Below are 60948 nucleotides of genomic sequence, written 5' to 3'. Positions count from 1 at the left end.
TACGCCGCCCTTCATCACTAGCTCGGTCCACTGCAAGGCCGACCCCCGGTGGCTTCAATGACATCTCTGCCCAGGGGCAACACTGATACTGCCATGGCCTCCTCCACATGACCGACACAAATGCCACAGGAAAATGCCAAATCGGAGAGCCTACACTCCTTAACCGCGGGCAAACACTGTAGCCCCGTGCCAGGGAGCAGCAGAGGCGAGGCGAGGAAGATGCAGGGAGGTTTAATTTACATGTGGCCACTCAGAGCCCAGTCGCAGCTGGGGCAGTGGGGGAGAACTTAAAATCCCAGAGGGCACCCCCACTCCCTTCCTCTTGGAAGACCAGTCCTCAAAGACCCTTAGGTGGGGCTCCCTGGGCTGCGCAAGAGGGAGCTCCAGTCAAAAGGAGAGATTTAGGAATAAGGCTGTCCCCGAAGTCAGGGGAAGTCCGTGGCCGGAGATGGTTGCCTACGCGGTGGCCCAGGGGTCAACCAGTCCATGTCCTGGACACAGTCCTCAGCTTCGTGGCCCTAGAGGAAGCCCTCACGGCGGAACTGTTCCTGGAGAAGAGCTCGGTACTGGTCAAATCCCCCCTCGACCCGGGTGACGCCGCCTCCTTCACACACCCACAGCTCTCGGCACACCAGTCGGATGAAGCGTTCATCATGGGACACCAGAACCACACCGCCCTGAAAGACAGGAGACTGCAGGCACTCAGGGGGGCCCTAAGGGGTGCTGAGGCCTGGGAAGGAGTGGGCAGTGTGAAGGCACACTCACCCTGAAATTGTTGAGAGCGCGGCCCAGAGCCTCAATGGTCTCCATGTCCAGGTGGTTTGTGGGTTCATCCAGAATGTAGAAGTTGGGGCTGGAAGGCAGAACCCAGGAAGGTGGGAAATTATGGGGGCTGGGAGAAAAGGAACTCTGATACGAAGGCAAGACAATCATTTTCCGTCAGGAAAGAGTGGGAAAGGGGAGGGAAAGCTCTTGAAAGGAGGCCTCACCAGGGCATGGTCATCTGAGCAAAGGCCACCCGGCTCTTCTGGCCCCCAGACAAGCTGGCAACAGGGCGCACGGCCAGTTCTCCAGAGATGCCATACCGGCCCAGCTGGTGACGGTATTCCTCCTCAGGCCGTCCTGGAACAGGCCCCACCCCACCGTGTGGGTTCTTGGCCCAACTCCCTCCCTTCACATTCCCCCCAGCCCCACCTCCAATGCACATGTCCTCACACCCAGAGTCGGGGGGCTGCTCAGCAAACCCAGGTGGGCGTCAGGCCCAGCCGTCCTTCCCCAACTCAAACCCTTGACGCACCGGGGAACTTGCGTGCCAGCAGTTCCACAGCACTGACGTTCAGGTCCAGCTGCTCCACATGGTGCTGGCTGAAATAGCCAATCTTCAGATTCCTGCAGGCAGACGGAAAGGTGGAGAGAGGGGATGGAGGGCAATGGCCATAAAAGAGTGTAGCTACAGCATAGGAGGGTTCGGAGAGCGGCGACGTGGGCCCTACCTGTGAGCATGTCTGATGCCCCGAACAGGTGCCAGATCCCCCATAAGGAGCTTCAACATGGTAGACTTCCCAGCCCCATTCTCCCCAACCTGTAAGAAGTAACAAGAGAATGTAAAGAGCATCCTTGTGCGGGATACAGAAGTGGAGGAGATGACAATGGGTCTCAGCTAGTCCCAGGGACTCCAACAACTAAAAAAATATTTTTAAGGAACTATAGAGAAAAATGAAGGAAGATGTAAAAGGGACCAATACCCAAGTACCCACTAAGTGCAAGGGAATTAATTCTCCCAATAACCAAGTGAGTTAGATATTATCTCCATTTTAAGGATGAGGAGACTGCTTAGTAACCAAGCTAGGAAATGGCAGAGTTAGGATCCGGAGTCTGACCCTGAAGCCCATGCTCTCTCCTCTATGTTCCACAGTTTGAGGAAACTCAGAGCTGAGACCAGTAAGACAAAGTACTGCTCTAAGTATTTATAAAATACCACATGCCAGGCTCTCCATCTATGCTGCAGAACGGCCCTGTGAGGCTGGAGGAGGGGCCAGTACAAGTATAGCAAAGTCCTCAGCTCTGGCGCTGACTCCTACTCCTGGGGACCTTCTCCCCCATGTGGCCAATCCACACCACATACAGGGGTGGGAGAGTCCAGTCCCAGCTCACGAAACAGAGAAACAGCAACCATACCACACAGATGCGGGACTCAAGATCAGCAGAGACGGAGAGACGGCTGAAGATGACATGCTTTGGGTCGTAGTAGAAATCCACCTCATCTAGCTGCAGAATTGGTGGTGAGAATTTCTCAAACCCATCGGGGAACCTGCAGGAGGTGGGGGTGAGGAGCACGAGGGCAGCCAGAAACAAGAGCTTCCCTACCTGCCCCTCTGGCCCAGCACTCACTTCATCACTACCTCCAACTCCTTGTCCACGGGTTTCAGCTCTGGTCTGAGGAGAGAGGAGACAGACTAGACTTACAACTTTAAAAAATGAATTTGCTTTTATCACACAAGTAATATACATGCCAGAAAAATAGGATTCTTTTTTTGGTAGTTTTTTTGTCTTCCCTGTTAATATACTGTGACGTATGTTTCAAGGTCACAAGATCCTAAGCCTTATGATTTTAAGCTCCCCTACCACCAGCACATCCAGAAATGTTGCTTCAAGATTAAACCTCCAATGCTCTCCTGGGTATGTATCCGAAAAAAATGAAAACACTAATTCGAAAAGATACATGCACCCCAATGTTCACAGCAGTACTGTTTACAACAGCCAAGATACAGAAGCAACCTAAGTGTCTGCACATCCACAGATAAATGAATATATATACATAATACAGACACACACACGCATATAATGGAAAACGACTCAGCCACAAAAAAAGAATAAAATTTTTGCCATCCGTAACAACATGGTTGGACTTGAAGAATATTATGCTAAGTGAAATAAGGCAGAGAAAAAAAACACTGTATGATATCACTTATAGGTGGAATCTAAAAAATAAAGCTAGTGAATATAACAAAAAAGAAACAGACTCACAGATATAGAGAACAAAATAGTGGTTACCAGTGGGGCGAGGAAAGGGGTGGAGGGGCAAGATTGGGGTAGAGGATTAAGAGATACAAACTACTATGTATAAAATAGATAAGCTACAAGAATATATTACACAACTCAGAGAATACTGCTGATATTTTACAATAACTATAAATGAAATGTAACCTTTAAATATTGTGAATCACTATGCTGTACATGTGAAACTTATATAATATTGCATATCAACTGTACCTCAATTTACAAAACTTCCAATGCTCAACACCATTAGTCATTAAGGAAATACAAATCAAGATCACAATGAGATATCACTTCATACCCACTAGGATGGCTAAAATTCAAAAGACAGATAATAAGTGTTGGCAAGAAGGCAGAGAAATTGGAACCCTCATACATTGCTGGTAGGAATGTAAAATGGTGCAGCTGCTTTTAAAAACAGTTTGGAAGGCTTCCCTGGTGGCACAGTGGTTAAGAATCTGCCTGCCAATGCAGGGGACACAGGTTCAAGCCCTGGTCCAGGAAGATCCCACATGCCGCAGAGCAACTAAGTCTGTGCGTCACAACTACTAAGCCTGCGCTCTAGAGCCCGTGAGCCACAACTACTGAGCCCATGTGCCACAACTACTGAAGCCTGCACACCTAGAGCCCATGCTCTGCAACAAGAGAAGCCACTGCAACGAGAAGCCCGCGTACCCAACGAAGAGTAGCCCCTGCTCACCACAACTAGAGAAAGCCCACATGCAGCAACGAAGACCCAACGGAGCCATAAATAAATTAAATAAATAATTAAATAAGTAAAATAAAATAAAATAAAATAAAACAAAACAGTTTGGCAGTTCCCCAAAAATTTAAACATAGAATTACCATGTAACCCAGCAATTCCATTCCTAGGTATGTACCCAAGAGAATAGAAAACACATGTCTACACAAAAACTTGTACACAAATGTTCATAGCAGCATTATTCATAAGAGCCAAAAAGGGGAAATAATCCAAATGTCTACCACCTGATGAGTCAACAAACAAAATGTGGACTATCCATACAACAGAATATTATTTGGTCATAAATAGGAGTGAAGAACTAATCCATGCTCTGACACAATGAACCTCGAAAACATTATATTAAGCGAAAGAAGTCAGACACAAAAGGTCACATGTACAATTCCATTTATACGAAACGTCCTGAATTAGCAAATATATACAGACAGAAAGTAGAATGACAGTTGCCTAGGCCTGGGGGCAAGATTAACTCTCCAAGAGCAGTAACAGAATACCCTGCCTTCCTGCAGAGGAGGAAATTAAAGTTGGTTTGTAGAAAAGGGGAGATCTAGAATGGGAGGGCAAGGGGTGGCCCACGGAATGAGGGAAGAAAATAAGAGACATGAGTCAAAGCCTGGTCAGAGACACCATACTCACAGCTTCTCCAGCATCTTGAGTTTACTCTGCACTTGAGAGGCTCTGTTGGCATTGTAGCGAAACCGGTCAATGAAAACCTGCAGGTGGATGAGTTCAGGTACTGTTCAGCTGCCTCACTCCCCACAACTCTAGTACCCATGGGATGGGGCAGGTCCCCAGCCCTGCCTGCTCCCATACCTGGATATGCTGGCGATATTGCTGCTGGGCCTCATATTCACGCTGCTGATTGAGCAGCCGCTCCTGCTTGCTCTTGATGAAAGTCTCAAAGTCTCCCCGGTAACCATCCAGCCGCTGGCTGTGCAGGTGGATGATGTCTGTGGCTATGGCATTCAGGAAGTTGCGGTCGTGGGAGACGACCAGGATTGTGGAGGGCCACGTCTGAGGGGGGTGGGTCACAGGATGGCAGGCCCAGTTTGGGAGGGCAGTCAGCTCCCAGAGCCCAACGGTCTTGGAGGCAGACCTTTCCCAGACTTACTCCAGCACGTAGGTACTCACCTGCAGGTAATTCTCCAGCCACAGGATGGCCCTTACATCCAGCATGTTTGTGGGTTCTGGAAAAGTGGAGGAGGACCCGTTTGGGATAGAAGGGCTAGAGAACTGGGAACTTGGATGATGGCATGCTTTTGCACCCCAAAGTCAGGGTGCCCCATTTCAAACTCACCATCTAACAGCAGCAGATCTGGCCTATGGAAAAGAAGAATGCAAGGCTTGAGGTTTTAGGCCAGTGACTTGTTGCCACCCCCCAAGATCCAAGCCCATTCTCTACAGTATCCATACACAGGCCCAGGAGACTCACCTAGCAAACAGAGCCCGGGCGAGGGCCAGTCTCATCCTCCAGCCACCTGAGAACTCCCTAAAGAGAGACAGAGCTGCATCACAAGGGCGAGTGTTCACGAGAACAGGCAGAGGCAGAGCCAACAGTATTCAGAGCCAAGAATCGTAAGAGCCACTCACCGGGTGGGCTGCTGCTGCATTTTCGGGGTAAAGCCAAGCCCAGCAAGAATGACTGATGCTCTAGGAGTGAAGAAATTAAAGAACCTGGTTGGAATAGGTAACAGAAGGGAAAAATGAAATCTGAAGAAAGGAAGGGAATTTTAAATACCTGGCAGGTGCTTTGTCAGCCTCAATCTCCTCCAACTTGGCATAGATTTCTGCCAGCTGTGCAGCTTCTGAGCCCTCGGCCCTAGGAGTGGGGGAAGAGCAATCAGCCTGAGTGGGCACAGTCTACTAGTGTATCCTGCACCCCAGGACAGGTGCAAAGCAGGCCACTGGCTGCCTTGCTGCTGGGACAGGAACAGAGCACAGGAAGGACTTGCTCACGGTGGTGAGGGCAATGGGCACTGTGCCAGGAACAAGGGATTTACAGCCCCACAGCACCAAGTTCTAAGCTCTGCTGCCTACTAGGATGGGCACATGAACTGTCGACTGTGCCAGCACGGCAGGCACTCTGTGAAGCACAGCTGCTGCTGGTCAATCCCTCGCCAGGAGCCCTCACCTGCCAGCAGCAATCTGGGTGCTGAGCTCCCGCTCCCGATGCAGGAGATCTTCTCTCACAGTGTCACTCTCCAGCACGCTCTGCAGGGCAGGGGTGTCGTCTCCAGCAACCTCCTGCTCCACGTGCAGCAGGGAAATGTGGGCTGGAACCCGCAGGCTCCGGGTGGCCAACATCTTCAGCAGCGTCGTCTTCCCTAGTCCATTCCGACCCACCAGCCCATAGCGGCGGCCCCATGCCAGGTTCACATCTGCTCCAGCCAGCAGTACCCTGCAGAGGCAGTAGGAAGGAGACAAAGGGTACTCGAGAGGTAGTTGCACAGCAAGTTTAACAACAGAAACCTATTTTTAGCCCCATTTCACCTCTCCTAATTCTCCTGTAACTGGAAAAAGGAAAATGTCACCCCCACTCCCCCACAGCCACTCCCTCACCTATCGCCAAAAGACACATCAAAGTTCTCAATTCGCACATCGTAGGATTTGTTCTTGCCAGATGATTCCAACCGACTCTCCTTTCTGCTGCCTGCCTGGCTGGCTGATGCCTCTTCCAAAACTCTTTTAAAGGGAGAAATGGATGGCTTTTAGCACTCCCAAGCACCCTTCCATCCCAATAGAGACTGCTCTGCTCTCTTCTCAGCTCTTCTCACTAAACTCACAGAGGGCTGCTGGTCTTGAGTGTGTCCTTCTCTGAGCGCTTCTCCTGCTTTGCCTTCAGTCGAGCCTCAGCTTTCTCTAGCTTCTTTGCATTCACTGTCTAAGGGTACAAACACAACCATTTCATCCTAGGGTGTAGGCTCGGAGACTCAGGAAAAGACAAACAGAAATTCCCCAGAAAGATACTCCAATATTTAGAGATAATCAACTCCCACTCCCACCATAGATACAGCCCTCTCCTTTTCTTCCTCCTCCCCTCCTCACCGAGGACTGTTCCCTCTTTAGCAGGCCTGGAAGTTTGGTGCCACAGTCTGTAAGCGATAAGAAAAGCTGTCACCTTCTCCCTAAGGGAAGGGAAACTAACATTTTGAGTAACTAACACAAACTAAACAGACACATACATTTAAAGGAAAGCCTTAGAAATTGTAGAGATAGGTTATCATCCTCTCAACATTTAAAAACAAAACAAAAACTCAATTCACAGATTAAGGATACAGAGACTGGGAGCAGACAGGCAACTCTTACAAGATCATGCAGTTGGTTAGTAAGTCGCAAAATTGGGGAGTGAACCAAGACTGTCCAGCTTCAAGGCCCATATCCTTCCTACCACACCCAAAAGCTTAAAGAACTCTCCAATCCTAATCCCTTTATTAATGGGCTCATCTGCCCTCAGTAAAGACATCAACTAGCTCCTACAACCTTATTCTGTGGAACAGAGGTACCAAGAGTCCTGAGCTCCAGGGGGCAGGTGGCTAGGGGGTGGAGGCCAAGAAAAGGACACAGGACAGCTAGTTCAATCTTCCCTCACTCTCACCGTAGTTCTCTGTTATCTTTGACAACTGGATGGGGGCGTCTAGTAGCACCTGGCTGTTTCCCTGGGTCTGTGGCTCAGTCCTTGAGAGTAGGGATAGAAAGCAAAGAGTTAGAAGTGGAGGAGAAAGCTCTGTGGCCATCAGAGCCATCACGTCTCGTCTCCTGACCGTCCGCCCTCCCATCTCCCCCACGAATCCCCCTGCCCTGGCACATACAGGCGCAGAGTGTTGTACATGCGCTGGCACACGGCCCTGATGCCCGCGTCATCCTTGCTGTCCCCGGACACCTCTTGCAACAGTTCCCCCACAGCTTCCACCAGGTCATCCACAGACTCGAAGTCCGCACTGCCGCTGTGCAAGACGCCTAGGGCGGGCGTGGCAAGACGAGGAAAATACCAGGTATGGTGGACATACAAGCAGTTTTAATCCCCGTACCGCGGCCCCAGTCCGGGCTCCAGACCCAACTGGCCCTCGGGACATGAGGTCACGCAGAGGAGAGGCCTAGCAGCGGTCCCCGGCACTGCCCTCCCTTAGTACTCCCCCCCTGACTACCACTTCGGCATCCCCAGCGCGTTGATTCGGTTCGGCTCACCCGTCACGTAGTCGAAGACCTGTCCGTCAATTTCGGGGAACTCGCTCCGTAGGATTTCAGCGCAAGTCGCCATGTTCCAGTCGGGCTCCCGTCTGCGCAGTCGCCGTAAGACCTCGGCCAAGGCCCGCCCCCTGCCCGTCACCTGCCCGTCCCCGAAATCTCGCCCTTCCTTCCAAAGCGCATGAGAAACTGTGTCGTAAGAAAGGCGCGGAGTGCGCAGAACCCGGTGGGCGGGGTGAACGGCGCTGGAGGAACGGTGCGCAAGCGCCGCTCAGCGTCTCCGCGGAGTCACACTCTCTGCGCTTGCGCAACCCTTTCCACTAAAATATTAGCCACAGGTTCGGTTCTCGCTGCCTTCTGGGAGGTGGAGATCCTGCCGGCGGCGGGGACTGGGTGCAGGGAAGTTCGCGGTTTATCTGGGAACCTCCCGAGAAGGGCGGTTGATAAAGCACTTCGGCCTTGCTAGATTCTGTACGCTCCCTTGAGGTGCGTCAGCCGCTGCGCGCCTGTGCGGGTCCATTTTGGAGCTCTCCGAAAGCTTTGCTGACTCACGCTGGTCCCTGAGCTCTTAGAAGCCCCTGGCGCCGTTCTGTGCAGCCGCGGGTTTTGTTCCGGTTCTCTGGTTCTACGGGCTGCTTGTCTTGGTCAGGTAGCCAGCCCGCCATCGACCTGCACTCAGTTCTCTCACACTTGACAGCTCAGCTGGCTTAAGAGAATTACGTCCTCCCACCACCCAACGGGCACTGCCTCACTGACCGCCACGGGCCAAGAAAACCAGATCGACAAGGTCTGTGTAAATTCACTACTATTTATTCCCTACCTACACCCAAAGCAGACTTCTTCGTACCCTGATGATGCTACTGCTTCACATTTAATGTGAATATTTTTCCAACTGGGCTCTAAAATTGTCACCTAAAGTCACAACGTTATCCATCCTTTTGGCATTGTGAGGAATCAATCCTGTTATTTCCATTTTATATGAGACAGGGAAAGTAATTCTGACGGGGAAACTAAAGAACTATTTAGTTTCTTCAACATTGCAAGAGCTAAGGGAGAACCTGTGATTTTTAAGATTTAAGAAGCATCCACCAATCACAATGGACCTTGTTTGGATCCAAGATGTAAATTGTGAAAATTTTTGTAGGACACTTGGATTAAGCACGAACACAGGTTGGATGTGATATTAAGGAGATGACAAGTTGAACCACCATGATGCGACATGGGGGTTCATTATATATTTTCTCTTAATAGATGTTTTAGGTTTAAAAAGGTTGAGACCAAGCAAGGGAAAACCAGTGATGGCAAATCTTTATCTGCTCCAACACATCAGCAGAATATGAAGCACTCCCCTCAGGGACTCGGCTCACCACACAATTCTATGGAGAGGGGGAGGCACAGAGGGAGGAATTTTCTAAGAGGTCTGGAAGAGTCAGTCGTTTTTCCTTTTTGCAGCCCGCCCACTGAGGTCTGTGAAGTCTGAGTAACTGCGAAGAGGATGGAATTAAGAGGTCAGTTTCTAAGGATGGCTGGAAAGACCAAATGTTTACCCTGCTTAATCTCTGCTAATTAGAAAAATACCTGCCTAAAGCTTAGAATGATTTTAAGAAAAGAATCTCTACCCTCAGGGAACCCGGGCCAGGTGGGGCTGCTTGTCCTTGAGGCTATTTTCTCAGAGGAGATGGGACACCTGGGGCTAACACCTGTCAGGGGCTTGGATGGCCCTGAGGGAGGTAACAATTGAGACAAAAAGTAACAATTGAGACAAAACAGAGTTTGGAATAGAAAATTCTACTCCTGGCAGGCCAAGTAAGACAGAGGAGGAGCAGTCACACCAGACACCCTCCCCATGTACCTTCCACTTCAACATTTAGCCAGCAACTCCATTCTACAGAGTTTATTAGATTTATAACTGGACGAAGTCACACGTGTACAAAATGAAGCTCACACTATCCCAAAGCAGAGTAGGAATTGAGGGCTGGGGATCCGTTACTGGCCTTTGGGGGAGCTCCGAGGTGAGGGGCAGCCGACCCTCCCACTCCAGAGAGATGTGGCCACAGGGGAGGGGAGGAGATGGGGCCCACCTGGCTTTGGTCGCAGAACTCAGAGCCTGGCACGGGGCTGGGGCAAACAGATGGACGGAGGAGCAGGAGCCTCAGAAACCACCCTGCCCAGGGGGCCCAGGGGGCCCAGGGACTGCTCCAACAGTCCCGCTCACAACGTGGTTGGTCCAGACCTAGACGCAGGGGCTGGTGCAAAGGGAAGGCAGCAAAGCAGGAGGGAGGAGACACTGACGTGTGGGGGCACCCAGACCCGTGGAAGAGGGTGGGTGGGGAGGCGGGCTAGCTGCCACTAGGCAGCTAGCAGCGGGTCTCATAAATGCCGCTGCGGCCAATGTAGCGCACCCATTTGATGACGTCGTGGTCGCTGTAGTTCAGCTTCGGTTCAAACACCTTCAAGTAGCGCACCTTGAGGCCAGAAGGCGCGAATGGCACCTGGGCAAGGGACAGCTCCAGTTAGGAATGTGGCCTTCCTTTCACTGCCGCTCTCCTCCAGGAAGTTCCATAGCCTTGCCCTACCTCACCTCTCTACTACAGGTGTCTGAATGATTGGGACCCTGAAAGAAGCTGAAGGAAGCTGGGGTGGTGAGGGGTCCTCTAAGAGGTTACTAAAGAAGAAAGCATATCCAGGAGTTAACTAGCAATCATTTGGGTTTGAAGTCAGGCCCTGCCTGTGACGACTTGAATCAATTCCTTTAATCAGCAGGTGGCAGCAACCAAAGACCTGTCTTAGAACATACTTATCCTGCTCAATATTATGCACTTAAACAATAGGTGGAAAAAATTACATGTCTAACGTGCACAAAGCAAGTCAGCCCATTTTCCTGTCTGTAAACTTTGTGTCTTACCTGGCATGCAAGCTATTTCAGTTTTCCCTAAGAACTGTTTTATGACAAGCCAAAGGAAGTCAAGGATTTTTGTCAGTGTGAATAGCAATTTCTAGTAGGAGGCCTAAGGCGGGAAGGAATGGGTCTGTGAATTGAAATCACTTCTCTCTGGGCCTCAGTTTCCTTGTCTGCAAGGTGGTAAGTGCAGAGGTTGATCTGAATGATCTCTAAAAAGTCTTTCCTAGCACACCCTGCCGTGGCTCTAGGCCCCTTTTCTGCCATACCTCAAAGTTCATTGAAATGGGGGGTCGAGCCCATTTCTTCTTGTCGTTGGTGGGCAGAAGCTCAATCTCAGCGCTGATCTGCGATTCCTTCATGCCTGCCATGCGCTTGATCCTGGGAACACAGGGGCCCTGGTAGCATGGAGGAGCTTCAAGGAGGGTTGCCCCTTTGGGGAGGTTGCGGGGGTGGCAGGAAGAGAAGCCCGAGCTTGTGGGAGGTGCTAGAGCAAGGAAATGTGGTGAGGACTCTGATAACCTCTTGCTGTGAAACCTTGGGTCTGTTATTCCTTTAGCACTGTGGGCTGCACGCAGTTTCTGCTTAGATACATGGCCATGCTATCCCTTGCTCTCTACTTCACAGAGGTAATACAAGGGCAAATAGGGAAATGTTAAAGAATCTTGATAAATAAATGCATGCATGCATACACCCCAGTGCAGGCATGTGCACACTTACACAGAGGTATAAGGAGTAAGAACACAAGCAAAGGCTCCTGGAGAAGCAGTCACCCCTGTTCCATACACACACACACGCTCTCTCTCTCTCTCACACACACACACTCTCACACTCACTCACAGGATGAAAAGTGAAAACAAGAGGGTACACCAAGGCATCTTGAGCCCTGCTATGGCCTCATGAAGGAAAGACTCACTTCCACACGATGGCGTTCTCGCTGGCCTTGTACTTGGCCTTCCCCTTCATGCAGATCACCTGCACCCCACTGGTGTTCAGTGGGGTTGGGATCCTCACCTAGAAGTGACACACCTGTCAGGGAGCTCTGTCAAACCCTGACATCAGCTCCCTTTAATCCTGGAGACAAGTGCTTCCTCGTCCCCAAGTCCCTTATCCTCACCTCAATCTTCTGAGCCAGGAGTGAGGGCTTGAAGTTGGACTTAATGACCACCTTGACCTCCAGCTTGGTACGTCCCACTTCCCGAACTAGCGGGATCACTCGGAAAGGAAGGATGATGTCCTTGGTGGTGCGATACCTTTAGGGGTGTGAGACCTTCAGGTTGGCACGGCAGAGCCTGTTCTCCCTCTCCCCCCATCTCTGCCAACAGCAACCCCTGCTCCTCACACCCCAATAGCACCTCATAAGCTCAAATTCTCCGTCTGGTGGGATGAAGCTGATGCTGCGCTCCGAGTCAAACTTGCTGAGTCGCACACACTGGTGGAAGGTACAGTCGTCAATGGCAATTGATTGCTTCCCGCTGCAAGCAGGGACAGAAGGTCTCCTCATTGGTACAAGAGACTGGCATGAGAGAGTCGGGCTGGGAGATTAGCCCACCCCCAAAGGCTGCCAGAGCCTGGACAGGCGTGCACTGTAATCTATGGAAAGCTGTCAGAATGCAGCTTTCTGACTTGCGGGTCCCTGTCCCAGAGTTATGGATGAGTGGGAGCTTTGCAAACTCATCATCTTTTGAGAGCTCTGCTGCTTGGAACCCAAAAGTTTCCCAAAAGTTTCAGGCACACTGGGCAGGGGCCATCAGTATGTACAGAAGAATCTTGGTCCCTGGGATCAAACAAAGGGGCTTACTCTGAATAGGATGAGGACAATCCCCTTATCTCTCTTAACACAGATACCAAGAGCAACCAAGCCAAGCACACCCTTAGGAAAAGGGAGTTTGCATTACTGCAAAAATGAAATCCAGAAGGAACTTGTGATTCACCACGCTCTGCTCAGCCCTCCAAGGTCCACCCTCTCCCACCAGCTCCCCTGCCTCAGGCACCTCTTGCTTGTTTCATCAGCTGTGCCTTTGCCCTGCTTCTCAATGACAATCTTGTCATTCATCCCAAACTTGCACTCGGGCATGCCACTCAGGTAGCTCTTCATCACCACCCGGCCTGACACATGGGCGCTCAGCACCTGCCCTGGTGATGGACAGATAAACAGGAGCCGCTGAGTCAGGACCAATATCCTGCCCTGGCCCCCATCCTGCTTCATCACGAGAGGGCCCTCACCCTGTGGGGACATGAGGAGGTTCACACTCTCCAGCACATCCAGGAAGAGCTCATTCCGGCGATACTTGATGCCCTCCCGCCGCCAGCCAATCTGCCCGGTCACCTGGCTGGTGATCTGAGACTGCTCTTCTTTTGTCTACATGGGGGATAGAGACAAACAACAAGGCCTCACTCCTCTCCCCCTTCAATCCACTTGTCTCCATCCCCACTCCACCCTTATCCCCTCTCCCTTCTAGTCCCCACCCTGTGACCCATCTTCCCCCATGGGGCAGGGCCTGGAGAAAACTGAGCAAAGCTGCAAGGGTGGAAGCTGAGGGAACAGCTTACCTGATGCTGGAGAACACAGGGCCAACATGGTGCCCACAGGAAGCAGCAGAGGAGCACAGATGGGAACAGGCAGGCAGAAAAGAAGGAGAAGGCTGTGAGGCCTGGATCCTAGAAGAGGGCCCAAGCTCTCTCCTCCTGAGGAATACCAAGCCTCCAGAGCAGTCCACACCTACCCTTCCCCCAGTGTAGAAGGAAACTGCTTGAGCTGTATCCCCAGTAACAGAGATGCTGAGTTGGCAAGCTCCAGGGGTGGGAGAGGGCCAACAGAGCAAACGAGGCCTGCGGTCATGGCAGAAGGCTCAGGCCAGCACTTCCTGTCAGGGGCAGGCTCATGAGTCAGCTCAGACAAGGCTTGGGGGCCAGTGGGGATGAAGGGAGATTGGGCTCCACCCTGACTACAGCCTGTACAATTTGAGTACCTGGCTCTTGATGCCCTGCTGGGTGATGAAGGTTTTCAGCGCTCCTGTCTCTGAGTTCTGTGGGTAGCCAAAGTCTAGGATCTCTGCAAAAGGAAGGGAGCCGTCAGCTCCTAGAAAAAGCGGAAGGCTCCTTTGCTCCAATCCCTCCCCTGGCCTGGATATATCTGGCCAGCATAGTTCCAAAAGACATTTAGGCATCATCTGCAGCAGTTTTAGCATTTCCTTTAGGATTTGTGCTTTATAAGAAAACAATGAAAACATCACGTTTTTTTCAAACAAAAAATCAGCAGAAGAGTTGCACGGCCAGTGGGTGAGAGGTCAAGAAGCCCTTAGCCCTTAAAAGACAGAGATGTTGGGAAGATGAAAGGACTCTGTTCACTTAAATCATACCCTACAGAGGAAGAGAAGTAACAACGCACCCGGAGGGGCCTATAATATCTCACCGTTGTCCAGGCTCTGAGGCAGCTGTTGAGATGGAAAGCTGGGAGGAGAGTCAGTGTGGTAAGGCCCAAACCACAAAGATAAGAAGATGAAATGTGCTTAACTGAACTGCAGGAGGACCAGCCACCAAAAGACCTTTTGGTCTTCCCCTACCTCTACTCGCTAGCCTATTTTTGTATTCACTTCAGATCAGCCTTTAGTTCTGGATTTGGACTGTCCTCCTCAGAGCTCAAAATACCATATAGTCAGGAAAGGAAGTTCAGAGAGCACTGGAGCCTCAAACCTGCTCCCACCTCCAGGCCAGGCCCCAGCAGGTGCATCCCCACCCTAGACCCACTGCCCTGCCAGCCTCACCATCCAGTAGCTCATATATGAGCACAAAATTGTTCTTGATGTTCTCTTCGCTGATCTTGCCGAAGTAGGCAGCCATTACGTCACACATCTTATAGAGGAATTCGAAGACCATGGCAGCATTGACATTCTGCTTGGTGACAGCTGCCAGCCAGATGTTGGACCGCTTAACATGGAAGAAACTGGTGCGAGCAATGTTGGTGACAGGGCTGCGGACCTGCTGCCGGGCATGGATGACATTGACCCGAAAGGCATCCACTGCGTTCCTCCTGAGGGAAAAGGGTGCACAGAGGCTGCTCAGTACATGGGCAAACCTCACTCCCCAGGGATCAACCACAGCTAACAAACAGCCACCCCCCTCTCTGCTGAAGTCTGACACACACTCTAAAGCCAATGCCTAAACCGTTGGGGTGGTTCCCTAGGGCTCCTCCCAGTGGGGGCACGGGGTGGGGGCAGGGCCAGAGCAAGGCTGATATCTGAAGGCCATGAGAAACAGGGAAGTGGCAATGACAGGACAGCAAATATAACCACAATAAAGTGAGGTCCATCAGGTTTAGAGAAGTATGTTCCTGACTTGCAGCCTGGCCCCAGTTTTCCTGCTGCCACCTCTATAGCTTCTCAGTAAGCTCCAGGCCCAGATGAGAAAGAGACGCTGCTGCTTCTCCAGTCTTTCCACTAGTGATCCCACCAGTGGGGAAGGCTGGCTCCTCCAGAAGTTAGACAAAGCCAGCATGACTTCAGAGAAGGCTCTAATCTACTGGGGGAAAAGCCGAGGGGCCAGGGAGTTGGGCCACCCCATTCTTGTCCAGGATCCAATTCCAGGGCAAGTTCAGGGATGAAAAAGGATGAACAGAACAATGATGCGGGGACTGGGGTGGGGGGCAGGATCCCCCACCCACCTGTGCCTGGGCAGCAGCTTAACAGGCCGCTTACCTATTGCTATGGCAGCCAATGAGATGGGATGAGAGAAATGATGCCAGCCAGAAGAGGAGAGTGACAGCAACGAGAGAGAGGATTAGACACACAACACACTGGGGTGGGCAGCACACACCATGAGGTAGAAGCAGACGTGCAACAGGCGAGGGGTGGAGAGCACAGCACGGCATGCAAGATGGTGTGTGCCCTGGCCGTGGCTTAACCAGGCCCATCCAGGGTGCAAGTGGGGTGTGGGTGGGTATATGCAAGCCAGGCACTGCCACAACTCTAGCCCATGCCCCACCACCAGCCAACGGACAAAGAGCCACAAAGGCCAGGCTAGCCCATTAGCCAAGAAATGGGGAGCCACTGCAGCAGGCCCATCTCTGTCTATTCTAAGCAATTCCAGGAAGAAAAACAGGGCAGCATGAACCAAAGGAGCCTAATCTCGTTAGAGCCACTGAGGCTGGGATAAGTCCCCTCTGTCAGGGAACAGCAGTGGCATGCAGAGTGGGGCAGAATGAGAAGTGAGGCTGTGCCTCCTTATAAAGGTCTGAGGCACAAAGGACAAGGAGCTGTTCCCAGGCTACTCTGATAGGCCAGAAAGGCAGCGCAGCCTCCCTGCTCATCCCTCCGTGACCTGGAGAGTGCCTCAGGCTTGCTCACCACCTCTCCTCCAGGAGTGGCCCAGAGGAACTGAAAACAGCTGAGTCAGTAGCCTGACTCCTGAGAAAGGGAGAAGCTTTCAAGAGACCAGTGAAGACTCTCACCATGAGAAGGGCTTGTGAGAGCAAGACATAGGTGGATTAGTACCACGAGCCTGACCACTGACTCCACCCGCTGGAGACAGATCTCCCTTCTCCTCAAAGGAGGGATCAATCTGCCCCGCCAAAAGCACTCAGCTCCAGCAACCAGGTCTGTCACTACAGCAAACAGGAGGCAGGAAGGGCAGGAGTTCCTAAGACTGTGGGGGGGCCTGCCTTTTCACAGGTCCCACCAAGCAGCCAGCAACTGGCTGCCTGGCCAATACCACCAGACCTAATGGGAACCAGGCTGTATTAGCTGAGCTTCCAGGATGGAGCGAGGGGTGTGGAGGGGTCCCAATCAAGCCTCTGGGAGAAAGAGACCTGATCCTGCATGCTGGGGAGGAGGGTGGGGGTGGGGGCACAGCTGGCTCAGACAGGGGACTCACCCGATGTCATCTCGGTAGACTCGGGAGATGAGCACCTCCCCCTTGTGATTATAGATGAATAAGCCTCCAATCATGGTGGCAGCTCAGTCTCCGCGGCCCATCGCTCCGAGAACAGACCTAGGATGGGGGGGCAGGGTAAGGGAAGGTCTCAGAACCCCCGTCTATGTCCCCTGTGGGGCTGTGCAGGTCACTGGCTGGGCTTTTTTTCTGACTTGATCCTCCAGCAAGTGACCCTGCATCCCTCCCAGGTATGCCCCTCCCCTTAGCCAGGCTCCAGTTCCTGTTTATCCCATACTGGAAGGGAGAAAAGGGAGAGGTACTGAGGCCCAGGATTCTAAGGCCATTTTGACCCCTGCCCCTTTTCTGGGGCTGAGGGCAGAGTAGCCCCCTCCCCCCTTTCACAGTGCTGAGCTCAGCAAGGCCCCTTCCTGTGCAGACTCTCACTCAGGCTCTAGCTGGTGAGTCACTGTGAAGGCCTGCCTGTGGCTGCAGGAATGGTGGTAGGAATTACTCTAGTTGGTTCAGGCCTGGGGCCCCCAGGCAAAGCTTTAGGAGCACCCAGTCCCTCAGGCTCCACTACCCTTCTGAGAAAGCAGCAGGGCCCGAACCTCCAGTTCTAATTCACAGAAGTCTAAACATTCCAGGAAAGGGTGTGGAGAGGAAGAGAGAAGGGAGGTCTTGGGCCCTGACATGGACCCAGGAGTGTGGCTCCAACCTCTCCCAGGCAGTCAGATAAACAGGCAAAAGAGCAGAGTAGAAAGGCCCCAGCCCTGACAGACTACACTTCAGTGACCCAAGCTGCTTATTAGTTATTTTTGACCACCTGTCTTTTAAAAAGAGAGGTTCCCTCTCAGCTCCCAAGTGCAATGAAAATACATGGGTGTGGGGGAACGGGGTGGGTGCAGGTTCATAAAAATCAAGAGATCCAGCTGAAATTCTGTGATTCCAGACCCACAGCATAATTCGCTTCTGACCCAAGTGCCTATAAAGGAGGGGCAGAATTCCTGAATTATCCAAATTATTTGGGTCAAACTAATTTAGACTGTTTGCAGTGAGAAAAAGGGTTAATTTAGTTCTAGATTTCCTGGATTAGCCCTGGTGTTAATTTCACAGGGGGCAGTTTAGCAGACTTTTCTAAACTGGAAAATAAAGCCTATTACTGTGGTAGTCAAGGTCTCCCAGACCGCGTGAAAAGTCTCTCAAGGTGGTGGACACATCCCATTCCTAAGTCCCAAAGAGACTGGGAGAGGAAGCGCAAAATGGAGGTAGAGTCCTGGGCAAAGAACCAAGTTCACAAGTATCAAGTGGTAGGGAGCTCAGGGCATCAGAGAAGCAGACGTGGGGCCCAGGAAAGGAATGGTATATTTAGTCAAGGGACAGACTGGCAACAACAGCCAGGCAGTATACTCAGATGAGCCCACAGCGGCAACAGGTATGGTGGGGGCACCTGGAAGAGAGAGTTTCCAGAATGTCAAAAGTCAAGGCTTTAAAGAGGAAAAAACGGCAGGGAGAAACTAGTAGTGGTGAATAAGGGAAAGCTGTGGAGACGTAGCTTGCTGTGGCGTGCAGGTGTAGAAGCAGGCGGGGGTGGTGGGCTTTTCGCCCTGGGGAGGAGTACGTCGCGGGGTAAAGATGGTTCCAGGGAGTACGGGGGCTGCCACTCAACTACGAGGAGGGGGTGCCGCAGGGTGGGAAGCTTGTCCTTGCGCCGAGAGGAGGAGGCGCCGCGGGGTAGGGGGTCGTCACATTCTTAGGGAGGAGGCCGCCGCGAGGCATCCCCGCTCTGGGAGGATTCCAGTAGGGTCCCCTTCTCACGGGAAGCTCCGGGCGGGTCAGGTGGAGGGCACCGCTCAGCGCCCGTCCTGCAACCGCGCCCGGGGCGCCCCCGCCCCGCCGTCAGCTCCCTCCCAGATCTGAAGGCTGAGGCCACTCCCGGGTGTGAACTGCTTTCCGCGTAGCATAGTGCAGGGAAGAGCAAAGCTGGGCAGCCAGGCAGGCGTCCTCCTTCACCCCGTACGGCTAGATCCCGAACTCACCTACTGTCCGCAGGCCCCTGCTCAGCCAGCCTGGCCACTCTCCGGATCCCAAGATGTCCGCCCGCCCCCTGCTCGCCTGCCCGCTGCCTCGGCTTTCACTGCAGTGCCGCGGCGCCGCCCCGGCCTCTGCTGCGCGTGCGCATCCGCCGAGGCCGCAGACTACAAATCCCATCAGGCTTCTCGGCCTTCTCGCTTACAATTATAAGCCCCCTAAATTTGGCAAAACTACAACTACCGACGGCCTTTGAGAACCTTAGAAGGAGGGGGTAGGCGTGTCTTGGGGGAGGGGTAGGAGTGGCCTTATTCAGCCCTACCCGAAATACACAATCCAGAATACGCTGTCACATTCCTCACTTCATTTTCCCCATTGAGCATTCTGGGAATTGTAGTCTCTGCAATCCCTCCTGTTCCTATTTCAGTGTTTCCGAGAGCCTCAGAGGATTAGTGCTGTTTGTTGAGGCCCGGCTGTTAAATCTTGAATTGCCGTAGGCTTTTTCAGTCTCCACCACCTCTGATTTTCCCAAGCTTTTTTGCATGATATATTTGTTCTAGACATGAGCCTTTTCCAAGGGATCAAGACCCAAGGTAGGGGGCAGGGAGTGAGGCTGCAAATATTTGGAAGAAACTAGCTAAAGCTTTTCAAAAATATGTGTTCTACCTCAGCTATACCTATGTGACTGTGAGCTCCTCAAGGCCAGGAGGGCCTGTGCGCCTTCTAGTGACAGGCATATATGTTGCTTAAAAAACCGCTGGCAAACTGAATTTAATTGGACATGGGATTTGAAATCCCTTCTCTGATGGACAGTTAATTCTTCACATCCAAGCTGAGAAGAGACAGAGCCAAGCCTTTCACATGAAAGGCCTTCCTGGCTCTTGCAGGACCTGAAGAACATCTGTTGGCTCTTCTCTTTCTGTAGGAAAAGACACCCTGCTGCCTTCCCTAGGCAGGGCTGAGCCCATCATGAGAGGAACGAAGGGCACCAAACGGTAAACCTAGTCGCAAACCTTACTGTTCCTAGCATCCTCCTGCTAGAAGCCAGAATATGGCAGGATGATCCGACTTCCTGCAAATCGGGGTCACAGCCTGAAGCCATTAAATGACTGAATACAGGCACTTCTAATTCTTGAACTAGCACTCAAGATTTACTCCTACCTTTCCAAAAGCTTCGTCCTCAGTACATATCCTAAACCCCTACCAATTTAGAATAAATAATAATAGTAATAATAACAATAGCTACCATTTATTGAGCACCTATTCTACTGTGTGCCAGGCACTGTGCTAGGCACTTTTCGTACAATATCTAACTTAAATCCTCACAACAACCCTGTGAGGTAGGTATTATTATCATCATTTTACATATGAGGAAACTGAGGCTCAGAGAGACTGAATAACTCTCTTATCACACAACCAAAAAGTAGTAGAGCTGGGATTCAAACCCAGAATAACCTGACTCCAAATCCCATGCTCCTGTGAACTAGAGTAGAGGCAGAGGGGAGAGGAAGGGCCAAATTCAAGAAAGATGTGGAGTGGAATGGATATGATATACTGACTAGTAAAATATGGGAAGGAATTTAAGCCCATAAATGTTTCTAGCCGGTGAGCCTATGAAGAGTGTGATGAAGGTAACCAGGATAGGAATTCAGAAGGAACACACTTTGAGGGTGGGTGGGGGGATGAGTTGAGTCCATGTGGACTTGTCCATGGAGAGGTCCAGTGGGTGATAAAAATACAGATCTAAAGATAGAGGGAAGTTAGGGCTGGAGATACATATTTGGGAATCACCAGCATATTAGTGGCAGTTGAGGACATCAGAATGGATGATACCGTTTCGAGAGTAAATATAGAAGAAAGAGAAGTGGACCAGAGATAAAATACAGGGACCCTGAAGGCATGAGCAATAGCAGAGGAATCCTCAAGAGAGTCAGAGATGGAAGAATCAGAGGAGGAAGAGAAGTACAGGAGGCAGCCCTATAGTGGTGGCTAGAGGAAACCATGGTCTGGGTTAGGAGCAAACCTAGAGCTCCCGGAAGAAAGGCAAGACTGAGTCACACTTCTAACACAGCAGCCCTCATGCACCCCAAATCCCAGGGAATATTTGTTAAATGAATGAATGCCCAAATACCCCTACCCTGGATTGCTTCAAGACCTGGAGCTTAGGACTTCATCTTACGCTTGACATCCCAGACCTAAAAATATGGAAGCCTAGGTGAGCCAGAATTTATAGAATAGGCTCACAGAGAAAGTCGTGATTTGGCTTAAATGGGAGAATAAGGTAAAAAGTAAAACTTGGCACTCTGTCTGGAAGTCCCAGAAGTCCCTCCCCCTGCCCAACCTTGCTCGGTTATCATGGTGATGGTGAAAACACAGGAGGGTGTGTGGGGTGCGGGGCAGGGTGAGAACAGTCTGTCAGTTGCCTGGGGGGTCCTGCGCTGAGCCCAACCTGAGAACCAGATTATGGGCTTTAACCAGATAGAAATATTATGGGGACATGTGTGGGAGGTTTGAGGGCTATGAAGAAAGGGAGAGAGAAATCAGGGGACCAGCCCCAAGACCTAGGAGCGGACTGGGAGAGAGGGTCCAGCCCTCTGGTCAGGGACCAGCCCTGAGGCTTAAGTGAACTCGCATAGGCACGTGCGTGTTGGGGCAGGGGGTGGGAGAGGTGTGTGAGAAAGAGGGAGAGAGGGAAAGAGAGAGAGAGTCTCTCACACATGGGCGAGAGGCTGGGTGCTCCTCAGAGCCTAGTGACTCAACGGGATAAAGTGTGGGTATGGGAGCTGAAATATCCTTGGGAAGCCCTGAGGGGCTGCTGAAGCAGGGTTCCTGGTCTCCTCGGAGGCTGGGCCTCCCCTTGCTGGGGGCTCACAGAAAGTCAAACAGCCCGAAATTCTTGGCTGCTCCAGGCCCAGGAAAAATTGGGGGAGGAAAAAAGAAAGAAAAGAAATGTTTCAGGCCCCGAGATGAGATGAGCCTGCTGGTTAGTAGGGTTAGGGTCTGAAAGAACCAGCACACCAGGCAGGCATGGGGCAGCAGTGGGGCTGGGTATAGAGCACAGATGCTCCCTGGAATCCACTAGCAGCTCAGGCAACCGAGCGCAGGTGGTTAGTGTGGATGGTTACTGGAGGTGACTATAGGTCTAGGGTGCAGGGCTGAGGCAATAGCAAGGGCAGTTAGGAGGAGGGGCAGAGGAAGCAAGTCTTTTTTTTTTTGGTATCAGTGTTAAGGAGAAAAACCAAGAAATCGGCACACATGCTTGAGGGGATGGGTTAATAGAGGGATGATGCAGCTGAATGAATGGTGAAGAATAACTGAGGGAGGGAAAGTGGGGATGAGGGGTATGCAGGCCCTCAAGGGCACTGCTGGGTCAGCTCCTGAAGTGGGTGTGGTGGTGGTGATGGCGGGGTGGTAAGGAGCAGCACCAGCAGTTTGGGTCCAAGGGACACGAAGGATCCCGGGAAGTCCTGTGCAGCGGTTAGTGGGCAGAGGAACAAGCCGGGGCTGGTGGCAGGTTAGGGGTTGCAGTGGCGATCAGGTGCACCCTGCCCTCACTGCACCCAGCGAGCGGTTAGCGGGCATGGATTTAGTTCCATTTATTTCCCTTTCAGGTACCAAAGTAAAAAAGACGGACGGAGAGAGGGACGCGGCCTGCCCGGGGCGGGGTGGGATGGAAGTGGGGAAGGGGCCCTGCTCACATCACATCCACAAAGAACTCACTGGGGTTTCCCATGGCCATGCGGAATGACTGTCTGCTGGCGGTCAGTTCAGGGGGCACGGAGGCCAGGTCGCGGCCCGGAGGGGCTCCCGGGGGCCCCATGGCCGCGGGCGGTGGGGGCATCATCAGCATGGGGGGGCCGTAGAGAGGGGGCACCCCGGGGGGGCCGTAGCTCGGGTGCGTGTGATGGCTGCGCAGGCTGCTGGCCAGCGAGTGATGGCTGCGGTGGCTGTGCTCGCTGGCGGCAGGACCCGAGCGCTCGCTTGGCGCCCGCTCCCGCGCCCCCCGCAGGCTGCTGCGGGTCGTGTGGTCCGACTCGCTGCCGCTACCGCCCGACTTCGAGTCCCCGGTCTTCGGGTCCTTCTCCTTTCGCCGGTCGCTGCCGCTACGGTTGGAGCCACTGCTCCGGCTGCCTGCAGGGGACAGGCAGGGATGGGGTGAGGGACACTTAGAGCTTGCAGAGGAAGCCTGGGGCTCGCGTGGGGATCCCTCCACGACCCCCGCCGCCTTACCTTCACTGTGCTGACTGCTGGCGCTGCCCCCGCCATAGCTGTATCCCAGCTCGGGGAAGCCTGGGTGCGGGTTGTAGGGGTGCGGGGGCGGCGGGTACTGGTAAGGGAAAGCCATGGGCCAAGGGGCAGCCCCTGGGTGTGGCAGAGGGGCCAGCGTGTCCTGGTCGGAGGCGCCGCTGGAGCCATCATGATCGTGGAGGGAGAGGTTGGCCATGTCTGTGGAGGGGAAGGGAGGGCGTCTGAGCTGGGTCTATCCCACGCCTTCGCACCCGCAGTCAGCAGAGAGATGCCCAGCCTCGGCCCGGTGGGTGCGTTTGGGAAGACAGCGACAGCAGTGGCAGTGTCCCACCAGAACGGGAAGAGGGACAGGCCAGAGATCTCTCACTCCTTCAGACCCCCTCTGTCACCCTTCAGAGGTGGTGGGGTGGGAGACCCTGCAGAGCCAGCCCCCGAGAAAACCATCCCCAGGAAGGCCCTGAGTCACCACTTCAGATGCTCAGTGCCAAATCCATTTCTCCTCCTTCCTCCGTGGGCTGGAGGAAGGGGCAAAACTCTTGTTTGGCAATCATCCCCCGTCTCTGTTCCCTTATGGGAAAGGTAGGGTGGGGAATATGGGAGGCCGAAATACCAGACAGCCGCCAGCTACTGCATACCTGCACTTCCTCAGGTACAGTGCAAGCACTTCATCTCATGCAAACGTTACCACCCCACGAGGAAGGTATTAGTCACACTTTTTCCAGATGAGGAAAGTCAAGTCCAGAGAGGTTAAATGACCAGCCTGAGGTCAACCCAAACTGCAGGCAGAGCAGAAGCTAAGAGTTGCTTACTTCCTCTTTACCTTTCCAGATGAGGGCATTAGTAAGAAGGAGGGAGCAGTTTGGGGGAAATTTAGGTGAAATTTTGCCCTCCTCACTCAGGACTGAAAAAACACCCATTAAAAGCCAGAATGAACACGGGACCTTTCAGAGCCTCCCCACACAGAAGGCCCCTGGCCCAGATCAATTTTCTGGTGCTTCTGGGGAGGGTGGGAGTGGAGTGGAAGGGTCCAGAAACAGAACAACTTAGAGGACTCCTCTGTGCTCTCCACCCCATTCCCAGCCAGGCCTAGTTCTTCACAGAACTTGAGTCACTGCACTAACATTACTTCTTTCATGACTCTGACTCCCCAGTAAACTGTGCACAGGCAAGGCTGCTCCCACCAATGTTGGAACTATCTGGTAGGGAGTATAAGGGGCCACTAGACCTGCCTGCCTGAGATGCCCCTTGTTCACAGGTCCCTGGGGTGAACCTGCTCAGGGCAAACAGGTCCCTGGTTCTCTGGGACCCACCCATACCAGGTCCCAGAGCTCTGAGAGAACTGCAATTGCCCAGGAGCCAGCTGTTGGATATAGACTGAGCCCTTTGTTGCAAGCCCTTAAGGAAGCTGAGCCAACCTTACAGGGGAGAAGAGGTCAGGAGAGAGGGCTGAGGCAGCCTACGGAGTCTACCAGCCAAACCATCAACCAGTCAAGGCCGGCAGCTAGCATGAGAGGTGGTGGCAGTGGGAAGCAGGGGCGTGCCTCAGTGACCACTTCAGCCGCCAGGCTGTCATCCCATGGGGAGTGACTGTGTGCTCCGGGGGTTACCCAGGTCCCCAGCTATTCCCTTTGAGCCTGCCGTACTACCAGCTGAGGAGACCTCACCAGTGAGAAGGAAAAGACCTGTCCTGTCAGCATCTCCCTGAGCTTGGCTTCTGCTGGACTTGGTCCATGGGTAGGAGACCCAGAATGCCCCTGGGATGGAACAATGTCTCTCTGAGCAAAAGCCACTGCTATACTGAGAAGCTTTATATACCCATGAAGGTTTGGGGCCAGGGCTCACTTCTACTAATGATGATAATAATAGCCATATCTGACTGAGTCTAAGAAGCCACTGATTGTAAGATGCACCCCAATTTCAGAGATACTGAAATGTGAAAAAAATGTTCATCTTAGAATTAAATATATGATAAATGGACAACTTTTTTAGAGAAATTACTGTGGGCCAAACATGGTGCTAAAAGCATTACATACATTATCTTATATCGTTCTCAAAACAGACCTATAAGTTTTACTGTTATCTCCATCTTACAGATCAAGAAATCAAGGCACTGAGAGGCTGTGTCACTTACTCATGTCCACACAGTAAAGGTGGAGCTAAAATCTGAACTCAAAACTAACTCCAAAACCTTATGCATCTATTACTACTCCATGGGGCCATTCCAGAGCTGCTGAGGGACAGGGACCCCACTCAGCCTCCACCAGGGACTTGTGCTCCACAAGAACAATCTGAAGCATCTAATCTGAAGAACTAATCTGAAGTATTTTGAGGGCTAGCTTTTGGACTCCAGCCAGCACCACTGGGCTGAGAGAAGTCTCCCTCAGGCAGGGGTGGCTGCTGGGGCCGTGCTTCAGCTCCCAATCCTGAGCACTGCTGTCCTGTTTTGAGGACTCCCCTTCCCGAGAGCTGTCCGCAGGCTCCGGAGAATGGGGGTTCCCTGCATACTTCTCTTAATAACCCTCATTGGCTTTGTACTCTCAGGATCAAGTCCAAATTCCTTGGTACAGCTTACAGAGTCCTCTACAGCCTGGCCCTGACAGCTTTTCCAGCTTCACTGAGAGGCACAGCCCCACCCTGAGGGGTCTGAGGAGGCTGTGGACTTGAGGCCTGAGGCCAGCTCCAGGACGTCCTGCCTTAGTGGAAGCTGCTTGGTGCTGTGAGGGTGAGCAGGGACCAAGGCTAGGAACTCTGTTTGGCCTTGCTGGGACAATGTTTCTGCAGCACCACACACCTAGGACAACCCTGATGGTGGGAAGAACAAAGGATCTGGAGCCAGAAAAACCTAGATCTAAGGCCTAGCTCCTCTGCTTCTAGCTGTGAAATGTGGGGTGGACTGCTTAACTTCTGTAAGTCTCAGTTTCCTCATCTGAAAACAAGGATAGTAATCCATCTCCCCAAGGGTTGTGGGGAGGTTGTGAGGCTTGAATGAGAGTGAGATGATGCTTTAGAAACAATCAGCACGGTGCCAGACACAGAGCAGGTACTTAGAAAATGCCAGCCCCGAGAGGGGAATGTAGGGCAGGTAAAGAGGCTGGACTGGGCTCTGCTTCTACCACAGAACTGTCAGGTCTCGAGGTTCCCCCAGCTCTGCTACCCCCTCATCTGGGTTCCCTAGAGTCTGCTGCCACATCCCCGGGCAACTCCCCACTTCCAAGCAGGAGACAGGGCAAGGAGGTAGGGGAGGCACGTACTGCCACAGAGGTCGCCAAAGATGTAGTAGCACTGCTCAGAGAAGGTGATCTTGTTGACAGTGTGGCGGATGAAGCCGGCCTTCAGCAGGTTGCTGGCGTATTTGCGGGCCTCTCGCCGGTCGGTGAAGCCTTCCACGTTGTGGTACAGCCAGTCCACCACATCCGAGCCTGAGGGCAAGGCTGCCACTTGATTGGGAGGCCCACCTGACCTGGGCTCTTCTGGCCTCACAGAAGCCATGAGACTGGTGCTGATTCCAGCTCAAAGGAGTGGCCCAAGGGAGTTCTTGGCCGCCCGCCCCGGCCTGCCCCACCGCTCTCCACCCTGTCCTTCATCCCACCATGGGGCCCTCTCACCGATGAAAGCATTGGGGATGGTAATCTTGAGCCACATCCTGTCACGGACCTCCAGCCCAGATTCAGGGGAGGCCATGGCTTTTACGATGGCAGCCATGTCACTGTGGATGGACAGGTGGAAGTCGTCTAGGCCTGGGGGTAGGAGGGCAGAATGGTGAGGCAGAAAGGGGCTATGGAGCTAGGTACACAGAAGTTTGCATTCCAGCTCTACCACCTAATAGCATGGACCAATGTCAAGCAAATTACCGACTTGTTGGATACTCAGTTTCCTCTTCCATAAAGATAGGGACTTTAGTATCTATTTCACAGTATATTTAAAGAGAGAATTAAATAGTGTAAATGAAGGGGCTTAGCCCAGTGTATAATGCATGCTATGATAATAAAAAGGCAGTCATTTATTGAGTGCTTACTTTATGCCACACTGTGATTGATGCTTTACTTGTATCCTCTCATTAAACCCCCAGAAACCGGTTAAAGTGCGTATCATTAGTCCCATTTTACAAGAGGAAACTGAGGCTTACTGAGTGCTCAGTACAGGTTCAGAAGCAAACTCTGTTCGGTGAGGGTCAGCATCCACTGAGGAAAACTGCAGAGTAAGGTAGCTGGAATGAACTGAGTCTCCTCCTCTCCAGCCCCCTCTGACGCTCAAGCAAGAGGCTCCAGGTGGGCCTTCAGCAGTCCCTCCCAGCTGGCCCTGTCTGCTGGGCCCAGGGGTCAGGGTTGGACACTCACGCTCTGTGTCAGGGATGGAGCTGGTGATGGAGGAGCTGGTGGAGGTGATGGTGCTCAGGGAGGGGCTCATGCCGTAGGCAGGGAAGGTGCCGGTCATGGCTGCAGTGTGGGAGACCCAGGCTGCAGGGTCAATGGGCCGGATGGGCTCGCCTGCGGGGAGGATGAGGAGTCAGGGGCTGCCTGCCCTGCCTACTGCCTGGCCCAACAGGGTAGGTATGAGGGTTCAGGGTAAAACGGAAGGAAGGAGAGATAGGGCTCACATAGGTCAAGCACCAGCTTTAGGGCCAACTGCCCCAACCACTTACTCCTGGGCAGTGTGAAGCACCCACGTGGACTTGGGTCCCAGCACTTGGCTACAGTCAAGGTGATGGGCCTGAAAGCAAGGGTGTCCCAAGTAAGGGCAGGATGTGCAGAGGCCAAACCAAGCCCCTTGCCAGATAGCTAGAAATACCTGCCCCCTCCTCCCCAGTGCCATCCATACCCTGGTTTGTGCACAATCTCCCGCAGTACCCGGACCGCGTCGTCATTACTCATGTTCTCAAAGTTGATCTCGTTTACCTGGGAAAGAGGACCAGGAGTGGGATAAGCAGCTGTGCTGGGGAGGTGGGTAGGGAAGCTGAGTTTGGTGGGCTAGGGGGTCTTCCCCTTACCAAGAAGCAGGGTACAGATGGCATGGACATCTCCCCATCCCTATCCATACCACCACCCACGGTGGGCAATGGTACCTGTAACAGCATATCTCCTGGCTCGATGCGTCCATCAGCAGCCACGGCCCCCCCCTTCATGATAGAGCCAATGTAGATGCCTCCGTCACCACGCTCGTTGCTTTGGCCCACAATGGAGATACCCAAGAAGTTATACTTTTCTACAGGGAGTAACAAGACCTTGAGAGAGGAACAAAGTTCCTACCCAAATTCCAAGCCCCATAATAGAAAAGGGTAGAAAGGGACAAGAACTAACACTTATTGGACCTGAGTCAGGCACTGTATTCCACATGCTCAAACATGCTTTCACTTGATCCTTGTTGGCTATGAGATAGGGACTCAATCCTGTTTTACAGAGCAGACAACTGAGGTTCAGAGAATTTAAGTGACTTTTCTAAGCCATGAAGTGGCAGAGTCAGGATTCAAACTCAGATTTAAATTCCAAAGTTGGGCTCTTTTCACTACATCCAGCTATCTCCTAAAGAAGAGCACCTAGGGTAGAAATCAGAGAGCAAGAATGCAGTGCCTGATAAATGGGAAGGGGGGAGGAATCAGAAATCACTTCCTCTAGGAAGTCTTCCCGGATGCCATTCTCTGCATCCATAGTTCTCTGTGCTTATCTCTGTCATATCTCTGTCATATCCCTGATCATGAGATACTGAAGTGATCAGTGTATGTACCAATTTATGCTTATGAAAGAGAACTTCTTGAGGGCAGGGAACGTAGCCTGTGCCTCTCTGAACTCCTCGAGTCTGCCCAGCGTCTGGCACGTAGCAGGTGCTCACGACAGTTGTTTCACCAGACTCACCCATGTTGAGAGTGACCGTGATGATGTTGAGAGACATGGTGGAGTCCGTGATGCTGCTGAAGGACGAGGACTGGAACAGACAGAGGCCCTGAGCAGCAGGCAGTGCTGGCAGGAACTCACTGTTCCCACCTAGCTCCGCCTCAAGGTGAGCCCTTAGCACCACCTCCCCTCTCAGGTTCTAAACCCTGACCCAAGGGGAGGGGTCTAAGGAAGCACAGACTCTGGCCCTGCCTGGGCAGGAGGGCTCGGTCTGTTCCCACCCACCCTAACCTCTCAGCTCCATACCCTCTCAATCCGCGAAACCTTCTGCTTCCGCCGCCGCCGCTTGTGTCTTCTCATCAGGCGTGAGGCGCTGCTCTGCTCTGTGGAGCTGCTGAACCTGCGGGGCCCACAGTCATTCCCCACTGAGCCGGCCCAGCCCTTCCCCATAAGAGGCACCGCAGGGCCCAGGTCCCCCCAACCAAGCCCAGGTCCCGCCCAGGGGCCCAGCATCCTCAGGGTTCAGGGCTCCTCCGGGGTCACCTGTCCCACAGTACCCATGAAACCAAAGCCCCACCTGCTGGTGGAGTCATCCTCATCTGAATCAAAGAAGCTGGTGGTTTCCAACTCGCTGCTCATAAGGGTGGATGAGCTGTCATACCCCCCTGGCTCTCGCCGCCGCTCCCCCTTTGCAGTTCCATTTAGCCGGGTTGCTGCAGGGGATGGAGGCAGCTGGGTTCACAGATGCAGGAGAGAAGGAGGAGAGAGGAAGGAGCAGGGTGGGGGAGGAGGAAGGGGTGGGGGTGGGGAAGGTGTCTGTTCAGAGAAGACGCACTGTGCTCTGGGCCATCCCTCCGTCGTGGCCGCTCTCGCTGGGCAGACACCAAGGAGTCAGTCTCTGTGTCATTGTCCAGGTTCTCCTGGCTACCCCCACCAGCATGAGGGCTGCAGGGAAGAGAGGACTTGGTAGGGGAGGGGGCAGGCTGGGGGCTCCCTCCCCCAGCCCTGAGCTGAGCTGACGCAGCCCTCCCCCATGGGCCCTCCCCACCCTCAGGTCACACTCACTGGAAGGATGGGGGCCGGGAGTCCCCAATGCCTCCTGTGCGCTCCATGGGCGGTGGCAGTTCCGATGGGTTGTCAGCACAGAAGGGAGCTGGCTCTGGGTGTGAGCCCTCAGCCGATACCAGCTGATGGGGAGAAAATGCATGGGTAGTAGGGCGCAGGGGCCCCAGGGAGAAGGGGATAGTTGGCTTCTGGCAGGGCATGAGACTCGGGGAGAATGAAGCAGGGGACATGCAGGGAGAAGAAACAGGACTGTGTTAGGTCAGCTGGGATGAGGAATGGACCCACTGCTGGGTTGATGAGGAGGCTGGGAGGCATGGGTTGGTGAAGTGGGATGGGGGCAGAGGACAAGAGTCAGAGGTCCAAGGTAGAGGTCGGCAAGTGACAGAAGGGAACCTGAGGCAAAGTACCTCAGAGGACATAGGAGACGTTTTTGTCTCCAACGTGTATTTCTGTCTCTCTCTTTTCCCCCTTCTCACAACTCCCTCACTTTTCACCAAAGCTATAGAATCTGGGGTGAGAGACAGTTCAGTTAGAAAACTCAAGGAAGATTCAGATACTGAAGCATAAAACCACAGTCTCAGCAATGCCTCTCCTCCATCCAGCCCACTGCAGGAATGCAGGTGGAGAGAGGGCTGAGGGGGGTTCCTTACCCAGGACACCACCCGGCCATTGAAGCAGGGCAACTTGGCATTGTCGTCCGAGATCTCCTCCTTCACCACTCTGCAGGGAAAGGTGGGTGTCAGAGCGAGCTTTCTGAGGTGGAAATGGAGGCATCCTCACAAGCCCAACTCTCAGGGGCTCCTCTACCCTAAACTGGGAATCAAACCACCAGCATAAGCCTGTTCAAATGGGAGCAGGGATGGGCTGACCAGGGACAGCTCTTTGTCACCACCAGCCATGCCCAGGGCAGCTGCCTTCCTGGGGCATCCTCTTGGTCATCTGGTGATTGCAAATTACACCTGACAAATCACTGTCCCCAATGAGTGCAGTAGCCCCCTAGAATCTCGAGAGCTGTACCCATCCCCAACAATGGCTCTCCTGGGCTGGACTTTATCTTTCCCTCTGACCCTAAACTAGGAAAAAGCACACCCATATCACTGTTCTTCCCTTCTCATTTGGGAATCCTAATATTCTTCTGGGAGATGTGGATGAGGAATTTAAGGAAATTTGGAAAGAGAGGCGGAGAAGGCATTTACCAAACATCCTCTACTGCCACTATGACATTAGTAACAACTGCTTTCATATATTGAGCGTGTATTGGGTCGGCCAAACAGTGCGTTCGGATTTTTCCGTAACATCTTATGGAAAAACCCCAAGGAACTTTTTGGCCAACCCAATATTACGGGCCAAGCACAAAGCTAAGTACTTTACTTGTATCACTTCGTTTAACATTCATAGCAATGTTATAAAATAGATACAGATGGGGAAACTAAGGCTCAGTAGGTTCAGAAATTTACCTACAGTCACACAATTAATAAGTGAAGAGATGGAATTTGAATCCTGGTCAGCCTGATTCCAAAGTGTTTATTCTTACCTATTATACCATCTTGTCTCCCTATAGTTAGAATGTATAATCTTCACGTCAGCCTCATTGTATAGACCATATGATGCTGATTTTATGAATAAGGAAACTGAGAAACAATCAGTAACTTGTTCGTCACAGAGCTAGATGTCAAGAGCTGGAATTCCACCCCAAGCTCGTCTGACTGCAAACCCCATATTCTTTCCATGGTATTTCACATTCTTTCCCATACAGTGAGAGAGGTGATGTGGGTCTGTGTGGAGGGTGACGGTGTGGGAGACAGTGATGTGAGACATGGGGTGGCGGGTGGGGGGAGGGTAAGATGTAGTCTCAGGCATGTAGTTTGGCCTGGGGCATGCAGTGAGGCAAGAAGTCAGACCACAACTACAATAGGGGGCCAGGAAAGGCAACAGAAAAGCTTGAGGCCTGCACCCCCAGACTGATCAAATACCCCAGGAGCACAGAGCTAGAAAGCTGTGATCAGGGGCAAGAGGAAGACACATGCCTGGAGTTACGAGCAGAGAGGGAAGACAGCAAGGAAGGAGGCTGGGAAGCCCAGTCCTCCCTTTTTCTTAAAGCAGCTCCTGCCCAGAGCTCGGGACGTGCTTGGCTTCTTGTGATGCTCACATTCTTGGACTCACAGCCAAGTTCGAAGGCTGAGCCTGCCCTCCTCCCTCCCCTTCAGCTTTGGCTCCTCCACTGTTTCCAACCCCACAGCAACCCCAAGAAAGCAGCTCAAATCATCCTGCTCAGGCCCACCATGGCAGAAAGCCTGGAGACAGAACAAGCTAGAAAACAGGGACACAGAGATAGCTCAGACCCACTAGCCAGTCTGACCACAGGGCACCCCAAGCTTGCAGCCCCCATGGGAACTGGGGCTCAAATTAAAAGGAGGTATGTGGGTCACGTGGCAGGGACTGTGATCTGCTTTGGAGAGGGTCTCAGCAGCCCTGTGGTGGGAAACTGCTGCTGAGGCCCCACCACACAGCTCAGCACTACAGATGTTTCCTCTCTTTCTGGGGGTCACCGACAGGTCACCAAGGCTCTGCTGACTCACAATGATCAGCTGATCTTCGGGAGCCTTGGGGGACCTCAGACAGTCCTCCCCCTCCCGCTGTGGAGCTGAATGGCTTAGGGTTCTGCAGCATTTATGCACTCACATACACACACACACCCCGCAAGTGGAGTCGGACAAATCTGGGTTCAAATTCCAATTCTGCCACTCATTAGCCCTCCTATCTTAGAGAGGTTTCTTGACTTTTCCAAGCCTTTGTCTCATCCTGGTAAGTGAGATTTGTAAGTGCCTGGCATGGTCCAGGCATACACTAAAAACTAGTTACTAACTTTGTCAATTTTTTGCGGGATCCATACTCTTTCTAACTAGGTGTAAGTTTAGAAGGGCAGGGAGCAAATAAGTCTGCTTATCATTCATTGTTCATTCAATTAAAAAGCCTTTGCCAAGAGCCCAGTGGGCTTTAAGTTTTGTGCTTGCCATTGCATGGATCTCCAGAAGCATTAGACCTGGAGCCTGCCTTGTCCTCGGAGGTTACTGTCCAATGCATGGTTCATGTGAGTATACTGCAAGTGAGAAGTGATCAGAGCTGTAACAGCAGCAGATGTGTTCACTGGACAGACATCTGCTGAGTATTATTTAGTGTTAGGTCCTGGCTAAGAGCTGGGTAGGTATAAGGATAAATAGGAATAAGTGCCATAACTTTAAAAGTGCAACCCAGAGGAAAGGAGAATTTGGACCTGGAGAAGACAAGGGAAGAGAAGTACTCCAGGTAGAAGGCCCAGAGACAGGCTGGTGTGTGACACGGAGCAGGGAGCAAAACAGTTAGTGGCCTGACTTCCCATGTTATTCCTCCCATGGCTCAAGGCCCCCCAAGTGGTGGTACCTTGTTCTTCCATCCACCATCTCCTCAGTGCTGAAAATGTTTAATTCTTCCGTATCCCAAATAATTTAAGAGGGTTGGACCTACCCTGAGCTTGACAAATACTTCTGGAGACCAGATGGGAGATGGGAATCCTCAAGTCTTACACACCAGAACCCCAGAGGGAGAGCCTGGAGAGCTGGAGGAGATGGCAACCTTCCTCCTCTGACCCACTTTCCCATCTGTCAGCAGAGGTTGCTGGCCCCTGCCAGACCTCCCTCTCATGGGGCTGGGATAAGGGGCAGCCCTATCACCTATACAGTTTGCCAAGGCTCAGCATCTCCCTCAGAGAGGACGTACCTGTTAAATGATGATGATAATACCTACAATTGTGTGATTAATGCCTTAGACTTTGGAACCAGGTTCCTAATAAGCTCTGCCACTTACTAGCTGTGTGACCTTGGGTAAGTAAGTTACTTAAGTTTTCTGTGCTCTAGTTTCCTCATCTATAAACTGGAGATATTACTACATATTCCCCAGGACTGCAAAGAGCACTGAATGAGTAAAGATTTGAAAGTCATTTAGATCAGTGTCTGCACACTGTAAGCACCATAAAGAGTTTGATAAGTAAATGAAATACATATATAAATATACATTCCTCAGCTGTTAGTCCCCTGTGACAAGACAGCCCTACCAGGCCTCCTGATCATTAATCCTTCTAGGAATAAAAACGAAATCAATCTCCTCCACTTCATTTTTACCACTGCTCGCAACCCTGCTAAAATAGCCTACTCTAATATTTTGCAAAAGATGGTTCAAGTTCAAGTACCACTGATGAATGTAAGATGGATTCAGGTGTATCTGAATGAATGTTTAATTCAAGAGTTAAATAATTATTTTTAACATATTTTAGAAAGAAATATAAATAGAATATCAGACCTGTGGTTTCATATTATTGACTAGGTCAAACTAAGAAAGTGTGAGTGGGCTGACAGTGGATTTAAAGAACAATATTAAGTCAACAGTGAGGAGATATAATGGGGGTTAGGCCTGGCTTGACAGCAGCCTGGGGAGAGTGGGAGGCAGCCCACAGAGGTCTAGGTTTAGGAGGTGGGGGCCAGGCCCAGTGGACTCTGGGACGAGTGGGGGCTGAAGACACAGGTCTAACGCAGTCCCTCAAGGCACCTGACCCCGGGGTGGCCGCAGCACACTGAAATGCAGCTGATTCTCCCCTATCTCATACACTGAGGCAGTATCTTGGTCTCTTCTAACTCCATTCTTCCTTTATCAGAACAAGGCATCTGACCACCTCACTCCCACCTCTTGCAGATGGATCCCTCTTCAGCATCTTCCAATCAGGGGTCTCTGTCTCTGGACTGAAGCCAGACAATCATTACTACACTAGGAGTACCCAACCCCAAGGCAGGAACAACAACAGAAACAAGAATAGAAGCCGCATAGCACTTCCCACTGTACAAAGCACTTTCACACATATGAGCTCTTGGGCTCAACAAACCCTGAGTTCCAAGGGGAAATGTGACAGCAAAACATGCAGAAGACAGAAAAGGTGCTAGAGTCCCAGAGCCAGGAGGGCCAGGGTCCTTGGAGAGAAGCCAGTCTGATGAACACGGGGGAGAAGAATTTCTCCCCTCACTCAGTTCTGGGCCTCAGCTCTAAAGAGCAGTGTAGGCCTCAGGCTAGGCTGGAGAGGCGGCCTTTAGGCCGGGAGGGCCCGGGAAGGCCTTCTCCGCAGGCCTCCAGGCCCAGTGCCCAGTTAGTGAGGGGCAGGCTAGTGTGGGGGGCCTCCCCCTCCCCCAGTCCCCTGGGAGTTGTGGGGGGGGGGTGCGGTGAGGGGATCCACCAGGCTCCCCCTCCCAGGCCAGCTGCTACAGAACCTTCCGGCTCCAACATTCCATCCCCTCTTAAAGGGGAAGTCACTGCTTCCAAACTCCGCCTATCCAAAGCCCTGCAGCTGGGTGGAGAAGACCCCTCCAGGGAGGGGAGGATGAACACCAAGAGACCCTTCCTGGCCCTCCCATTAAGAGGCCCCAGTTCTGTGAGGGAATCTGCACCTGGGCAAGTGGGGAATCCTCCTCAGGGGTGAGGCGCTCGGTTCCCTGACAACATCCCGAACAGCCCATAAGGGACAAGGGAGACAGCTAAGTAAACATCAGAGCTGCAGGCCTTAGCTTACAGCCTGAGCACCCCCCAGCCAGTGCAAAGTCCCACAGCATAGACCTTAGATGCTCCATATTCCAAATATGGCTCTGAGAGTTGTGGAGCTGAAAAGATGGAGAAGGCGAAGGCCGAGTGCCAAACATCCCAAGTCTCTGCTAGAAAGGTGGCTCTGTTGGCAGGAGGAGGGTTGGGAACTGTGCTCTGGAACGGGTGGAGGGGGGGGAAGGTGTGTCTGTGTGGTCCGCTGGTCTCTGAGGAGGTGAGGGGGCTTGACTGCGCTGGAACTGACTGCTCTTAGGGAGTTGGACGTCCCCTTAAACGAGGGGACCAAGGTCCCCCACAAGAGGGGAAAGGCGAGTCCCTAGAGGGGCTGGAACTCCAGCCTCTGAAAAAGCCAATGGGGACCAAATGGCCGAGTCGCCCCTAGAATCCAGAGGAGGGGTAGAAGCCAGTGTAGCAAGGGGAGTCCGAACTGGCCGAGTGGGCCCCTAGAAGCCGGAGGGGCCGGGGTCCCCCGGAGGCGAGGCGGGGCCATCCTCACCCGAAATCGTCGTCCATAGACTTGAAGAAGAACTTATAGCTGGGTCGCTGCAGAACGCCCTTAAAGTCCGCCAAGGTGACGCGCTCGGCGGGCAGGGGCAGCTTCACCAGGTACGGCGTCTCCTGCCCGTCCAGGTGGTAGATGATCTTGGTCTCGCCCATGGCTCCGGCCTCGGACCCGGCGGCCCGCGCGCTGCCTGCTCGGGCGGCGGGGCCGGGCCTCTCCGGAGGCGGCGGCGGGCGGCGCGGCCCAGCGGCTCAGCTCAGCTCCGCGGCCGGCCGCGGAGCCAGCTCCCTTGTTCTCCGGCCGCTCCCGGGTCCCAGCGCCGCCTGCCGCCTTCGCGGCCGCCGCTTCCGCTCCCCACTCTCCCGGCTCTGCTGGCGACGGCGACTCTTCCGGTGGCCGCGGCCTTCCCGGCTCTTGGCTGCAGCCCGGTCCACTCCCCGCCCCCCGCGCGGCTCCGCCCCGGCGCGGCCCCACCCCCGGCTGCCGCCGAGCCGCGCTGGCCTCGCGGCAGATGGCCTGGCCCTCGGCCGTACCCCGCAGACACCCCCGCCCAGCCACGGGGCGGTGCTCAGCTCCTGCGTTCTGGTCCCAGGCCCAGAGGGGAGCGTGGCGGCGGTCGCCTACGCCCCCGAGGATGGAAGGGCAGATCTCTCCAGCCCGCGTTCCTGGACTCTTCAAGGCCCTGGCTCCGGACCCAAGGGGGATCGGCTGCTTCTCTCAGCTGGGGAGGGATGTAATGTAGGGGTCGCCTTGCTTTCTGAGAAGGGACGGGGGGCGCGGTTTTGACCATGTATCGCTGGAGAAAAGGGACCTCGACATGGCCTTTTAGGGTCTGTTGAGAAGCATAGCTGCTATCACTGAGTCTACCAAACAACTCCTTAAGGTCAGAACAAGATCGAGTTGATTCCTTCTTATAACTTCAGTACCTAGGTGTAAAGCAGTGGTTTAATAAATGGGTTGAATGCAGAATGAGTACAGGAATGAAGATGCGTGTGAGACTGGGACATTAAGTCTCAAGCCAGAACTATAACAGGGGAAGGAGTAATATGGGTGGTCAGAGAAGCCTCTTCCATTTGAGTTAATACCTAGAAGTAATGAGGAAGCAGCTATAAGAAGGCCTGGTCTGGGGGAAGAGCATTCTAGGCAGAGGGCACAGCGAAGTATAAAGGCCCAAGGCGAGAATAAACTTGCCAAATTTAAGGAACAAAAAGAAGGCCATTGTGACTACAATGATAGGGGTAAATGAGGCTGTAAAGGTAGACTGGCACCAGACCACATAGGTCCTTTTAGGCCACAGTAACAAATATGGGCTTCTCCCACTCCATTTTGTATACTGTTGCCAAATTAGCATTTCAAGATGAAGGACCTCTTTCACATGCCTCTTCAACTCAGAAACCTCTCCACATTCCGAAATGCCTTCCAAATATCCTTAGCATGATATTTAAAGCTCTCCATAATCTAACCTCTACCTACCTTTACAGCTTTTTTTTCATTATATCCTGACTAAAGTTTTGACTTAAGCAATTCAACCTACTTGCCAGCCCCTGTACACACCTTGTTTATTTCATACCTTTCCCTCTACTTTAAAACGTCATCAAAGTAATGTGTGCAGACAATTATTAAGAAAACTTACAGCAGCCCTGTCTCATTTCCCTCCCCACCCCCACCCGTGTACTTTTTTTTAGCTCATATTATTTGATATATGCATTCTAGACATTACTTATTGATTTCCAATTTTGATTGATGGATTTACCTTTCTTCCACCTCCCCCTAACCTCTTAAAATTACAAGATCACAGTTTTTGGATAAGATAATATAGTACTTATATTACTTATAAGATAATATAGTATTGACATTTTGACTATGAATAAACGCTTCCTTTACGTTTCCTCCTGGCATAATCATTTTTTAAAAAAATTAACTTTTGGCTCCCTTGGGTCTTCGTTGCTGCGCGCAGGCTTTCTCTAGTTGCTGCGAGCTGGGGCTACTCTTCCTTGCAGTGTGTGGGCTTCTCATTGTGGTGGCTTCTCTTATTGCAGAGCATGGGGTCTAGGCGCGTGGGCTTCAGTAGCTGTGGCTTCTAGGCTCTAGAGCGCAGGCTCAGTAGTTGCAGCGCACATGCTTAGTTGCTCTGCGGCATGTGGGATCTTCCTGGACCAGGGCTCAAACCCGTGTCCCTGCACTGGCAGGTGGATTCTTAACCACTGCGCCACGAGGAAGTCCCAGCATTAATCATTGACTTGCTTTTTCATTTTTTTTTTTCTATAGTGTACCTATCATTAAATCTTTCCACATAATCCAATAGGTTCTCAATTCATATTTTACTCATTCAGTCAAATGTATTAGATAATCCGTTTTCTTTCCTGGGGGCTTCCATTCCATTGCTCTGGTCTGCACTGCTGGCTGTCTCAGCCTGTGAACAGCTGTCATCCTGGGACATCTCTGCATCATTCTCAGAACTCCCTTTACCTCTCCTCTGTGTTGGATCCCAGTTCCTTGGATACTTTACTCCTTTGTTCAGTAAGGCACATCCTTTGGTAGTTCCCCTTGAAAGCTTGGGAAATAAAAACTTGTGGCGGAGGGAACTATAATGGAAAAGAATCTGAAAAAAGTATATATTGATATAAAACTGAATCACTTTGCTGTACACCTGAAACTAACACAGCATTGTAAATCAACTATACTTCAATAAAAAGTTGTTTTGAAAAAAAAATTTTTAATTTGGGGAGAAACTTGAAAAGATGAAAGTATGATTCTGAGTTGAAAGTAATTTTCCTTCAGAATTCTGAAAGCATCACTCCATTGTCTTCTGGCTTCCAGCGTTGCTATTTAGTGATCAGTATGATCTCTTTCCTAGGCACTTAAGTTTTTAATTCTTTGTCTTTAGGAAGTTCTCTTTATCCCTGGGGTTCTCAGATTTCTTGGTGATGTGCCTTGGTGCTCATTCACTGTGCTAGGCATTGGGCCAGCCCTACCCATCTAGAAATTCAACAGTATTTTCTTGAATTATTTAATAACCACTACCATTTTTCCTTTCTTTCTGCAACTCCTGTTAGATGTTGTACCTTCTGGATTGATCCTTTTATCTTTTTCTCCTTTATCATCCATTTCATTTTATTTTCAAATGATTTCACCTTTTGTAAGATTTTCTTAACATTATTTCCAAACTTTCCCCTATCCAATTGTATAGGTAAAATATTCACAATTAAAAATTCAATAAGTATATAAGGATGGACATATAATTTCCCTCCTATTTGGTTCTGTAGTCCTCCAGTTCTCAGCAGGAAAAGAAAATTCATAGTTTTTTAATTTCTAAGGGCTCTTTTGTTCTCTAATTCTTCCTTTTCATAGCACTTTATTCATAGACACAATATTTTCCCTGAGTTTTGAGAATTATAGCCTTTTCCCCCCCTAAACTTTTCAAAAAGCTCCCTACTTTGTCAGTTTCCTTGGTTTCAATTTTCTGTTTGTTTTGCTCTCTGCCTTTCATATGTTGGAAGTTTCTTCAAATGTTTGGTGGCCTTTAACAGTCTATTTACATGTAAGAGTGAGACATTAAAAATCTGTTTGGAAGTTCTGTCCATGTACACAGGCTTATTAACTAACAGCTTCAGTGTACGGTGAGTGGTGAGTGGAGGAAAGATGGCTTTTTTTTTTTTGAAACAAAATTATAAGTATTTGTAGGCCTTTTGTCTGCAATTATTTAGTCAGTTTTGGCCTGGGGGTATAAGCCAGTGTGTGGTGACATTCAGAGCTCTACCACTCATATACTTTCATTAAATCCCTCATTTTCAATCTAGCCCCTCAATCCCATCCCCACCATGTCTCCTATCGAATCCAGAGGTTCTAAAGATTTATTTTCCCTGAGGTTCTGAAATTTCGTGGTGTTACTTTGTTCATTATGCTGGGCACTCATGGGCTCTTGTCAGTGTAGAAACTCATGACCTTTGGGTTTAGGAAACCTTCATAAATATTTCTCTGAAAATTTCCTCCCCACCATTTATCCAGACTAGATCTCCCATTTCTTGCAGAGAAGTAGGGGTAATCACTTGGTTGGATCAGATAAAGTGGGGACCTGGGGGAGCTTTTTCTCATACAGATCTTTGTCTGATTCTCCTCCATTCCACCCCCAGTTCTCAGCCCCAATCCTTACCCCCCTCTGCTGAGCCTTTTCTGGGTTCAGAAGGGCACACTCGTTTGCTTCTTGTTAATAACCACCTCAGCAGGTAGAGTTCATCTCATTCTGCTCTGCTAGGTCAACTTTCACCCTTCCATTTATTTTTTTTTCACAAAATGTTGATGTCTCTCATTCATTGTTGTCACTTTGTTTTCCCTATCATTGAGTCATGTGCCTTTTTTGAAGAATTCCTTTGTTACCATTTGAAAGTGGTTTTGGAGTAAAAAGCTCATGAGTTTTTTTTTTCTTTTTTTTGGGCCGCTCTGCAGCACAAGGGATCTTAGTTCCCCGACCAGGACCAGGGATCGAACTCGTGGCCCCTGCAGTAGAAGCATGGTGTCTTAACCACTGGACCACCAGAGAAGTCCCCAAAGCCCATGTGTTTAATCTGCCATATTTAAATGGAAACCCTTTGCTTTGCTCATAATGTACCCTCTACCCTTTTTATTTTTTAGGCCACTCAAGTGTCACAATCCTGTAAGCCTTCCCTAATCACTGCAACTAGAAGGAATATTTTCCTCCTAAAAAGTTCTATAGGCCACTTCTGATCTCTGCCACCAATCAGGTATAAATCAGAGGTACCCTACAGCTGCTTGTATTTAACTGCCCCTATTAGGTCCATGCCATAACCTTCATATGCTCTCTAGTCACTAGGTCCTGTATTTGACAAAGGAGAAACTGAAATTTACTGAATAAGAAAAGTAAGTTAAGCCAAACCTTGGCCAGCCTGTTTTTCCCTCTTTAGAAATACTGAGTAATGCCCCTTCATACCCCTGAGTACAGTTCAGTATCCCCTTCCTCATCTTACTCCTTTCCACTCAACTGAAATGAAGAAAGGCAACCATTTTACCCCAGGAGGGCCACTTGTTACCAAAGATATCTGCCACAGTTTAAGTGTTAACAGAGTAAGGTTTATAGGAAAGCAACAAAGAGCTCAAAAAGATGAGATCGAAGGGCCTGTCTCACGTTTGAGGTTAAAGGAGACAATACAGGTGACAAATTCCAGCTCTAGAGTCCAATAACAAATCCTTGCTCTATCAATTACCAGTTACGGGACCTCTATGAACTTCAGGCTGTTCATCTGAAAATGGGGATAAGACCTACTTCATAGGGCTGATGTGAAGGTTAACTAAAATAACACATGAAAAGTATTTAGCAAAATGCCTGGGGACTTTCCTTGGTAGTCCAGTGGTAAAGAATCTGTCTTCCGATGCAGGGGACGCAGGTTTGATCCCTGGTTGGGGAACTAAGATCCCACATGCCTCAGGGCAACTAAGCCTGTGTGCCACAACTACTGAGCCCACACTCCTCAACTAGAGAGCCCACGTGCTCTGGAGCCTGCACCACAACTAGAGAGAGAAGAAACCCGCATGCCACAACTAGAGAGAAGCCCGCACGCCGCAACGAAAGATCCTGCACGCCACAACTAAGATCTGATGCAGCCAAAAATAAATAAATAAATAAATAAACGTATATTTTAAAAAATGTCTGTCATGCAGTAGATACTCTCTCAATATTAGGGGACAGCCCATTTCACAGGTTCTTCCTCTGTTCTTAGGCTATCCATTGCTGGCTTGGGGTTGTATTTGCCTCTGGGGGCACTTTCCCTTCATTGAGACACTGAATATGCTGAAGGAAAAAGAATTCTGGATTATGAGGCTCAAGTCCTTAGCTTTACCCCTCAAGAGTCATGAGACTTTGAGCAAATTCTCTTATCTATAAGATGAAAAGTAGCCCAGCTTCCCTGACAGTAGTACTGGATCAAATGGACAAAGCATGTGACAGACTGGCAGTGGTTAATGGACTTTACATATGCTTGGCATCATCACCCTCTGACAGAAAAGTGTTCGGACTAGGACTCTCCACGGAACTAGGTTCAGGCACACCACTCCAGGACCACAAATTGGCCTACAAAGTCTGGAAAAGAATCTAGGCCCTCTACCACCATGGCCATGGCAATGGTCAACTAGCGAGGCACCACAGTCCCACCTAGTGGCCATAACACCCCTCTTCTCCCTCTCCACCAGGTGTTAAGAAAGGATACCACATCAGAGGTTGAGAACTCTTTGTTGACCTACTTCAACTGCTGATCAGTCAGAGTTGGAGAGAAACCAAATATACCCCTCTCTGTTTTTTAATATTAACAAATACAAGCAACAGAGAGGGCCAACTGCTCTCTGCTGTTCCCTGAGGGGAAACCAGAACACAAAGCTGTTCCTCTTGCCTTCCTCTAACTGCAGGGCCTGCCTAGCTCCTCCTTAGGCAGAGTTGTTATCCAGCCCAACTTCCCTCATCTCAACTCCCCAGTCAGGATGGGAGGCACATGGCTGCTGGCGGTGGGAAGAATACTGTAGTTCCAGCCTCTGCTCCTTTAAGTCTCAGCTCAGATGGTGGTCACTCATCCTTCTGCAACTAGCCTCTCACTTGCCCTGGCCCAGAAACCAGGAGGGCAATCAACCACACCCATAGGAGCAGGTAGTGCGACTTCAGTCATCTTCAGATGACTCCTCTTCTGCCTCTTTTAGCCACTGGATGAACCTCTGCAGCTGTAAGGAAGCAGAGCGGAGAGCTACTGAGAGAGGGGCACATAACCCTCCTTTTCTCCTTAGCAGATAAACAGCTCTAACAACCAGAGTCCCAGGGACCAACCACCTGCACTCTAAGGCCAGGAGCCAGGGAACCAGGCCACCACTGCAGTGACAGGAAGGCAGCCTGACTTACCTGCTGGTTCTTGCGCAACTGCCGGCCCTTGTCAGTTGTATCCCTTTGGCTGAACCAGCTCAGGATTGTTTCCTCAGCCAGGATCTCCAGCTGGTAGAAAGCCATCAGTACCTGCAGAAGGCCAGCAGAGGAGATGAGATCTCAGGGGCCTTGCAGGGTTCAGTGAAACATAATGGATAACAGAGGAAGAGGAGGCAAGATCTAGTGCCTCTCTACCAGGCCCTCAGCCTCCTTCTACACACGGAGCAGCCTCCTCCAAAACAGATAAGAATGAGCTGTTCACTCTGATACTGGAATGGGTCTGACTTCTGGAACTATTGCTGGGTAGTGCTTTGCACATTCCCAGGGCAACCTCCAAATGGTTGCCTTACTAGTTTGGCTCCAAGCTGTACTATCCCAGCAATAAGCACAACACTAGGGGTGGATGAAGCTGTCAACCAAACTCCATACGGATTCATGTCAGTCTATTTTGTGTCTCCATGGAGGTCACCAAGGCCTGTTTCAAATTAAATGCAGGACTGTGGGGCTTGAGGTGGTATTCACCTTGGCCATGGAAGTACTAAGAGCTTCATGCTCCAGGAAGAAGTCCTCAATGGCTGCCAATGCTTCCAAATGATCAGCTGCACGCTTTATGTAGTTCCTAAAAACAGGGCTCCAGGTCTTGAGCAACTGTGGAAGAAAGGAGAAGTTGCAATATATTCCTGAGCATGCACCTACACCTGGACAGCAAAGAAAATTAATACTGATAACATGGGTCTTTCAAGACAAGACGGGGAGTTCCCTTGTAGTATAGTGGTTAGATTTTGGCACTTTCGCTGCCATGGCCCAGGTTTAATTGCTGGCTGGGGAACTGAGATCCTGCAAGTCACATGGCAAGGTCAAAAATTAAAAAAAAAAAAAGACAAGAGGGAGATGATACAGGCCCTGTGGAATTATGTCAGAGGGACTTGGGAGTGCTGGTAGTCAGGATTGGGGAAAAAGAAATTTCCTAGGGAAGGTGAAGAGGGTCAGATGCTGCAGGCTCCCTCAGAATACCTGTTTCCAGCCTAAAGGTTCACCTCATTCTGGGTCAAACAGACAGTATGACAGTCCAGGTCTATTCTGGGTATACCTTCGGGGTCTAGTACCATCTGAATACTGGAATCTCAAAGGCCACTCAGTATTGAACCTAACTTGACTCCCCTGGACCAGCCAAACCTGCTCTAGAACCTCATCTGTGTCCAGAGGCAAGGAGAAAGGAACCACAAGTAACATATATCTCACAAGACCTTCTACTACTGATTTCCTTTAAAGTCAAGCCCAGTAAGGATGTACACCTGTCTCCACCCAACCCCTTGTACCCAGCCCCAATCTTTGCTTACGGGAATCAGCAGGGCACAGTAGCGGTTTGGGTCGAGTGGGGAATCCGTGTGTTGCAGGGGGAACTCCAGGACCACATGGTTCAGCACCTGCATCACCTCCTTCAGGCTTATGTTGTAGGCGTACCTGTGGGGCAACAGGGGTGACACCAGGGCCTTCATTGGCCCTTTCAGCATACTGTAGGACTATGACTTTGGCAGGACACTGGGGGAGAGAAAGTCAAATGGAACAACATGGAAAGAGGGGGTTTTGGAAGGAGAAAGTCTATGCTGAGGCAAAAACATAACGTTCTCCTTGCTCCAAATGCTACCGGCATTGTCCAGTTGGGATGTCGAGGGAATAGGTTCCTATTTGGAGAAGTAGGAGAGAACCTACACCTGCCTGGGATTACCCCGAGGAGAAGAAAATAAGGAGGAGCTGCTCTTACTTGAGAGAGTTGATCTCTAGGACTAGATTGTCACAAGAAATGTTCTCCTCCTTGCCCCGCTGTAGAGTTCCCAGGACTTCATTCTGGAACACTAAAATCGAAGCAAGAGTAAGTTCATGGGCCAATATCACTCCAGGATGCTTTAAGTCATCCAGTTCTGACTTTATGCCCAACCAAACTGGAGGTTTTCCTCTTTTGTCCCAGACACTGCTCTCCTGGCCACTTACCTTTGATGTCATCCATCTGTGGGGAGCCTGCCCGGCTATCTAGCTCTTCAGAATCCATACTTCGCTCACTTTCAGCTTCACTCTCTTCTTCCATGTTGATTTTGAGTCCTGAGAATCCATAAAGAGTGAGAAAAGAGAAACATATTGAAAGAGCCATTGACAGACAGCAATATATCTGCTCTGTCTGCATAAATAAAGTAATGAACAAGTAGTCTGATTCTGAAGTGTTCAATCTCCCTCAAAATAATCTGATCTAGAAGGTGGGTGGCAGTAGTAAGGCTTAGCTCACCCCACAGATTCTGCCGTAGTTCCTCCTCTTCCTCCATGTTCATGCCTGCCATTTTCCAGAGGTAGCCCTGGCCTGCAACTCCGACTTCTGCTGGATTGTAACCTGGAAAAGGCATGGATCTTTAGCAAAGGCCCAGTAGAAGCACCAACCCCTTAGAGGGAAACACTGGTTTTTCTATGGGGCAGAGAGACACACAGATAGATGCCCCACACCTGCTGAGCCTCACACCTTTCAGCTTCACTTTCTCCTTTTCTTGGTCAGCCCCAGAATCATCACTGAACTGACCATCATCCTCATCATCCTCTGCATCTGGAGGGTGCAAAGAGATCACCGAGCCCTCAGGCAGCGTGATATCTGGGCCTACCACCACCTGGAGGAGAAAAAAGGAGTGGGTGGCACAGACTGATTAGTGTGTTGGGGAAAAGTACATCCTGAAAATCAGAGTGACTTTTTTTTAACCAAGCCAAGTAGAAGGCAAATGAAACCACTGGATTGGGACTCTCAATTCAGGCTGGAATGGGTGGACATAAGGCCCCTTTCTGGCTCAGCATAACCACCACTCAACTTGGGGCCTATATGCAGTGTGGAACGGGTCTTACCTGGGAAGTGAGGACACAGCGTGGCTTCAGGATAACTTTTTCCTTGACCTCAGCATTGTCACAGAGCACAGACTGACGGATCTGTGCTCCAGCAGCCACTCGGACGCCCTGCCATAGGAAGGCCTCGTCCAGCACCACATTATCACCTGGCTCAGGACGGAAGGATTCCTGGTGACTCAGGGCCCCAATTCCAGACCAGGGCCGTCTGTGGAGAATTGGGCTGACTGACATCAGCACAGCTCCCACCCAGCTCTACTACTCCATCCCCAATTCACCAGGAATACCCTCTCCCTCTCTAAGCTTGGGCCAGAGACACCTGACTACCCTCCACCAGGTTTACAACAATTACAGACTATATACTGGACTTAAGAACCTAAGAACCCTTAAGATTTCTGGGGACCCCTTGAGCTCAAGAACCGGATTAGAATTAAATCCATGCCTAAAAGTAGAACCAAATTATTCCACCTCTTCTTGTACATTTTAGAATTAGAATCTTATTGTTGTTCTTTTAAAGGGGTGGTTCCATTAGAAGCATCACTTTCTTATAACCAAAGCGAGTTACTAAGACTAGAAAGAACACTGGACTTAAAATCAGAACACTCAGATTCAAGTCCCAGCACTGTCTCTTATTAGCTAGGATGCTGGGTGAGACAACCTTACAGCTTTTTTGTTTATCTATAAACTTATCTATAAATAATACCTACCTCACAAGGTTTTTAACAATGTATGCAGAAGCCCTTTGTAAACTGCAATGCATTAAAGAGATGTTATTGTTGCATGTTAATTACCCAGTTGGTCCTGAATGTGAATATAGGGTACCCTGGAATGTGAAGAGTCACCCAATAACAGGCTCACAGGCCACAAATTAAATATCACTGTTTTTACATCCCTATTTCTTCCTTTATTAAGGCAGCCACTCTAGTTCCTTATTCTCTAGGACTATCCCTCTGTATCCTTTTCTGGAGACATGGGGTTTCCCCAGGTTCCTGCTCCTAGGATGGCCAGCTGGACCTCCCCACCTGTACTCACCAATGTGACAGCCAGGGCCAATGACACTGTTGGTGATGGAACAATTGCTGCCAATGACAGTGCCAGAGCCCAGGAGCACATTTTCCTCCAGTATGCTGCCATGACCCAGGCTGACCTCAGGCCCTCGGTAGATGTTGTGTCGGGAATGAGTGCAGCTTTGGGTCGTGCTGTCAGTGAAGTTCGCCTCTGGGGTGAGAGGGTAGACCCATCGGCGGATGACATCAGCGCAGATAGCAGCATACATGTGTAGGTTGGAGACCCGGGCACCATATTCCTTAGTTGTCACATGCATGTGGATCTGGTTTCCTAAGATCTGAATGAGGAGAAAAAAAGAGAAGGTCACCCAAGCAAGCAAGAGAGAAAGAACATCCCAGGTATAATTCTATTCTAACTTTCTTAAGTTTCCTACTGCCTCTCAATGTCACAGCCAAGTGGCCTGAGACTTTTCTCTGTATACTGCTTCCCTCTCCTCTCCAGCTCTTTTCCTTCCTCCTAAGGTTTAACAAAACATAAAAGGGGACCAAAACTCCCCCAACCCTGCCCAAGGGAAAACAAACTTTCACATTATGTGTAATGGTGGATGCTCATGTTTTTAGCAGTTAATCTGTTGATCTTGAGATGTTTTTAGCATGTCACTGGTGGTCAGATGGTATTGGGGATCTGCCAAAACCCACAAATGAATCTTTTGCTTTTGTGTGTCAGTAGGGTCTATTGTGCCCTAAAAATGGGCAGAATAAAAAAGCAAATGGAGAGAGAAAAAAAAGGGGACCAAATTTATCAGCGTTGAGATAAAATCACAGCCTTCTTCTAAAGAGGCATAGGGAGCCTTTTCTTACCTCCTCATTTACTAACAGGCCTCGCACAAAGTCATCTCGAGTTTGGTAGTCGAAGTTGTCTGTAAAGAGTTGAGCCACCTGTGTGGGGAAGTCAGAGGGGGCCAAGGTTAAGCACTATTCTCTGGAAGCAAACACAAGCCCTCCCAGAGACCTATCAGACACTATGACAGCAGGATATGGGCCACAATCCCAAAAAAGTCTGCCAATGAGATACTGGGGTCAAGACGATAGCACCTATTTGCTGTAGATAAGAGAAAGAAAGAGAAGAAATATACCCTGGCCTTTTAAGGGGGTGATAACACACCCTCAGAGTTCTACTCTTTGGATGTGCAGCCTTGGCCCTAAGGAGCTCACCTGAGGAGAGCAGATGCTGATATGACAATCAAGTAAATCATAGCGAATCTCCACTCCATCTCCACTGCCCTGGAACAAGCTCTGTGGGGAGAAGTTACAAGGACTTTATTATTATTTTTTAAAAAATAAATTTGTTTATTTTATTTTTGGCTGCGTTGGGTCTTCATTGCTACATGTGGGCTTTCTCTAGTTGTGGCGAGCGGGGGCTACTCTTTGTTGCAGTGCGCGGGCTTCTCATTGTGGTGGCTTCTCTTGTTGTGGAGCATGGGCTCTAGGCGTGCGGGCTTCAGTAGTCGCAGCACATGGGCTCAGTAGTTGTGACTCACGGGCTCTAGATCGCAGGCGCAGTAGTTGTGGCTCACGGGCTCTAGAGCGCAGGCCCAGTAGTTGTGGTGCATGGGCTTAGTTGCTCTGCGACATGTCGGATCTTCCTGAACCAGGGCTCAAACCCGTGTCCCCTGCATTGGCAGGTGGATTCTTAACCATTGTGCCACAAGGGAAGTCTCTACAAGGACTTTAACTCATCTCTCCTGCTGAAGCCTGTCACTTTCCCACCTCGAGGACCCCAGATACCCACACACCAGAGGAAAAGAAAAACGTCGGAGGCCTTGGGTCTTCTGGAAATGGAGCACCCGGTTTGTGGCACTATCCACAGCCACTACCACGCTGTCCTCATGGCAACGAGTTGGGTGGCTGGGGGATGACTCCTTGAAGATCATCGTCATCACAGATACATTTTTTTCCAGCTTCCGCCTTAACCTGTAAAGGATAGGAGGGAGAGAGTTGCAAAAAAGCAGTCTTAGGGCTCTGCTGGTCCCAAACCTCATCTCTACCGTTTTCCCATCCTGACCTGTGTTCTTCCAGGGCTCTGGTAATATTGATGTTTGAGATGACATCCCCATACACCAGAAGGAAGTCAGAGCGCACCAAGGCCTTAGCATCAACATCACGAAGAATATCCCCCAGTGATCTATATAGCTCTGACGTAATTATTCGAACCACGTTGAGGGAGGTAGGGCGGCACCACTTGGATTTTCTAAAGGAAGGGAGGTGAGGGGGATGAGTAAACCAAGCATAAAGATAATGCAGAGCTTCCCTATTTTTTCCCCCCATTCAACATTCACACTCCTTTGCTATGGCTTTTTTGGGGTTCCTGCCAGCATCCTCGACTTCAAAGAGGTTTATGAACTATAATTAATGGTTTCAGCATAGTCTGTCACTAGTCTTGTTTTATGGGCTAGAGAAACATGGCTATTTCCTCTCCATACTCTGACCCCTGTCTCTAAACATGGATTTGAACTGAAAATCCCGCTGAGACTTAGGTTATACAAAGTATCCTGGGAACACACATTTCATGCCACTTTTCTCCTTCTAAAGCTCATACCAAATTTAGGAGCTGTTTGATGGAGACCATGCTAATATCCTAGTCTTTATTTCCTAAGCTTCCATAAATCCTGAGATTCACTCTTTTTCAAAAACACTTTGCTAAACATTTGTTAAGTGTTTACTATGTGCGTGGTACTAAGCTAGGCACCAGGAATACAAAGATGAGGAAGAGCTCAATATTTAGAAGCTCAGTGGAAAAACAAAGATATTACACTTGTAACTTGCATATTGGAGCCACTAAATAAAAAGCAAAACCCACTGGGTCCAACCTTTGTAAATGAGATTCAGAAAAAATCCAAATGCTATTCTTTAATCTTTGTCACAGCTTCATCTGCTCACTTCCTAAGTGAAGAGAATGCCCTTAGACCTTATGATGGGATCCAAACAGACACATTTTTCTCTCTCATAATCTCCTCTAATTTAGTTATATCCATCCTAAGGAAACTGGGAAAAAATGGTGAAACATGGAAAGAAAAGTGCAGAGCCTTACAATAAATGTTCCTTGATTTGAGCAGCCTTCCAGCAACAAAAGACAAAGGTTTCCTGTACACCAGTGGCAGTCAGAAATTCCAGAGTGTAGTCAATTAGCGCTACATTGGCCAGGGGCAAGAGGACCTGAGGGTAGGAGGCGAAAAAAAGTCATGAGGGTCCTCTGAGTATCATTCTTTCCCCCATTTCAACCACAATTTTCACTCCTGTAAAAGTATTTTCAAACACTAGTTTTACTTTACCTTTCCTATTTAAAACTAATCAGGCTGCTGCCTTTGATGTTCATGGTATACTCTAAACATCAGTCTAATGGGTTGCAGTTTGGATATAGTAAGCATGGAATCTACTTGCTTAGCATGAGACACAGAGCTGGTATAGAACAGCAGACTACCCGTGACAAAGGATAATATAGAAATCAATTACATCTCCAGAAGCTTAAGCACCACTAATGCTTTTTTTCCTATAAAATTTCCTTCTTTGATCCCTTTCTAAGAGTCAGGGGCTAGCCATCCCAATCAACTGTACAAAATAAACAGCCATTAGACTATTTAGAGGGAGTGGGGAGTCAAAGAGGGTTTTTCCTGAACTGAATGCAAGTCCTTTTCTTTGAACTGGGGACTGCTGAATGACCCAGCAATCCCTAGGACTAGCTCAGTCTAGTTCCCCAGTGTCTAGAGAATACTGGGGATGCGGGCAACCAGCCACTGAACCCGTTCTGTTCTCCTTTTGACAGATAACACTAGCTGTCACTAAAACCTGAAAAGAAAAAAAGCACACTGTAAGAGATCCAAAACAGCTGTTACTATGGAATCAGACCAGCCTGCTCTTTTTTTAGGCACATGACCTCCCTTTTGGAGGCAGAAGGAGGTGACAGTCCCTTTCACCTACGAATTTCTCTTTACCTACGGGCGGCGCAGCCTCCTCTTGAGGCACTGAATCCCCGTGTGAAGGCTTCTCACAAGCACTGCTTCTACATTAGCCCCTGCAGGCCTCCCAAACCTGAGGTGGACAGCATTACGAGTGCCCAAATCTGCCAGCCACTCACTTGGTCAGGCAGTCGTCAGGGCTTTAGACGGTCTCTCCGCCTTCCTCCTAACCAGATAAACCCGATTTCTGGGAAAGACAGTGGACACAAGTCCTTCCAGAGCGCGCCTCATTAGGCAGCCGAAAATATAACTTGCTCTAGCTCCGCCACCTCCGGGCCCTCTGGCAGCTTTCGCGCGCGGCGCTCACCCGAGGCTGGTCCTTGGAGATGGGGAAGAAGCGGCGGTTGAAGCTGTCGGCCACCAGAACTGCTTGTAGGGGCGGCGGCGGTTCCTCCTCCGCCCCTCTGGCTGCCCCACCGCCGCCGCCGCCGCTGCCTGCCGGCCCGCTGCCGCTGCGCTTATTGGGCCGACCGGCCACCACACCAGGCGGCGCCACCACAGTGGCCGCCATCTTCTTCTCTCACAGTCACCACTTCCGCTCAGAAACTGACACGGCACGTAGTAGGGGACAAAAAGATCCAGCACTCGAAATGCGAAGCACTAGCGAAGGGAGGGCGGGAGGAGCTGAGTAGAGAGGGATGCGCATGCGTCTCCCCTAGCCCTGCCTGAAGGCTGAACAGCAAGGAGCGCGGCGTGGGGCCCTGAGGCGCTGGTGGCCGCATGTCGAGGCGCCCGGGGTTGGGGTCCTGTGGACTGCAGACTCCATCTCCAAGTATCATCGGCCGTCATTTGTTCGTGAGCAAGCTGAGATTCTTGGGAGATAATGAGACTCGTGGTCTCTGTGAAGCGGCCAGATCCTTTCTGGATGTGTAATCTCTGCCTCGAGCATGTTATAAATTGTGGTCCTCCGTTTTCATTCTCATCACCTAATGTGACCCGGCACCCTGGGGAGCTCAGAACGGAGTCAGACATTCCTTTCCCTCACAGTCTACATAAATACAGAACGTGGAATAGAAGGGAGAGTAGTAATTCTATTAAGCGCTGATCCTGGCGGGGAGTGATACAAGCATTATCGCACTTAGTTCGTCACACATTTCTGAGAGAACATTTTATTCATTCGTTCAACAAACATTTCTTTTTTAAAAAAATTTATTTTTTTATGTATTTTTCTTTGTTACTGGGCGCCGGCTTTCTGTAGTTGTGGAGAGCGGGGGCTTCTTTTGTTGCGGAGCACGGGCTCTAGGCACACGGGCTCCAGTAGTTGTGGCACGTGCGCTCAGTGGTTGTGGCTGGTGGGCCTTAGAGCGCAGGCTCAGTAGTTTTGGCGCACAGGCCCAGCTGTTCCGTGGCATGTGGGATCTTCCCGGGCCAGGGCTCGAACCTGTGTCCCCTTCATTGGCAGATGGATTCTTAACGACTGCGCCACCAGGGAAGCCCCAACAAACATTTCTTCAAGTCTCAGTGGGGTGAAGTTCACCCAGCTAGTAAGTGGAAGAACTGGTGTTGGAACCCGATCCGTATGACATCATAGCTCCACAATCTTTCTGCCATATGTGGATAAAAATTTATTATTTTATGATGTCTTCATTTATTCATTCATTCAGCTTATCAGCATTTATTGAAACTCTACTCTGTGCCTTAATCAGATTGGAAATAAAGGTGGAACCACGAACACTCTAAAGTTGAGGAGGCCTGGAGGATGTAAGCCCGAGTCTTGAGAGGCGCAGCACCAGATGGGGAAAGAGGCAGTGTGGGCTGCAGCGGGTAAACCAGGCCTGCGGAAGTGCGGGACCTTGGGGACGTGGTGGAAGCGAGGTGAGGCAGCTTGGGTGTCCTTTGGTGGACAAGAAACTTGCCAGCAAGGCACCGTGCTCTTCCAGCACGAGAACTATCGAAGTTCCACCATCGATTCCTCAAAGTTTCTGCAAGCGTCGTTACCACCCATGGCCGCGTTGCATGTCTGGATTCGGAGTTCCAAGGGCTGAGGTTTGTTTCCGTCTGGCGGCTGTGGCTTGGCCCGCGTTACTCAGGCACCCTCCTCGTGGGTCCGAGGAGTCTGTCATTTCTTCCCTCTACCAGTTAATGAGAGCGCTGAGCGAAAACTGTTTCTTCAGAATTTTGGAAAATTTAGCCTGGAGAAGGAAAGGCAGAAGGCAACTCAGTAAAAGTATTCAATTAAAATGAGTGTACATTGTAGAAGAAGGTGTTCCACTGTCCTACAAATCCACCGGAAGAAAGAGAAAAGATGGGTGAGTAAACAAACAGGACTAGTAATTTGTGCGAGCACACACACGAGGGGGTTGTGTGGAGGTGTGTTGAGGGTATGGGAAATAGGTCCAACTGTAGAAAATTTTAAATGACTACTGACACCTTTGAAAATGTGAGTGGTAAATCCAGGCCTTGTAATTCTGTAGACAGGTAGCTGGATGGATAAGGTTTTAATGGATGGGTCTTAAGGAGACTCTTTCTCGACCTGTTGTTATTTTCTTTATTTTTTGCTTCAAAACTTAACAACAACAACGAAACAAAAATGGGCAAAGGACTTGAATAGACATTTCTTGAAAGAAGATACACAAATAGCCAGCAAGCACATGGAAGGTGCTTAACATGACTAATCATTAGGTAAGTGCAAATCAAGACTACAGTGAAATATCACCTCATGCTCATTAGGATGACTGTTATCAAAACAAACAAACCAAACCCAAAACCCAAAACCAGAAAGTAAGAGGCATTAGTGAGGATGTGGAGAAATTGGAATCCTTGTGCACTGTTGGTGGGAATGTAAAATGGTACAGGCACTGTGGGAAACTGTATGGTGGTTCTTTGAAAAATGAAACACAGAATTAATATGTGATCCAGCAATTCTACATCTGGATATATACCCCCAAAAAGTGAAAGAGGGGACTCAAACAGATATTTATACATCCATGCTCATAGCAACATTATTCATGATAGTTAAAACATGGAAGCAACCCAAGTGTATGAATAGGTAAGCAAAATGTGGTACCCTAGCATATAATCCCCAGAGCTGGGTTCCATTCCAGTCTCTAGTCATTTACTAGTTGTTTATTCTTGGACAGGTTACTCAATCGCTCTCTGCCTGGACTTCCTCATGTTTGAAATGGGATAATAACAGTACTTACCTCATAAGGTTGAAAGCCCTAGAACACTGTTGACACATTGTCAGTACAATTTAAATATTAGCTAATATAATTATGATGCATTTTTGTCTGCAACTTAATTTTTATTTTAATATATGGTGGAATGTAGACAAACCTAGCTATTTTCAATGATTCCATAGCATTCTGTAGTATGCATATACCATTATTTATCCAACCGTTTCTCAACTGGTAAGCATTCAGAATTTTTTTGCAGTTTTTGCTATTACAAATAATGCTGCAACTAGCATCTTCCTATTGATATCTTTATACATTTGCATTTATTTCTTAGAATTTGTTCTTAAAGGAGAGTGACTGGTTCAAATTGAATTCAATTCCCATGGCAGGGGATATGCTGTTGAACTCACTGGGAAACCTGCTGAGACTTAATTGCTCATGGTGTTATATTACTTAATGGCTATCCATGGAAAATGTGCCATTTTGCCCTGACACTGGCAATGTATGAGAGTGCCTGTTCCCCTACAACTTCACAAACAGAGTGTGTTGTCAACAGTTTGGACTTTCTGTCAATCTATAGGGGAACGAAGTGTAGTTTTAATTTGTATTTCCCTTTTTAAAAAATTTTTTTAATTTTATTTTGATTCTTTCCTCTTTTTTAAAAAAATAATTAATTAATTTATTTATTTTTGGCTGCACTGGGACTTTGTTGTTGCTCGCGGGCTTTCTCTAGTTGCGGGGAGCAGGGACTACCCTTTGTTGCGGTGCGCGGGCTTTTCATTGTGGTGGCTTCTCTTGTTGTGGAGCACGGGCTCCAGGCACGCGGGCTTCAGTAGTTGTGGTTCGCGGGCTCTAGAGCATAGGCTCAGTGGTTGTGGTGCTTGGGCTTAATTGCTCCACTGCATGTGGGATCTTTCCGGACCAGGTCTCGAACTTGCGTCTCCTGCATCGGCAGGCAGATTCCCAACCATTGCGCCACCAGGGAAGCCCTCAATTCTGGTTCTTTTTGTAAATTAATATATTGCCATTAAGGTTTCAAAATGAGTCTTGAATATCACCCAGTCTAGAATGTAAGCTCTGTGAAAATTGGGGCTTTCTGTCTGTTTTAGTCACTACTGTATCCCAGGTCTAGAAGAGTACCTGGCACATGGCACATGCTTAATAAATATTGGCTGAATGAATGACTGGTTGTTGCCAGTCAGTAAGTGAGAATCTCGTCAACTTTAGACAAATAAGTAGAAGTAATTTCAGGCTCCTCCAAGCTGAGGCTTATGTTTTTTTTGTTTTGTTTTTTAAATTGTGGTAAAGTACACATAACATAAAATTTACCATCTTAACCATTTTTAGGTGTACAGTTCAGTGCTATCAAGTACATTCACATTGTTGTGCTACCATCACCACCATCCATCCACAGAACTCTTTTCATGTTGCAAAACTGAAGCTCTGTATCCATCAAACAATAATTTTCCATTCTCTTCTCTCCTCAAGCCTGACAACCACCATCCTACTATCTGTCTACATGATTTTGACTACTCTAAGTACCTCATATAAGTAGAATCAAACAATATTTGTTCTTTTGTGCCTAGTTTACTTCACTTAGCATGAAAGAATGCTAAGTGAAATAATGCTTAGCATGAAATGTCCTCAAGTGTCATCCATGTTGTAGCACACATCAGAATTTCCTTCCTTTTAAAGGCTGAGTCATATTCCACTGTATGTATACACCACATTTTACTTATCCATTCATCTGTTAATGGACACTTGGGTTGCTTCCATGTTTTAGCTATTGTGAATAATTCTGCTCTGAACATGAGTGTATAAATACCTGTTTGAGTCCCTGCTTTCACTTTTTTGGGGTATATATCCAGAAGTAGAATTGCTGGATTGCATAGTTTAATCTTAAACCACCATACTGTTTTCCAGCACCTGTACCATTTTACATTCTGGCCTACAGTGCACAAGGGTTCAAATTTCTCCATATCCTCACCAATGCTTGTTATTTTCTTTGAAAAAACTTTTATTTTATAATGTCCAGCCTAATCGGTGTGAAGTGGTATCTCACTGGGGTTTTTTTTTTTTTTCTTTGCCGTACACGGGCCTCTCACTGCTGTGGCCTCTCCCGTTGCAGAGCACAGGCTCCGGACGCGCAGGCTCAGCGGCCATGGCTCACGGGCCCAGCCGCTCCACGGCATGTGGGATCTTCCCGGACCGGGACACGAACCCGTCTCCCCTGCATCGGCAGGCGGATTCTCAACCACTGCACCACGAGGGAAGCCCCTCACTGGGGTTTTGATTTGCATTTCTCTAATGACTAGTGATGTTGATCATCTTTGCATGTACTTATTGACCATTTGTCTATTTTCTTTTGAGAAATGTCTATTCAAGTCCTTTGCCCTTTTTAAAATCAGTTTTGTTGGGACTTCCCTGGTGGTCCAGTGGCTAAGACTCTGTACTCCCAATGCAGGGGGCCTGGGTTTGATCCCTGGTCAGGGAACTAGATCCTACATGCCGCAACTAAGAGTTTGCATGCTGCAACTAAACATCCTGCACGTGGCAACAACGATTCCACGTGCTGCAACTAAGACCCGACGCAGACAAATAAATAAATAAATATTAAAAAAACATCAGTTTTGTGGTCGTCAAGTTGTAGGAGTTCTTTATATATTCTGGATATCAATCCCTTATCAGATATATGGTTTGCAAATATTTTCTCCAATTCTGTAGATTGCCTTTTTACTCTGTTGGTGGTGTCCCTTGATGCACAAATGTTTTAAACTTAAAAAAAAAATAAATTTATTTATTTTTGGCTGTGTTGGATCTTTGTTGCTGCATGCGGGCTTTCTCTAGTTGCGGTGAGCAGGGGCTACTCTTCATTGTGGAGCACGGGCTTCTCATTGTGGTGGCTTCTCTTGCTGTAGAGCACGGGCTCTAGGTGCGCGGGCTTCAGTAGCTGTGGCATGCGGGCTCAGTAGTTGTGGCTCAGGGGCTCTAGAGCTCAGGCTTAGTAGTTGTGGCACACAGGCTTAGTTACTCTGCAGCATGTGGGATCTTCCCGGACCAGGGCTTGAACCCATGTTCCCTGCATTGGCAGGCAGATTCTTAACCACTGCACCACCAGGGAAGCCCAATGTTTTAAATTTTGATGAAGTCCAACTTATCTATTTTTTTCTTTTGTTGCCTGTACTGTTGGTGCCATATCCAAGAAATCATTGGCAACCCTGTGTTTTCTTCTAACTTTTATAAATTTATTTATTTTATTTATTTATTTTTAGCTGCGTTGGGTCTTCATTGCTATGCACAGGCTTTATCTAGTTGTGGCAAGCAGGAGCTACTCTTTGTTGCGGTGCACAGGCTTCTCATTGCAGTGGCTTCTCTTGTTGCGGAGCACAGGCTCTAGGCACGTGTGCTCAGTAGTTGTGGCTCGTGGGCTCTAGAGCGCAGGCTCAGTAGTTGTGGCACATGGACTTAGTTGCTCCAAGGCATGTGGGATCTTCCCAGAGGAAGCCGCTCTTCTAACTTTTAAATGGCACTTTTTTCAGGTTCTACCTGTAAAGATGTCAAAATAATGGTATGATATGTTCCCTTCGGAGCACCCTTGATACATGTACAAGAGCTGGACTTTTCTAGACATTGCTAAACAGTCAGTGCTCTGGTTTTTGTATGCATTGAATTGTTGGATTAGAGCACTTTCAGGGTAAATCTTAGGGCCTTTCATGCTTCTCAGCTGGGCTTACTTGCTGCCTAGTGATCACTGCATGAGTGTTTATTTTTCTAATAACTTTTAGGTCTGGAGTATTTGTTCTGAAAGTTGAGGGTTGTTAATATCCTATCGGATAGCTGAGGTTTTTACTGTTAATGTCCTAGCTTGCTGGTCTCTCTCTCTTTTTTTTTCCCCTGGAATCTTCACTATCACCTCCAGAGGTGTAACTAGTCTCCAGAGGTATGACAATCCTCTTTGTCCAGGATGAGAGTTGAGGAAAAATATTCTTTAAACTTTCTCAAAGGCTCAGTTGAAACAGGTTGAGGTTATTCAAAATAAACTGCACTTAAAAACTTAAGGGAGGAGAAGGGTGTGGGAAAAAAAGAAAGCAATTGACACACATAAAACAGTACTTTGGCTAGACCCTGAGATGCTGGAGGGTGGCCTGTGGAGTTAGGCAATACCACCCCCTAGAGGTAATTGCCATGCACCAACCTACTCACCAATTGTTAGACCTTTCAGGCTGGATGGGAGAGCCAGTAGGGTTCCTGAGGCAGCATTGCCAAGAGGAAAAAAAAGTGTGGCCAAGCAGACCAGCCTGAACATCAAGGTCTTGAATCCAGATGAGCAAGGATTGTAGGAACAGTGTGTGAATCTAGAATTGTCTTCTCAGAGAAATGATCTTTCAAGAACAAGAAATAAAGACATTTTCAGATGAACAAAAAGTGAGACAATTGATCATCAGAAGACCTTGACTAAATGACTTTTGACCTTCTAAAGTTACACTGTCTAGTGCAGTAGCCACTAGCCATATATAGCTATTAAAATTAAAATTACATAAAATAAAAAATCCAGTAATGTAATCACATTTGCCACATTTCAAGTGCTTAGTAGTCACATGTGGCTAGCAGCTAGTATACTAGAAAGTGCAGATATAGAAAATTTCCACCATTTTGAGCAGTGTATTGAACAGCACTTCCTCAAGCAGAAGGAGAAAATTCCAGAACAAAGGTCTTAGCTGCAAGGTGGAAGATCTAGTAAAGAATATTGTAAATATGTGAGTAAAGCGAAACAAATATTGATACCCAAAATATTAATGTCTAAATTGGGAAGCATCAATAAAAGAAAGTACTAAATTACTTATATGTATAAGTCAGGAAGGAGTTGATCAGAGTTAAAAAAATTCTAAGATCTTTTTTATTATTCACGTAAAGACTGGACCAAGAAATAAAATGGAGCAATATACTGTTTACAAGTGACACACTTAAGACATAAGGACTCAGAAAAGCTGACAGTAAAAAGATGGCAAAAGTTGTCCAAAACTAATCTGTTGGTAAGCTGTACTAGAAATTGAAATGGTCATGTTATAATGATAGAACTTTAATTCACAGGAATATAAGATATTTCAAATTCTGTGCACCTACAAATGCAGCTTTAAAACATATGAAGTAAAAATTTACAAAACTATAAGAAACAGTTGACAAATCCACTCTCAGAGTAAGAGATTTAAAATGTATTTCTCTCAGTATTTGGTAGGTCAAGCAGATAAATGAATAGGATACAGAAGTCTTGAATATCACAATTAACCATGTTGATCTAATGAATTTATGTAGAATACTGCACTCAGTGATGAAATAATATGCATTATTTCCAAATGCTGGTGGAATGTTTGTGAACCTTAACTATGCATAAAGCAAATCTCAACAGATTGCAAGAAATTGGTGTCAGATAGACCCTTTGAAAAGTATGGTTCATAGAGTAGCAGCAGCACAATAAAGCCTGTTAGAAATGTGGAAGCTCAGGCCCCACTTCAGATCTCCTGCGTCAGAATCTGCATTTTGACAACACCCCCAGGGGATTCATGTGCACTTTCAAGTTTGACATGTGTTGACACAAAGCATATTTTCCGACCACAGTAAAATTAAGTTAGAAATCAGTAATACAAAGATAATTTAGAAAACCCCATGTATTTGGAAATTAAGAACATACCTCTAAAGATAGTTATATATGTGTACATATATGTATATATAAATGCCTGTTTATATATATAATGTTGTTTTTTCCATCTACAGGCATTACTTGATATACTTGTGCATTCGTCAACCCCACAGATTGGTTCCCTAGGTCTACAACCCCCAAATTGGGAATCACTGCCTTAAACTTTGTGACAATAATACTAGTTTAACTGTAGACAATATTTTGAGAGCCAGTAATGCGCTTTTTAAAAATCTTTCTGAATACATGACATCATTGTGGTTGGTTTGAGGCCTGCATCTGCCTGAGAAGAGTTTAGGATTTGTAACAGAAAGGAGGCAAAGAGAAAGAAACAAGCAGTGAAAACAATTTTTTATAATGAAAAAGTTAAACATACACAAAAGTAGAGAAAATAGTATAATGAATCCTAGATACCCATCACCATATGAAACAGTGATCAACTTATAGACATTCTGATTTCATCTGTACCCTTCAGCGTGCTCAAAGTCACCAAGGCCACCAGCACCAAGAAGCAATTCCAGAATTTCTGAGACTGGATACCTACCACGCCCCCAAACAAAATAAAGTTATTTTCCCAGTAAAAACAAAAACAAAAGCCAAAAATCTTATCATTTCATCTGTAAATATTCCAGCATTTATCTCTAGAAGAAAAGAATTATTTAATAAAAATAACTACAATGTCATTATCCTGCTGAAAATTAACAGTGATTTTTTTGATATCATTAAATATCCACTCTGTTCAAATTTTCCCACTTAGCTAATAAGTGTTTTTCTTTCAGCAGTTTATTGTTTAATTCAGGATCAAAATAAATTCATACATTGCAATTGGTTGAAATATCTCTTAAGTTTCTATCTTTTAAAAAATAATCATTTTGAAATAATTTTAGATTTACAGAAAAGTTACAGAATAGTACAGAGAGTTTCCTAATATTCTTCCCCTAATGTTAACAATTTATATAACCATAATATAGTAGTACATGAAATCCAGAAAATTAATACTGGTACAATATTACTAAGTAAGCTATAGACTTACTAGAATTTCAACAGTTTCCCCTTTCAATATCATTTCCTGCTCCAGGATTAGATCAAGATCCCCCATTGCATTTAGTTTTCACTTCTCCTTAGTCTCCTTACATCTGTGATGACTCCTCAGTCTTTCCTTGCTTTTCATGACTTTGACACTTTTGGTAAGTACTGGTCAGTTATTTTGTAGAATGTCACTCAATTTAGTTTTATTTAGCAGCTTTATTGAGATA

At 49.1% G+C, this 60948-nt stretch overlaps 4 protein-coding genes and 1 long non-coding RNA gene across 10 annotated transcripts; 1 reads left to right on the top strand and 4 right to left on the bottom strand.

Moving 5' to 3' along the window:
- Positions 1 to 215: 215 nt before the first annotated feature.
- Positions 216 to 8163, bottom strand: ABCF3 (ATP binding cassette subfamily F member 3). 2 transcript variants are annotated; one of them, XM_059064039.2, is made up of 21 exons: positions 8003 to 8163; positions 7627 to 7774; positions 7413 to 7492; positions 6863 to 6909; positions 6601 to 6698; positions 6377 to 6499; positions 5949 to 6215; positions 5556 to 5636; positions 5408 to 5467; positions 5250 to 5306; positions 5115 to 5137; positions 4949 to 5004; positions 4631 to 4831; positions 4454 to 4530; positions 2392 to 2436; positions 2179 to 2311; positions 1494 to 1582; positions 1298 to 1389; positions 990 to 1122; positions 766 to 853; positions 216 to 677 (listed from the first exon to the last, which is right to left on the bottom strand). In XM_059064039.2, exons 1-21 carry the CDS (start codon positions 8073 to 8075, stop codon positions 519 to 521), a joined length of 2130 nt encoding a protein of 709 aa, XP_058920022.1. In that variant the 5' UTR covers positions 8076 to 8163; the 3' UTR covers positions 216 to 518. The 2 variants fall into 2 exon arrangements, with proteins under 2 accessions (XP_058920022.1, XP_058920023.1); XM_059064040.2 differs by lacking the exon at positions 990 to 1122 and having other exon boundaries at positions 377 to 677; positions 8003 to 8126.
- A 101-nt stretch (positions 8164 to 8264) lies between these two features.
- Positions 8265 to 41724, top strand: LOC136794247 (uncharacterized). Of its 2 annotated transcripts, none has more exons than XR_010840701.1 (3): positions 8265 to 8789; positions 9455 to 9510; positions 41456 to 41724. It is a non-coding gene; the product is annotated as an uncharacterized lncRNA (long non-coding RNA). The 2 variants fall into 2 exon arrangements; XR_010840702.1 differs by having other exon boundaries at positions 40509 to 41724.
- Positions 9882 to 18978, bottom strand: AP2M1 (adaptor related protein complex 2 subunit mu 1). Of its 3 annotated transcripts, XM_067034121.1 has the most exons (12): positions 18809 to 18908; positions 16773 to 16889; positions 14669 to 14934; positions 13874 to 13956; positions 13455 to 13562; positions 13128 to 13263; positions 12896 to 13037; positions 12257 to 12376; positions 12019 to 12154; positions 11818 to 11915; positions 11171 to 11282; positions 9882 to 10494 (listed from the first exon to the last, which is right to left on the bottom strand). In XM_067034121.1, the coding sequence occupies exons 2-12, from the start codon at positions 16844 to 16846 to the stop codon at positions 10360 to 10362; spliced, it is 1410 nt and encodes a 469-aa protein (XP_066890222.1). In that variant the 5' UTR covers positions 16847 to 16889; positions 18809 to 18908; the 3' UTR covers positions 9882 to 10359. The 3 variants fall into 3 exon arrangements, with proteins under 3 accessions (XP_066890222.1, XP_058920029.1, XP_066890223.1); XM_059064046.2 differs by lacking the exon at positions 13455 to 13562 and having other exon boundaries at positions 18809 to 18978; XM_067034122.1 differs by lacking the exons at positions 13455 to 13562; positions 16773 to 16889 and having other exon boundaries at positions 18809 to 18903.
- On the bottom strand, positions 20031 to 36296 carry DVL3 (dishevelled segment polarity protein 3). Of its 2 annotated transcripts, none has more exons than XM_059064038.2 (16): positions 36057 to 36288; positions 30592 to 30661; positions 29942 to 30063; positions 29712 to 29821; positions 29454 to 29589; positions 29183 to 29276; positions 28898 to 28967; positions 28111 to 28250; positions 27867 to 27943; positions 27691 to 27758; positions 27386 to 27535; positions 26654 to 26785; positions 26300 to 26467; positions 23031 to 23246; positions 22521 to 22931; positions 20031 to 21700 (listed from the first exon to the last, which is right to left on the bottom strand). In XM_059064038.2, the coding sequence occupies exons 1-16, from the start codon at positions 36215 to 36217 to the stop codon at positions 21669 to 21671; spliced, it is 2157 nt and encodes a 718-aa protein (XP_058920021.1). In that variant the 5' UTR covers positions 36218 to 36288; the 3' UTR covers positions 20031 to 21668. The 2 variants fall into 2 exon arrangements, with proteins under 2 accessions (XP_058920021.1, XP_066890221.1); XM_067034120.1 differs by lacking the exon at positions 20031 to 21700 and adding an exon at positions 30349 to 30449 and having other exon boundaries at positions 22382 to 22931; positions 36057 to 36296.
- On the bottom strand, positions 41672 to 51445 carry EIF2B5 (eukaryotic translation initiation factor 2B subunit epsilon). The gene is made up of 16 exons (XM_059064036.2): positions 51189 to 51445; positions 49957 to 50081; positions 48931 to 49116; positions 48662 to 48839; positions 48081 to 48161; positions 47727 to 47804; positions 46891 to 47203; positions 45862 to 46007; positions 45491 to 45632; positions 45263 to 45364; positions 44974 to 45081; positions 44747 to 44837; positions 44322 to 44445; positions 43504 to 43629; positions 42961 to 43071; positions 41672 to 42785 (listed from the first exon to the last, which is right to left on the bottom strand). The coding sequence occupies exons 1-16, from the start codon at positions 51390 to 51392 to the stop codon at positions 42726 to 42728; spliced, it is 2175 nt and encodes a 724-aa protein (XP_058920019.1). The 5' UTR covers positions 51393 to 51445; the 3' UTR covers positions 41672 to 42725.
- Between the last annotated feature and the right edge of the window lie 9503 nt (positions 51446 to 60948).

This window comes from Kogia breviceps, chromosome 5, assembly GCF_026419965.1.
Source record: "Kogia breviceps isolate mKogBre1 chromosome 5, mKogBre1 haplotype 1, whole genome shotgun sequence".
In the NCBI taxonomy this organism is placed as follows: domain Eukaryota; kingdom Metazoa; phylum Chordata; class Mammalia; order Artiodactyla; family Physeteridae; genus Kogia; species Kogia breviceps.
Note: the sequence above shows the minus strand (reverse complement) of the source record. Positions and strands in the feature narration are given on the sequence as shown.

Excerpts from the sequence above, each read along its gene's own strand:
- DVL3 (XM_059064038.2), bottom strand. The coding sequence starts at position 36,217 with ATGGGCGAGACCAAGATCATCTACCACCTGGACGGGCAGGAGACGCCG. Across the intron at positions 27,944-28,110 it reads CAGGAGATATGCTGTTACAG|GTAAACGAGATCAACTTTGA; the intron begins GTACCATTGCCC and ends CCTCTTTCCCAG. Across the intron at positions 26,786-27,385 it reads CTCCATCCCTGACACAGAGC|GCCTAGACGACTTCCACCTG; the intron begins GTGAGTGTCCAA and ends TCCTACCCCCAG.
- EIF2B5 (XM_059064036.2), bottom strand. The coding sequence starts at position 51,392 with ATGGCGGCCACTGTGGTGGCGCCGCCTGGTGTGGTGGCCGGTCGGCCC. Across the intron at positions 49,117-49,956 it reads CAAATCAAGGAACATTTATT|AAAATCCAAGTGGTGCCGCC; the intron begins GTAAGGCTCTGC and ends CCCTTCCTTTAG. Across the intron at positions 43,630-44,321 it reads ACTGTGCCCTGCTGATTCCC|TTGCTCAAGACCTGGAGCCC; the intron begins GTAAGCAAAGAT and ends TTTCTTCCACAG.
- AP2M1 (XM_067034121.1), bottom strand. The coding sequence starts at position 16,846 with ATGATTGGAGGCTTATTCATCTATAATCACAAGGGGGAGGTGCTCATC. Across the intron at positions 13,038-13,127 it reads CCTCCTCATGTCCCCACAGG|GGCAGGTGCTGAGCGCCCAT; the intron begins GTGAGGGCCCTC and ends GTCCATCACCAG. Across the intron at positions 11,283-11,817 it reads GAGAACGCCATCGTGTGGAA|GATCAAGCGCATGGCAGGCA; the intron begins GTGAGTCTTTCC and ends CTGTGTTCCCAG.
- ABCF3 (XM_059064039.2), bottom strand. The coding sequence starts at position 8,075 with ATGGCGACTTGCGCTGAAATCCTACGGAGCGAGTTCCCCGAAATTGAC. Across the intron at positions 5,138-5,249 it reads GCCCGGGCTCTGTTTGCTAG|GCCAGATCTGCTGCTGTTAG; the intron begins GTGAGTCTCCTG and ends TCTTTTCCATAG. Across the intron at positions 4,832-4,948 it reads GGCTGGAGAATTACCTGCAG|ACGTGGCCCTCCACAATCCT; the intron begins GTGAGTACCTAC and ends CACCCCCCTCAG.